The following is a 72,089-nucleotide window of genomic DNA, read 5'->3' on the forward strand; positions in this document are numbered from 1 at the left end:
CAAAAGTTAAATTACTCCCTTGCTGTCCAGAGCAGCCTTTAACCGTTTAATTAATTATTTGCTGACATAACCAAAACATAAACCATGCCAACCACATGGCTTATGAGCACAAGCATATCACAAGGTTACCAAAACACTAGATGATAACCCCAAACATTTACTTAACAAGGCATTTATTAATTAATTGTAGAAAAGAGCATAATTACAAGATACTAGTCAAAGTGCTCAGAAAAACCTACAAAAATTACAGAAGCACAAGTATAGCATCAAAGCATCACCATAGAAATTTCAGAGCCATTTCACATACCAAATTAAAGATATACATTTAACATGTAACTAGGTGCTTATTTCATAAATTGAAAAAAATGACTTATATGGTGCCAAACAACAGATTTCAGATTATTTACATATGAGGAATACCATAAACAGGTTTACTACCAAAGTAGAGCACCAGCATAAGCACCAATTATTTTATATAATTTAATCAAGGAAACAAGCCAAATTTCAATCATAAATTACATATCAAAGCTGCAGTACTCCAAAAATCATGAAATATTTATCAAAGCACTCTAGTATCACACAGAGACTACCATAAAATTTTCAGAGCAAACTAAGCAGTATAACAAGAGATATGAATTTATCCAAGAATAACAAGATTAAATCCTTAATAAATATTTTCCCAGAAAACATGGTTCATTTTATATTTTTATTAAAAACTAGCCATCCCAAGGAATACCACAAAGTTGGTTTCACAATTTTTGGATCTCAGAGACAGGAGATATGATTTTTGCAAGAAAACCAAAATCAGGATTTTGAATAAAAGAAAAGGAAGGAAGGGGTGACACTGACAGTGGACCCCGGCTGTCAGGTTCTTCTTGCTCACGGCCGAGGCGACTCTCGCCGGCGATTTCTCCGTGACGGCGAGGTCTCTGGCCAAACCAAGGGCACCAACGTGATCCCCAGACTCTAGCGACTCGATTGACCCCCTTTTCCCCACGGCGGAGCCGCCGGAAGGAGCTCGCCGTCGACGATGGCGGCTCGGCGGAGGTGCTCGGCGTTACGCCGGAGTCCTCAGGCCGGTAGAGCGTGACCTAAGACCTTCTACAACACCAGCGAACTACGGCGAAGCTTCCTAGGTACGCGGCTTGGCTTGAAACCTCGTGGAACACGCTGGCCACGAGAGCACCCATCTCCGGCGGAAACACGACGGTGCTGCGCGTCGCGTCCGGCGACGGAGATTTCGGTAGAGCGTCCACCAAGTGGTGCAAATGCAAGCTAGGAACCTAAGCAACCTCTAGGACCTAACCAGAGACGACGAGAGGCTTCACAGGGCTCGACATTGAGTTCGCCGGAAAAGATGGTCACGTCGACCCGATTTGGGGGAAGAAGGAAATGGCGGCTCACCGATGGGTTTCGCGGCGAGTTAGAGGGTGGGAAGTGAAGAGCGGCTCACAGCGGAGCTGTGGGTGGAGTTTGGTGGACTGAAACGCGGCGAGGAGCGCGCACGAGCTCGCCGGAGTGAGCTCGCGACGGTGAGCTCGCTGCGGGCGCTCTTCTGGCGAGAGAGGCGAGCCAGAGAGGAAGTGGACGCGTCCACTCCGCTCGGGGCGACGCCGTGGACGTCATGCGCGCGCTGGGAGCTGACAAGCGTGGCCAGGAACGACGTACGGATGACAAATGTCGCCGTTGCTCTGCCGCCGGTCGGCCACGTCGGTGAGCTCCATTCCGATTCAGACAAAACGATGGCCGACTGACAGAGCTACTTTGACAACGATTTACTCCCAAACCAGAGTGAATTAGAACATGATGTAGTTGACAAAGTTGGAGTACTAGCCGAGATCTACAACTTTGTCAACTGGAGCAAAAGCCAGATCGGCTTGGATCGAGAGGTATGAAGTTTTCAAAATCGATCGAGCAAACTGTTTGTGTTCCCAGACTTAGAAAATTTTCTAAGTGTTGGAAACAGCCCCAAAACTGCCTTGTGGGTCACTTTTGAGCTATTTGTGTTCATTTTCATGAGATGGCCATAAAACAACTTTTGTTCCTTATAAAATTTGCTACAACTTTGCTGTAGGAAGTTTTGACATGCAAACATTTTATGAAACACTTTTTAAAAGCCTAAGCAAAAGAGGTTTTTAGGGCCTATTTACATAAGTATGACTTAAGTGATTATTTTGGAGAAGTGATCAACATGAACATTGTTCCTAAGGTTAAGTTAAGCATAAATAAACTAATTACCAAGGCATAGAACACAAACACAAGCATGGTTCACTCAAAAAAAGTAAGCATAGGAAGCCTAATTAAGCAATTTAGATCACATTTTGCATAGAATGACATGGCTCAAGATAGATGATGATCATGATATGCTTTGAGTAGATGATGATGCTCATGCTATGCACATGATTAATGCAACCATAACACTGGGGTGTTACAATCACTATAAAGAAACTAGAAAGGAGTGCAAGGCCTTGCTTAAGGATAAGAAAACCCTTGAGCAAGAACTTGATGATCTTAAAGCATCTTATGAGAGTCTAAAGGAAGACCATAAGAAGCTTAAAAAGGCTCACACTAAGATTGAAGAAGCTCATTCCTCTCTAGTTAACAAATGTGAAAATGAGCCAACTAAAATGGAGAAAGCTAAAACTTGCAACATAGGCCTAACATGTGATATCTTAAGTACGCCTATTGTTGTTTCTTCTACTAACCCTTCATGTAGCACATCTACATCATCCTCATCTAGTAGTGATGGTTTCACTTGTGACACCACACTAAAAGTTGAGAATGAAATTCTCAAGAAGGAGGTGAAAGAGCTCAATCACATCTTAGCCAAGGCTTATGGTGGTGAGGACCGCTTGCTTATGTTCCTGGGTAGCCAAAGAGCTTCTCTCTATAAAGAGGGATTGGGCTATAACCCCAAGAAAGGCAAGGCCTCCTTTGCTCCTCACAAGACTAGTTTTGTGAAGAACAATGGTCGGTATTGCAAAGCTTGCAAGCAAGTTGGTCACCTAGAGTAACAATGCATGAACAAGAAACCCAAAGCTAATGTATCCTCAATTAAGCTTAATTCTTTCTATGTGCTTACCAAGGATACAAAAGGTTTTCCTGCTAAGTTCATTGGTGCACCATGGATGGGCTCAAAGAAGAAAGCCATTTGGGTACCAAAGAGCTTAGTTGCTAGCCTTGGAGGACCCAATCAAGTTTGGGTACCTAAGAAGAATTGACCTTGTCTTGTAGGTCAATTACAAAGCCGGAGGAAGGCATTGGGTGCTTGATAGTGGGTGCACTCAACATATGACCAGGGAGTCTTGTATGTTCAAATCAAATGATACAAATGAAAATGGTGGCTTTGATTTAATCACCTTCGGCAACAACAAGAAAGGCAAGGTCAAGGGGCTTGGTAAAATTGCTATCTCAAATGACATGAGCATATCAAATGTGTTGCTAGTTGAGAGCCTAGATTTCAATCTCTTGTCAATTGCACAACTTTGTGACCTTGGTTTCAAGTGCATATTTGGTAGTGATGACGTTGAGGTGGTTAGTGTTGATGGATCAAACTTGATATTCAAAGGATTTAGGCATGGTAGCTTATACTTGGTTGATTTCAATGATAGTGACACTCAATTGACATCATGCTTAATTAGCAAATCAAGTTTGGGTTGGTTGTGGTATAGAAGGCTTGGTCATGTTGGAATGAAACAATTGAACAAACTATTGAGGCATGACTTAGTTAGAGGCTTGAAGGATGTCACCTTTGAGAAGGATAAACCATGTAGTGCTTGTCAAGCCAGAAAGCAAGTTGGAAATGCACATCCTAAGAAAAGTGAAATGAGCACATCAAAGGCATTTGAGCTATTGCACATGGATTTATTTGGGCCAACAACATACACTAGCATTGGTGGCAACAAGTATGGATTTGTGATAGTAGATGACTACACTAGATACACTTGGATGTTCTTCCTCTATGACAAGAGTGATGTTTATGATCTATTCAAGTCTTTTGTCAAGAGGGTGCAAAATGAGTTCGAAACCACTATCAAAAAGATTAGAAGTGACAATGGTAGTGAATTCAAGAACACAAGAATTGAGAAATTGTGTGATGATCTTGGCATTGGACATCAATTCTCTCCAACATACACTCCTCAATCCAATTGTGTAGTTGAAAGGAAGAATAGAACCTTGATTGATATGGCTAGATCAATGCTTAGTGAATACAATGTTAGCCATTCATTTTGGAGTGAAGCTATCAACACGGCTTGCTATTGTAGCAACCGTCTCTATTGCCATGGGAAGCTTGGGAAGACACCATATGAGCTATTGAATGGAAGAAAGCCCAACATTGCATACTTTAGAGTGTTTGGTTGCAAATGCTACATTCTCAAGAAAGGCACTAGATTGAGCAAGTTCGATAAAAAATGTGATGAAGGGTTCTTACTTGGTTATTCCACCACAAGCAAAGCATATAGAGTTTGGAACTTGGCAAGTGGCACATTGGAAGAAGTCCATGATGTTGAGTTTGATGAAACCGAGGGATCTCAAAGTGAAGCTCAAAATCTTGATGATGTGAGAGGAGATCAATTGGCAAATGCAATGAAGAACATGGATGTTGGTGACATAAGGCCAAGGCAATTTGATGATGATAATGACATTCACATGATCAATCAAGAAGTACAAATTGATACAAATCAAGCAAGTAGTAGTGGCTCTCATGATGATGATCAAGATCAAAATCAAGCTAGTGGAAGCAATCAACTCCCAATACTCCAACCTACTAGCATAGCAAGAGATCATCCATTGGATCAAGTCATTGGAGGTATTCAAAGTGGTGTGCAAACAAGATCAAGGCTAGCATCCTTTTGTGAGCACTACTCATTTGTCTCATTTGAGGAACCAAAGAAAATAGAAGATGCATTGAAGGATTCCGATTGGGTAAATGTCATGCATGAAGAATTGAACAACTTCACAAGAAATCAAGTGTGGGAGCTTCTTGAGAGGCCAAAGAACTACAATGTGATTGGTACCAAGTGGGTCTTTAGAAACAAGCAAGATCAAGATGGTGTGGTTGTGAGAAACAAAGCAAGATTAGTAGCACAAGGCTACACTCAAGTTGAAGGTCTTGACTTTGGAGAAACATATGCACCGTTTGCAAGATTGGAGGCAATTAGAATATTATTAGCCTATGCTTGTGCCCACAACATCAAGCTCTATCAAATGGATGTGAAGAGTGCATTTCTCAATGGATACATCAATGACTTGGTTTATGTTGAACAACCTCCCGGTTTTGAAGATGACAAGAAACCCAACCATGTTTACAAGCTCAAGAAGGCATTGTATGGTTTGAAGCAAGCACCTAGAGCATGGGTATGAGAGATTGAGAGACTTTCTTCTCTCTAAAGGGTTCAAGATGGGAAAGGTTGACACTACCCTCTTCACCAAGAAGCTAGGCAATAACTTGTTTGTGTTGCAAATCTACGTTGATGATATCATCTTTGGATCAACTAATCAAGATTTTTGTGAAGAGTTTGGAAGAATAATGGCAAATGAGTTTGAGATGTCCATGATAGGAGAGCTTAGTTACTTTCTTGGTCTTCAAATCAAGCAAATGAAGGATGGCACTTTTGTGAGTCAATGCAAGTACATCAAGGACATGATCAAGAAGTTTGGGTTGCAAGAAGCTAAACCAATGAGCACACCTATGGGCACAAATGATCAATTAGGTAGTGATGCAAGTGGTAACATGGTAGATCAAAAGCTATATAGGTCCATGATTGGAAGTTTACTCTATGTCACCGCATCAAGGCAGGATGTCATGTTTAGTGTGTGTAAATGTGCAAGATACCAAGCTTCACCTAGAGAGAGTCACTTGAAGGCAACCAAAAGAATATTGAGGTATCTCAAGGGCACTCATGATGTTGGATTATGGTATCCCAAGGGGTCTAACTTTGAGTTGATTGGTTATTCGGACTCCGACTATGGTGGATGCAAGATTGATAGAATGAGCACAAGTGGCACTTGTCAATTGCTAGGAAGGTCTCTAGTTTCATGGTCATCAAAGAAACAAAAGAGTGTTGCACTATCAACTACCAAGGCCGAATACATTAGTGCTGGTAGTTGTTGTGCACAATTGCTCTGGATGAAAGCTACTTTGAATGACTTTGGAATCAAATTCAAGAATGTGCCTTTGCTATGTGACAGTGAGAGTGCAATCAAGATGACACAAAATCCGGTTCAACATTCAAGAACAAAGCACATTGACATAAGGCACCATTTCATAAGGGACCATCAACAAAAGGGTGATATTAGCATTGAAAGCATTGGCACCGAAGATCAACTAGCCGACATCTTCACAAAGCCACTTGATGAGAAGAGATTTTGCAAGTTGAGAAATGAATTGAACATACTTGACTTCTCCAACTTGAGATGAGTGCACCCCCACATTTATATATGACATGCCTCTCCTCCAACAATGCAAGGTAAAGTTGGTTGACATAGCATTCATACTTGCTATGGACATGATTAGAACATATAGACATGTTTGCATGACAATAGGCTCATTCATGAAAATCAAAAGATTTTGATGTATGTATGGTCCCACTATTGCTTCTATGTTTGATTGATCTAGTGGTAGCATATGACATGTTTGTGAGCTTGTGAGCCTAGTGTTGAATCTAGAATATGAGCTTATGATGTGTAATTCAACATGGTCAAGATAACCCTTATACTTTATGAGGTGTCAAAAAGCTTGTCCTTGGATCAAACCGAATTACATATTCTAGGCAAGTGATCTAGATTGAACCATAATTTGACCCTCACATTGATTGACTTAATTCTCAATAAAATTTGAACCTTTGTGGTCATTGATGACAAAGGGGGAGAGAAACAAAGATAAAGTCATAAAGGGGGAGAAAAGTGCTTAAGGGGGAGAGATAACTTTTGGAAAATTAAAACTTGAGCACACAAATAGGGGGAGCAAGCTCATGAACCATTTGTTGCATTTGAATGTGCACTAACATAATGTTGTGTTGCATTGCAAGGTTAAATTCACCACTCTTGTTTGATTGGTGCTTGCTAGAAATAAAACTTGAATGATGCTTTGAATTCTAGCATAGAGTTTTATTTTTATGTGGCATCTAGACATATAATGTGATCTCACGAGGTATCTTGAGTTTTTAATGTATGTCTAGCTACATTGGTGCTAAGGATGGTATATTGGCAACTCCGATTGGTATCACGCTTCAAAGGTCCATTCTATATACCTTAGCATCATTTTGGTAGTAATAAATCTCCCAAAAATTCCAATTTATGCATATGTGGAAACTTGAAACAAACTCATGGAAGCACATATGTAGGGGGAGCTAGTACTACCAAAACCGAAATTGAAATGTTTGTCCAACCTTGTCTCATGATTAAAATGCTTTGGATAAGCAATTCAAGTTCTTTATGATTTCATTTCATATCTTTGTGATGGTTGTCATCAATTACTGTTGATGCAAAAAGATCTGCAAACACAAAGGGCTAATACTCGATTCAAACGTTAAGGCGTGCCAGCCGATTTGACCTTACTATCGGCAAAGGTGGTAACTCGAATACTTTAGTCCTGACAACAGCGATGCGCCCGGATGTCACGGCTAAGAGGTACTCACGCGGAACTCGAGAATACGCCGAGCTTAAGTCGACGAATTCCTAAGAACTCGTAGTAAAAAAAAAAGTATGACGAAGTCGTCGAAAAGTAGATGCTGGAATATATGAGTAAAATGTGTGTTCGATTGATTGATAGATGTCTCATTACAAGGCCCTAGGGTTCATATTTATACCCTGCTAAAAGAGCTACAACTAAACACGACTAGAACTCGAATTCTAAATTACACGAAATCCGTATACAAAATGACTTAAATAAACAAGGAAATAACAAAGCTATCCCCCGTGACAAGTTGAAATCCTTCCATAAACCGATCAGCAGTTTCCGGACTCCCCCTCCGTATCATTGGCAGACTCTTTGCCATGGTCATCGGCAGACTCCCCCATTATAACCATCGGCACAAACACATCACTGCCTGCAGACCTAGTCTTGTCCAACCTCTCCTTCATCGGCAACCATCTTCATCGGCAATTCATCCTATAAACAGCACATTGCCACCTTATCCTGCCATCCTGGACGCGCGTCCAAAAACGGTGTCAACACATGCCCCCCAATTTCGGAGTATAAAACTATTAATGCTCCAAAATTTTCTGCAGTAATGATGCCTTTTCCCGCAATTAATGCTCTTAATCTGGTAACCGACAACCTCAATCTGAACAACTCTGATCATATTCTTCCGCAGATTCCTCGAAATCCCCAACATCCTAAATGGGCATCTCTCTCTCAACCGTACATCGGCAATATTACCGTTACAAAGATCTGCCGATGTACTGACCAGGACGTTCGTACAAACAGCTACCTCCCCTTTATTCGCCCATCGGCAATATGACCGTTATAGAACGCTACCGATGGACCGACCAGCAGATCTCTCACAGTAAAATATCTTCAGATAATGACCGCTTCCCGTCAAATCACCTGCACAATCCCTTGACTACCGTGCGAACAGTTACCATATCTACCTGAGTACCCTCGGATTTCTCAGATGCGGCAAAGAGATAAGTCAGGTTTGCCCTTGCCCATTTTGTCCTATAAATAGTTCCTTCTCGGGTACTCCTTCCCCATCACATCATTCCACCACCCCAACTTTACTTTTCCAGCGGCGGCGCCATTCGAAGCTCCCAAGACCTCCGACAAGCACTCCTCCTCACCAACCCCGGTGTCTTCAAACACTCTCTTCGCATCAAGATGGCCATTGGCTTCGTCGTTCCTGAGGTGAGATCTCCATCTCGTCTCCTGTATATTTTTCTCATATCCCTGTTCATCCGTAATTCATTTTACTGAATATCTTCCTTTTCCTTTTTCTCTTGTGTTTCCTTTAAGCCCAAAATCACTAGGAATTGTCCAACAAAATTGTTATCCCCACCGATCAACCACACCTTCAATGCCTCGGCCCTCTAGGGGACCCAGATCCAACCGACCTTATCAACGCAGAAATCAACAGGATCCCCTTTAGAGCTGAAAACTTTTCTTTAGATCTGTGGAAAGACACCTTCCGTTCTTGGCCCAGCCCTACCGTAGGGTGGAAAGACTGGTTCTTGAGGGTCAGCAATTCCTATGAAGTCCAGTGGGGTGAAAGGAAGCTAGCCCAATGCATGAGGCTATCTATTGCCGATATGCATAGGAACGAATCACTGTTGATAGCTGCGTCTCATTTTTGGTCAGATACCCTTAATGCCATTGTCTTTGGCCACGGCCCTGTTTCTCCCACTCTTGCCGATGTAGCTATGCTCACTGGTCTGGACGTGTCTTCTGCCGATAGCACCCACTTCTTTGATACCGCTCCTAGTGCCAAAGTGGAGACTCGCACTATCGGCGGTTGGTCAGTGTACATTCAAAAGTACCGTGGGAAGGGGCCTGTCACCATAAAGGAACAAACCACCTTTCTGAACATGTGGCTGGACAAGTTTGTATTCTGTGGTCGATCGGCAGGACCGACTTCTGTCTATCTATCGGCAGCAGAGAGACTGGCTAACGGTGGCCAATTTCCTCTCGGCCGATACTTGCTTGGCGCTGCTTACCATCTTCTCCATCAGGTAGCCCAGAAACTCCTGCTTGGTCAGTCTATCGGCAACTTGGGAGGCCCCTGGTGGTTTATTAACATGTGGCTCAATCTGCATTTGCATAAGCGCCTTGACTTCAACTTGTTCACACAGCATTTCCCAAGAGATATAGCCGAAAATCATGTGTTGGGCGAAGGGGAATCGGCAACACGTGCCCCCCTGAACTTTGGCGAAGCTGCCATAGTTCTACCTGGTTCAGGGAGTAATCCGGATCAGATCGGCCGATTCTTCCAGACTCTGTATGAGGGCTTGGCCAGAGATGAACGACCATGGTTGGCTTATGATGACCCAGACAGTATGCTCCCTCTAACCTTCAATCCATTTGATGAAGCTCTTGACAGGGACAATGAGGTGATGATGGCAATTGTGACTCCCAGAGTCATACCAGTGAATTTTTTTGGTAGCACAAAAACCTCTCCCCAAACCTATGAATTTTACAATCCATCGGCATTAGCTCGTCAGCTAGCTTTTGGCCAGTTGCCAATTGCACTTCCTTATGCCGATGTGATAAAACCCAGAGAACCCATCACCAACTTTCTTGAGTGGGTTCGAGTAGCCCAACTACCACCAAATGCCGATACAGATGTAGATCTGTCAGAATGGGTTCCAGCTGCCTTTATCACTCAGGCGTACAAGTTATGGTGGGCAGAATGGAAAGAGCATCTATTCTGCAGATCGGCCCTCTCATACCGCGGCATGATCGACCTCGAATACGAAGTCCCCGATGACACTGTAAGTATTTCAAACCGATGTTTCATTTTTTCAATATTATTTCCATCGGTAGCTTAACCTTGTATTCCTTTTGCAGGTTGACAACATCCCCCCATCGGTTAGCAGGAGTGGCAAGCCGATCGACTTGTTTCCATCAGGCCCGATCTCCTCAATCGGCCACAATGCTCCCACTCTGGCTTCCGTCGTGCATCGGGGTGTGCGCCTCAGGAAAGTCACCACCAGGAGAACTCAGACATCACCAACGGTAGCCGCTTCCACTCTGGCGCAGGCTTTCAAGGCAATTTTTCAAATCTTTTTCTTTTACACTAACCATCTTTATATCGGCTATATCTGTGCTTATAAACCCCTTTTCGTTATTGCAGCAAACCGGTGCATCGGCAAAAGCCAAGCGTCAAAGTGCCGATGCCCCCCAGTCTAGCCAGCCAAAGAGAAAGGGCACCAAAGGTGCTAAGGCTGGAACAAAGCGCCAGAAAGTGGCAACTCCCCCTCCTCCTCCGGTGTCTCCAATTCCGGTGGAATCTTCTCCTTCTTCTCCAGAAGTCCAGACACAGCAAGTACCGTCTCCCCAACCAATGCAGGAAGCACCACAGATGGAAGAACTCCAGCAAGAAGAACCTCAGTTAGAAGCACCCCAATCAGAAGATGTGCCGGCCGACGTAGGCGATCAAACTACCGATCCAGCAGGTTCAATCATACTATCGGTAGTTTCCTCACTTCAGACAAGTATCATCCCTCCTCAAGGTAACGTACTCTCCTCAAAATTACTGTCGATGAGCTTCTTCTCTTCGATCTTATAACCTTTTCTGTTAACTTTCAGCTGACATCGTCCCATCGGCAACACTTGCCGATCAACCTGTAGCTCCATCGGTATCTTTCAGTCAAAGGCAAGAAATTGCCTTGAAGCAAGTAAGTCATCCAACTTTCCACTAGTATTGTCTGCCGAAGCTCTGACCATAAAAATGACTTATTTCATCCTCACTTTCAGGAACAAGATTCTCCCGACAGCTTATTCTCCTTCGCCATTGATATCTCCGAAGAAGAAGGTGAGAAAGCAAGCTCCTCTCGGGCAGTTGGGACTGTATCGGCAGAAACCAGGGCTAAGCTGGAAGAGCTATCGGCCATACTTCATCAAGACACAACTCAACTGGTCAACGATTCCGACCCAGCCAAGGCCCTGTTCAAGACCCTTAGAGGCCAAATTCCTGCCGATGCTGAAGAAACCCTCTTCCAGGCTGCACACCTAGAAAGCCGCCAGCTGCAGTACCAAAGAGCCACTCGGCGCCTTGCCGATAGAGCTGCTCAAATCCAGCTCTCTGAGGAGATGATGAAATAAAAACTCTTAGCCGATGAGAAGCACAAGAACATCGGCACCTTAAAGTCCTCAGGTGATGCACTGAAGCAGAAAGTCTCTGATCTATCGGCAAAAAGAGAAGCCCTGCTGGCCGAACTCAAGCAAGTAGAGGATGCTCTGTCTCAGGCCCAGCTAGAAGAGAGCCAACTGCTGGAGACCATCAAGCACCTCGAGCAAGAACGAAATGCCCACGGTCGCAAAGCGCTGCAGTTGAAGAAGAAGCTGAAGCCGATAGAAGGTTCTGTCGATGATGATACCAAAGAGATAGAAACAACCAATCAGATCCGGCTGCGCGCCATATCGGCAATCCAAACGCTGCTGAACATCTGAAGCTCTCATCGGCAACACACCTTTGTTCTTCTGCATTTCAGCTTTCTTAATGTCTTAGTCTAGCCGATAGGATTGTTATTGGCATCTTTTGAAACATTAAGTCCATCCCTAGATACACTTTAATCCAGCCGATAGGAGTGTTATCGGCATTTAAACTTTTATGCATCGACCCATATGCTAGGGTAGTACTTTTTTAAATATTTGCCATTTAATGCTCTGGGAAATTCAACTCCTTCGAGAGTTTCTAGAATATAGGCATTACCAGGAGCCGATCGACTTATTCGATAAGGACCTTCCCAATTAGGAGACCACTTTCCAAACTTCGAACTTTTAGTCCCGACTGGCAAAATTAATTTCCATACCAAATCCCCATCGGCAAACTCCTTAGCCTTCACTTTCTTATCATACCATCTAGCAACTCTCTTCTTATTTTCTTCTATACTCATTAAAGCTTTTAACCGATGCCCTGCTAGATCATCCAACTCATCGATCATCAAGGTGGCATAATCATCAGCAGTTAACTGATCTTGAAAAAATAATCGCCTAGATCCGGCCTTAATCTCCCAAGGCAACACTGCATCATGTCCATACACCAATTGATAGGGTGACACCTTGGTTGATCCATGACAAGCCATCCGATAAGACCACAGTGCTTCATTCAACAATGTATGCCACCGCTTAGGATTTTCTTCAATCTTTCGTTTAATAAGCTTGATAATTCCTTTGTTAGATGCCTCGGCCTGCCCATTGGCTTGAGCATAATAAGGAGAAGAATTCAACACTTTAATCCCCATACCGATTGCGAATTCATCAAACTCCCCCGATGTGAACATAGTGCCTTGATCGGTAGTAATTGTCTGAGGAATCCCAAATCGGTAAACAATGTGCTCCTTCACAAAATCAATCATATTGGCCGAGGTGACCTTCTTCAAAGGAATAGCTTCAACCCATTTAGTGAAATAATCAGTGGCAACCAAAATAAACTTATGTCCCTTACTAGATGGTGGATAAATCTGGCCGATCAGATCGATAGCCCATCCTCGGAACGGCCAAGGCTTTATGATAGGATTCATAGCCGATGCGGGTGCTCTTTGAATGTTACCAAACTTTTGACAACCTTGACACCCCTTGAAATATTTAAAGCAATCCTCAAGTATGGTCGGCCAAAAATATCCATTCCTTCGAATCATCCACTTCATCTTAAAAGCTGACTGATGTGCTCCACACACTCCTTCATGGATTTCTCCCATCAAACTTCTAGCTTCATCATCACCCAAGCATCGGAGAAGAATTCCATCAATAGTTCGATAATACAATTCATCTTTGAGGAGCACATATTTGGTTGCTTGAAATCGAACTCGTCTTTCAACTTTCTTAGATGGATCTTCTAGATAATCAATAATTTCCTTCCTCCAATCATCGGCACCGATTGCCGATATTGCATTAATCATAGGCTGATATCCCGAGGCATGCTGAGCTAACCGATTGGCCTCTTCATTATATAATCGAGGAATATGCTCTAATCGGAAATCTTTGAATTCCTTCAACAGTCGCACGCTTTTCTCGAAATAAGTTATGAGAACTTCACTTCGGCATTCATAACTCCCGGTCAATTGACTTATAACCAACATAGAATCTCCAAAGACTTCAACAGCATCAGCACGAACTTCTCTTAACAACTCCAATCCCTTGATCAGAGCCTGATACTCAGCCTGATTATTTGTTGATGTAGCAACAATCGGCAAGGAAAATTCATACTTCCTCCCCTTAGGGGAAACAAATATAATGCCGATTCCTGCCCCCGGTCACATATAGATCCATCAAAGAAAAGCGTCCAGGGTACAATTTCCAAGGCTTCTACTACACCACAATGCTGAGTCACAAAATCGGCCATAATCTGCCCTTTGACTGCCTTAGCCGATTCGTAACGCAGATCGAACTCCGACAGCACTAAAATCCATTTACCGATCCTGCCACTCATAATCGGCATGGATAGCATGTACCGGACCACGTCATCTTTGCAAACAACAGTGCATTCGGCCGATAGCAGGTAATGCCTCAATTTGATACATGAAAAATATAAGCATAAGAATAATTTCTCAATGGCCGAATACCTGGTTTCAGCATCAATCAACCTCCTACTCAAGTAATAAATTACCCTCTCTTTCCCTTCAAACTCTTGAACTAAAGCTGAACCGATAACCGTTCCATCGGTAGACAAATACAATCTGAAGGGCTTTCCCTGTTGAGGTGGAACTAGAACTGGAGGATTCACTAGATACTTCTTGATTTCATCCAGAGCCAACTGCTGTTCTTCTCCCCAAATAAATTCTTGATCGGCTTTCAATTTAAGAAGAGGACTGAAAGCACGAATCTTACCAGACAGATTAGATATAAATCTCCTGATAAAATTTACCTTGCCGATCAAGGACTGAAGCTCAGTCTTGTTGGTAGGGGCCACTATCTTATTGATGGCATCAATAGATCTTCGACTAATTTCAATCCCCCTTTGAAGTACCATGAAACCAAGAAACTGCCCTGCCGATACACCAAATGCACACTTATTGGGATTCATCTTCAATCCATGCTTCCTTGTGCACTCTAACACTTTTTGTAAGTCGGCAAGATGTTTTGAGAAATCCCCAGATTTAACCACCACATCATCAATATAGATCTCTACCAGCTTGCCGATGAACTCATGAAATATAAAATTCATGGCCCTTTGATAAGTAGCACCAGCATTCTTCAACCCAAAGGTCATGACTATCCATTCAAATAACCCAACATGACCAGGACACCTGAATGCGGTTTTTGGAATATCTTCCTCTGCCATGAATATTTGATTGTATCCCGCATTACCATCCATAAAGCTAATGATCCGATGACCAGCCGCAGCGTCAACCAGCAGATCGGCAACAGGCATTGGGTATCCATCCATCGGCGTAGCTTTATTGAGATTCCTGAAATCAATGCACACCCGAAGCTTCCCGTTTTTCTTGTAAACCGGAACGACATTGGAAATCCACTCGGCATACCGACACTGCCGAATAAACTTAGCTTCAATGAGTTTGGTGATTTTGGCCTTAATATCAGGTAGAATGTTAGGATTACATCGGCGAGCTGGTTGCTGATATGGCCGAAATCCAGACTTGATGGGTAACCGATGTTCAACAATTGATCGGTCTAAACCAGGCACCTCGGTATAATCCCAAGCAAAGCAATCTTTATATTCCTTTAACAAATTAGTTAATTGTTGCTTACACTCATGATCTAATTTAGCACTAATAAAAGTAGGTCTAGGCTTATCACCACTACCTATATCTACTTCTACCAAATCATCGGCCGATGTGAATCCCTGGCCTAATTTTCCATCATCGGCGAATCTATCCATTAAAAACCGTCGTCAGAACCGACTACTTGGATCGGTGAAATCTCGTAATCGACAACCTTGAGAAAATCTTTCTCCCAGACTTCTTCTGAAATGCACCTAGTCCTCTCATAGGTATCCGCTTCTGCCGATGCAATGACGTAAGAAGAATCTCCCGGGACAATCTCAATCTTGTCACCTACCCACTGAACCAAGCATTGGTGCATTGTAGATGGGATGCAACAATTGGCATGAATCCAATCTCTTCCCAACAATAAGTTGTAAGCACCCTTTCCACTAATCACGAAGAAAGTTGTCGGCAAGGTTTTGCTGCCGATGGTCAACTCCACACATATTGCCCCCTTGACTGGAGACACGTTTCCTTCAAAGTCTTTGAGCATCATATCAGTCTTGGTCAAATCCTGATCCCCTTTCCCAAGCTTCTGATATACTGTATAGGGCATAATATTAATAGCAGCGCCACCATCAACTAGGATCTTGGTCATCGGCTGCCCATCAACCCTTCCTTTGACGAACAGAGCTTTGAGATGCTGCCTTTCATCAGCGGCAGGTTTCTCAAAGATAGCTGTCATGGGATCTAGAGCCAGCTGAGCTATCTGATCGGAAAATTCCAACTCATCATCACTGGATGGTGCAAGAAACTCCATCGGCAACATAAAGACCATGTTAACCCCTGCCGATGGACCTTCCCTCTTAGTGTCTGATGGCTGCTGACTTCCAGAGTCCTCGCCTTTGCTTAACTCCTCTTGCCTTTCTCGTTGCAATCTCCTCTTCTTTGTCTTGGTTAACCTTTCAGGACACCATGGAGGAAGTAGCTTTTGCCTTGCTGCTGGGCGTCGATTCTCTCTTGACTCCATCCGATGCGTGTTGGCATCCCTGCAAAATATGAACTCATCGGGAATCCGCGCATTAGCCATCTCTTCGAGCTCTTCCTGGTTCCTGGGAAAATATTGGACACGATCACCAAGCCTATCGTGCACACTGAGCCTGCCCCCTAGCCGATCATGAACTGATGCTCTTCCTCTGATCGGCCCATTAAATCGCCGATTGTCGTCATGATAACGCCGATCAGTCCTATCGTACCGATCATAACCATTGCACTCAGGGCAGTCTCTGACAGTGGGAAGCTTAATATTTTCCTCCCAACAATGGATGAAGAACGGACAGTTCCAATGTTCTCTATGCCGATTCCACTCCTGTCGGCGTCTTTCTTCCTCCCGTCGATAATCTTCTTGCTGGCGCCGATATCGATCTTCCCGTTGCTGCCAGTTCTCTCGAGGCCTTCTATGAGTTATAACGATGCCAGACCGAGGAGGCCTACCTGAATTGGTTCCTTCCTGGACCAAACCTTTACCTTTTGCATCGGCAGTAGTAATCTGATGCTGAGGATCTACCGATGCACTTTTCTCAGCTACTTCCGATGTTAAAACCTTGGCCTTCCCCTTTGCATCCAAAATGTTTGTCGGGAAAGGATGTTGGTCTATCTTCATCGGCTTCTGAGTCTTGGAACTGTCAAATTTAATTCTCCCAGACTCTATGGCCGATTGCAACTGCTGTCTGAAAACTTTGCATTCATTGGTGTCATGAGAAGTTGCATTATGCCACTTGCAATATTTCATCCTCTTCAACTCCTCTGCCGATGGGATCACGTGATTAGGAGACAGTTTGATCTGACCTTCCTGGAGTAGAAAATCAAATATCTTATCGGCCTTAGCAGTGTCGAAAGCAAACTTTTCTGGTTCCTTTTGCCCAAAAGGGCAAGACATCGGCTTCTTGTTCTTTACCCACTCTGCCAAGCCGATGACTGGTTCCTCGTCAGAATCTGAGCTTGTTGCCTCATCAACAAATGATACCTTCTTGTTCCATGCTCTTTTGGGCTCGAAAGGCTTGAGGTCTTGATCAGAAATCCTCTGCACCAAATGACTTAAGCTTTCAAACTCCTGAGAGTCATACTTATCCCTGATATGTGGTAATAAACCCTGGAAAGCCAAATCGGCTAGCTGCCGATCATCCAGAACCAGACTGTAACATTTATTTTTGACCTCCCGTATCCTCTGCACAAAGCCTTCAACCGATTCGTCATTGCGTTGTCTCAATTTGACGAAATCGGTAACCTTCTTCTCATGAACTCCAGAAAAGAAGTACTTGTGGAATTGTTTCTCCAGATCGGCCCAAGTAATCACTGAATTAGGAGGTAATGATATGAACCAGGTAAAGGCCGATCCAGACAATGACGATGAAAATAGATGAACCCTTAATTCATCCCTGTTACCAGCTTCCCCGCATTGAATGATGAACCTGTTGACATGCTCCATAGTTGACGTGTCGTCTTGCCCGGAAAATTTGGTAAAGTCTGGTACCTTGTACCGATGTGGAAGCGGGATCAAATCATATGCTGGAGGATACGGTGTCCGATAAGAGTAAGTGTTGACTTTGGGTTTTATCCCAAATTGTTCCCTCATTACTTCAGCGATCTTATCGGCCCAATATGCATCGACATCCTGCCGATGTGGCGGCTGCAGATCTGGCGCCTGGTGGCGAACTTCCACGTGTCTGTTTGGGGCATGATCTGCACGGAACATTGGGTTGATCGTCTGACCTCCAATCTGCGGACCACCAAACTGCTGTCCATCGATTTGCTGCCCCCGAGTTACTGTCCGATATTCATTGGCTGATTGGGGATCCCCTGACTCTGGAATCCGGGATAGATCTGTCCTTGCTGGAACCCTGTAGCCTGGTAACTCTGTTGGGGCGATTGTGGAAAGACTTGCTGTCCAAGCCATCCATTATTAGCGTTCATTGGCATAGGCGCTGCCGATGATTGGTAATTGGGTACCATCATTGAATTGACATACCCCGACTGGGCCATAGACCTCTGTTGCATCAGCATTGAATCTGCCGATGCATTAGGCATCTGGAACATTGAATCTTGAGGATTCCTAGTGTGGGGCTTTGCAGTAGTAGTTGTGGTATACCGAGGACTCTGGTTCCACGACCCATTGGGAGGCACCGATGCTATAGGAGTCTTGCCCCTCATGTCAGTTATCTGTGATGTACCCGGTGTTAATTCTGGAGGCATACCGTAACCCCACCAGTTGGGAGGAGGAATCAGCCCTGACATTGCCGATGCCAACATATCTGTAGTCAATTTGTTCTGCCCACTTGAAGTCTGTGGGTTGGTTGTCATCGGCACAGATTGTGTGCTAGTAGCTCCCAATGTACTTGGAGGGACGGTAGATTGTGCACTCGCAACTGAAGCAGCCGATGGAGCCGTAACCTCTGGTGCTGTCGGCTGATGATGAGTAGGGCCCACATAATCTGGAGGGATTTGTCCTTCCTTGAAAGTTCTTGCTACTGCATTGAAAACCGTATTAGACAGTACGCCAGCTTGGTTGATCAAAGCACGGTTGATAGCACTGTCAACCATATCTTGAAGCTTGCCCGGATTGGCTTCGAAAGTAACCTGCCGTGGTGCCGGCAGCGCATCCTTCTAGATCACCTCACCACTCCGGTTTATGCTGAAGGCCTTCAGGCATTGCAGCTTGTATTCCTCCATAGCTTGGGCAATAGCTTGCTTCTGCTCATCCTTAAGATTGGCTTCTGTCACGGGGATGACGTTCTCCTGATCAAAGTCAGAGATCGACATGTTGATCTTGATCTTGAACCTTGTCCCACTAGGCGTGCCAAAAGATGTGTTGATGCAAAAAGATCTGCAAACACAAAGGGCTAATACCCGATTCAAACGTTAAGGCGTGCCAGCCCATTTGACCTTACTATCGGCAAAGGTGGTAACTCGAATACTTTAGCCCTGACAACAGCGATGCGCCCGGATGTCACGGCTAAGAGGTACTCACGCGGAACTCGAGAATACGCCGAGCTTAAGTCGACGAATTCCTAAGAACTCGTAGTAAAAAAAAAGTATGACGAAGTCGTCGAAAAGTAGATGCTGGAATATATGAGTAAAACGTGTGTTCGATTGATTGATAGATGTCTCATTACAAGGCCCTAGGGTTCATATTTATACCCTGCTAAAAGAGCTACAACTAAACACGACTAGAACTCAAATTCTAAATTACACGGAATCCGTATACAAAACCACTTAAATAAACAAGGAAATAACAAAGCTATCCCCCGTGACAAGCTGAAATCCTTCCATAAACCGATCAGCAGTTTCCGGACTCCCCCTCCGTATCATCGGCAGACTCTTTGCCATGGTCATCGGCAGACTCCCCCATTATAACCATCGACATAAACACATCACTGCCTGCAGACCTAGTCATGTCCAACCTCTCCTTCATCGGCAACCATCTTCATCGGCAATTCATCCTGTAAACAGCACACTGCCACCTTATCCTGCCATCCTGGACGCGCGTCCAAAAACGGTGTCAACAATTACCAAAAAGGGGGAGATTGAAAGCCAAAGTTTGGTTTTGGCAATTAATGACACCAAGTTGCTAATGCTCTATGTTTAAGTGATTTGAGTTAGGCATAACAACACATGTGATGAAGGTGCATGGTGGCATGGAAATGCGGCCACATGACTACAAAGAGCTTGATTTGGAGATCATGATGATAGACGAGGAGCAAAGTTATAAAGGCAAAGGTATAAACATAGGGTTTTACTTTTGCCGGTCTAAGATGAGTAGAGAAGTGATTGTCCGGGTTTAGGATAGATAGCTGACTATCAAGAGGGGAAATCACGGTTATCTCTCGAATCAAGTGCTACTAGGTCTACATCTTGAGCATATGCATTAGGATCTAGTAAAGTGCTAACTTAACTCCTTTGGGAAAATGTTTGTGAAAAGCTAACACACATGCACTTTGGTGGTGGACACTTGTTGGTGTTAGCACATTTGCAAAGGAGGTGGAGTTCCTAGGGCTGAGAGGGGTGTGGGTTCCTCTCTCCCTTCCGCCGTCCGGTGCTCAACCCTAGCAGGGTCAAGCACACCGGACTCTGAGGCTAGCGTCCGGTGCCTCCGTACTCAGCGTCTGGTGAGTGTTTCTCAGTGAGAAAACACTCCTGCGACTTCTCCAAATTTCCCACCGGCGCAATAGAAAATATGCACTTAATTTTCTCAAAAGCGCCGAATCCCGCTGAGCTTAAGAGGCGGGAGGGAGAGAGGAACCCACACCCCTCTCAACCCTAGGAACTCCACCTCCTTTGCAAATGTGCTAACACCAAGAAGTGTCCACCACCAAAGTGCATGTGTGTTAGCTTTTCACAAACATTTTCCCAAAGGAGTTAAGTTAGCACTTTACTAGATCCTAATGCATATGCTCAAGATGTAGACCTAGTAGCACTTGATTCGAGAGATAACCGTGATTTCCCCTCTTGATAGTCGGCTATCTATCCTAAACCCGGTCAATCACTTCTCTACTCATCTTAGACCGGCAAAAGTAAAACCCTATGTTTATACCTTTGCCTTGATAACTTTGCTCCTCATCTATCATCATGATCTCCACATCAAGCTTCATCTCTTTGTAGTCATGTGGCCACCTTTCCATGCCACCATGCACCTTCATCACATGTGTTGCTATGCCTAACTCAAATCACTTAAACACAGGGCATTAGCAACTTGGTGTCATTAATTACCAAAACCAAACTTGGTGTTAGCACATTTGCAAAGGAGGTGGAGTTCCTAGGGTTGAGAGGAGTGTGGGTTCCTCTCTCCCTCCCGCCTCGCAAGCTCGGCGGGATTCGACGCTTTTGAGAAAATTAAGTGCATATTTTCTATTGCGCCGGTGGGAAATTTGGAGAAGTCGTGGGAGTGTTTTCTCACTGAGAAACACTCATCGGACGCTGAGTACGGAGGCACCGGACGCTGGCCTCAGAGTCCGGTGTGCTTGACCCTGCTAGGGTTGAGCACCGGACGCACTCTGAGAGCGTCCGGTTGTTAGCGTCCGGTGTGCGGGCATTTTGCGACCCTCTCTGCGCATGGGTTCGGTGAGCACCGGACGCTAACGGTGCTTAGCGTCCGGTGACCCTGCGGTTTGCGGAACTCTCTGCGCATGAGTCCGGTGTGCACCGGACGCGTCCGGTGTGGACTTGCAGAGCGTTCGGTGTGTTGCAGGTAGCCGTTAGAATCTGACACGCGAGATTCAAGAAGGACACGTGGCCAACCCCTGAGCCCTGAGCCCAGTGCCCCCTGAATCTGTCAAGCGTCTGGTAATCACATGGTAGCATCCGGTGCCCCCGTTTTTAGCCCAGTGAAAGCAGCCAATGGCTAGTTTCTTTGAGGGGCTTATAAATAGAAGGTGGCCAGCTTTGGGAGGCTCTCTCTTGCACATTTGAATACTTGAGGCATACATTGAGCTAGAGAACACTCCCTCCACTCATCTCCTTGCTTGATTGCTCATCCTAGTGAGATTGAGTGAGATTCAGGTGCATTGCTTTGAGAGTTGCATTTAGTGGCACTTGATTCTTGAGTTTGCTGCGGATTTCTTGTTACTCTTGGGTGTTTCCCGATGCCCTAGATGGCTTGGAGCAGCGGTGGTGTTGAGCTCGTGATTGTAGATTGTTTCGAGCCTCACCAAGTGACTTGTGAGGGATTCTTGAGCATTCCCCGCGGGAGATCGCAATTGGCTACTCTAGTGGATTGCTCGTGGCTTGGAGGATCCCTATCTTGTGAGTAGATGTGCGGCACCCGCTGAGGGTTTGGCTTTGGACTGCCAATTAGCTCATGATCCATCAAGTGGGTGTATCGCCACAACGAGGAGTAGCTTGTCGGGAAGCAAGTGAACCTCGATAAAAAATCTTGTGTCATTTCTTGCTGAGGTCTCTCTTGTGATTGTGCACGTGATTGATTGGATATATTTCTACTCTACAACGTCGGTATAACAATCACTCCCCTCTCCTTGACCTTTGTGCATACCTTGCTAGTTGTGTAGCTTGTTTAGCTTAGCTATCTTGTTTAGGAGTGTAGCAAGCTTCTAGTTGTGCTTTCTTGTTGTAACTAGTGTTTAGCTTTCTTGCTAGACTTGTGTAGGTGGCTTGCATAGCTTAGTTGTGCTAGTGCTAGAATAGCTTCGCCTTTTGTTTTACTAATCAACTTGTCTAGTTGAAGTTTGTAGAATTTTTAAATAGGCTATTCACCCCCCCTCTAGCCATTTGGACCCTTCACCACCCCAGAATGGCCAATTGGAAAACCAACTTCACATTCATCAATCTTAGTGCTTTTGGAGACAATGTGCAAAAGATGGGCACAATAGTGGGGTCGGCCGACCCCACCTTTGTGGGCCCAGTACCACCACTGTGCTTAGAATTTCACCAGGAAGTCACCTATAGAAGATGAACCTTTGGTTCTACCAAAGTGGGGTCAACCGACCCCACTATGGGGCTATCCAGCCACCTAGTTTGCACCAGCCGACATGGGATTCCTTCTAAAAGACAACACCAATCCCACCTGTCATTGGGTAGGTCGACCGACCTACATGTGGGCCCCATCTTGAGTCGGTTCACTCCCACCAACATCCTCATGCTGACCATGTGATGGAAATCCCCAACCATTGATCATATGGCGGTTGCAAGGTTAGTTTGATCCAACGGTGGAGAAGAGGGAGCACGCGGATCGCTGACAAGGCACATGAGTAGCCTCTACTCCATCTACCCCTATGAATACCCCCTTAGAGAGCCTAGTTAATCATGATGTATCTTAGAAAGAGCTACTCTTAGCTAGTATGAGAATAGAGGGAAGAGAGTGAGGAGTTCCCCGAGGAGGAGTCTCGGCTTGTCGGGAGTCTTCTTCCAGGAGCGCCTCAGTGGATGCTTGTCTTCTAGTAATTCTTCCTTCTAGTTGCCTTTCATCTGAGTACTTCTAGTATTTACTTTTTGTCTTAGTTTATTTTAAGTATACAACCGGCCTACTGGCACATTGCTTTGCCTTGTGTGAAGTGCTTGAAACCTTAGCCGGGTCTAGAGTAGTAGAATTAGTGTAGACGTGGTGTCTAGACTAAGTCTGCCCTTGTGGAATTCTTGTCGCACCTAAAGAACTCCAGCAGCAAAGCGTGGCAGGCCTCTACTGGAAATTAGGAGTTCTCTTCAGTGTGTTGTTAGGCAAGTTGCAAATAATAGTTGGCCTGAATGGTAGCTACCTAGGGAAGTGTTTCGCCACACCCTTTTCACCTATCAGCCATAGTAGGAAGGGAGTTAACTCTCAAGTGTACTTAGGATAGCTTAGCCAGAAGCCAAATACTAGAAATACCTCTCGACCCAATCCTAAGCCCTTTGATCATCATTCGATGACTCAATTGGTCTAGTTAGCCACTTCTCATTCCTTGTGGAAAATACGATACGTGGAATACTCCTGGTGAAGTGCTACATTGACCACCGTCGGCTTGTGGTAAAACCGTTTGCCACTTCTGGTGTCACACTAGCATTTTCTAGTGCTGTGCCAGGGACTGACAATCCTAGGTAGTGATGCTAAGAAGAGTCAACAAGCATTTCTGGCACGATTGCCTGGGAACAGTAGCTGATCTAACTTAGAACCAAGTCATCCGAGTTATCCTTCTTTTACCTTTCTTTTCTTTTTATCCTTTCCACTGCATGTTTGCTTAATATTGCATAAATCTAGTGCTTTCTTGGGTAGCTCCTAGTCTTTGAGTTGTATTCGGGCTCGTAGTCTAGCTTGTGGTAGTCGAGCGTTAAATGGGAACATCCCGGCTCATATATAGGCTTTAATAGTCGGTATGATGATGTCCTTTGGATGGGCCACGCCACAGGAAGAAGTTAAAGCCTAGATGGTCATGCATATCACTCATTTATTTAATTTTTTATTTTAACCACAACATATTTGTTTAAATGCATTCATCCTCCATTTTGCATTGCCTTACATATAAAAATAAAAAATAAAAAAAATATTTGCCTCTTGTCTTCATCACTCAATATCTTGTCTCTAGTATAATGAATCTTGTTCATCTTATCATGCTCCCTCTTTCTATGTTAGTATGCTTTGGTTTGGTTATACGAATCGCTCAAGTGAGTACCTCCATAGTCTTTTTAAATTAAGCATGGTGCTTAGGTTAAATAGACTACCTTAATAAAACAAGACATGGTGTTAAGTTTGATTATTGAACCAAACATACTTGCATGGAACTTGGTTGCACTTTTGGAGTAACCCCTACAGCAAGAACATCGATATCTCTATGGGTTAGTCATGAGATCATTCATGGAGATAACTTGAGATCCTCATGGTCAAAGACAAGTTTCTTGGCCAAAGAGAACTTTGATGCAACTAAGAAGGGACAATGCTATGACTCATCATCTTCGAGGTAAGTGGCCACCTTCTTAAGAGTTTTCTGGGAGTTTGATCCCTGATAGAAGAAGTTGACATGCTAGAACTCATCCTTGCTAAAGATTCAACAAGACTAAATTCTACATGTCTTAACTTCTTTTATATATTTTGTGTGGATTGGCCTTTAGGATAGCATGAATACACTTATGTTAGTCCTTAAGACAAAACTGGTCTTGGGGAGCCTCCATTATGGGGTCGGGTGACCCCATCTTAGTAGCTAACCAAGCCTATGTTTGGCCAAACCATCTATGACCTGTGGGGAAGTACAAAACTAGAACTTGTTCGCTCTAGAACTTCCAAACTGGGGTCGGGCGACCTGGACCTAGTACCCACTAGGGCTCAAACTCGGCCAGACCACTTCTAGTCACCTAAAAAGTGTAGGACCCGAACATGCTTGCTTTGTACCAATTAACTAAGGGTCGGGCGACCCCTACTTGATAGGATGCAAGTATCTTGAAAGTGGTCCTACGAAAGGGAGAGTTGAGGGAGAAATGTGAGCTTTGGTTTCCACCGAGGTGGGTCGGGCAACCCATAGTTGGGAAACCCAATCTGACCCAGACTGTCGTGCTAGCACTTAGAAACTATTCCCAGTTGCAACTCTTGTGAAAACAAGTTTGTAATTGTCGAGGGTATCAGTAAGGGGTACCCTCACCGATACACATTATGAGATTACCTGTACGCAGGTCAAGGCCCTCAACTCGACGCTTTGGTCATACATGCGCGCTGTCGTCAACGACCGCAACCTCGAAGACGGAAATAGCGTCGAGCGAATCAATCGGGGGTCGAGCGCTAGCTACCGTCGAATACGGAAACGGGCTCGAGCGAACCGGGAAGCGTCGAGCGCAAGGACACTGTCCGCCGCCTGACGCGTGCACGAGAGCCAAGGCATTTAATGCACCTGCCGTTTTCCCACCTAACACACTGGTCACGGGAAGCGTGATAGGAAATAGGCACCCGTCCCATCGTTCTTTTTGCAGCCTTCCCCACCAAATGACCCAGGGCGTGTCAGGACGCAGGAAACAAGGATGGAACGTCTAATCGGGACCCCCTCGAGACATCCAAGGTCAGCGCTCCGGATATCAGCACATTACACGGCGTCCGACCCTCGACCGGACAGGGTTCCTTCCTGGGGACGAGTTGGGCGTCGACTGACTACATCCCAACCACTCCGCCGGATCTGCCGCCATATCGTACAGGCATGCGACTAGTGAACCAGCCCCAGACGGCGCACAGGTACGGATGCAGGGGCACGTGTAATCATCATCAGGCTACTGAGATAGGACGGCTCGAGGCCACGCCTGTACGGAGGCCCCGAGTAGGTCAGCGCTCCATGCTTCTATCGATCCCTACTCTGACACCTATACATGTACCCTGGGCCTCTCCTTGGTGCTATAAAAGGAAGGACCCGGGAATAGATAGAGAACGAGAGACAACACTACACCCATACACAGTAGAACTCCCATACTTCATACCACGCTTGTATTCACCCCTGTACAAGCACTTAGGTGCAAGATAATACAAACTTCCCTCCCCCGCTGGACGTAGGGCCTTCTCTTGCCCGAACCAGGATAAACCTTTGTGTCTTCTTGCATCACCATCTGGGAAAGGGAGCACGCATACAAATTTACTCGTTGGTGTGACCCCGCCGGGAGGAAAACACCAACAGTTGGCGCGCCAGGTAGGGGTCCTACGTGTTTTTCATCGATTTCCCACTCCTTTCCAGATGGCAGCTCTCGCCTCGCCGATTCTGCGCTCCACGGTGATTTGGTTTGGGAGTCTCGAGTTCATGTCTACGGGCTCCGGCTACGACATGATCTTGCTCTCAGTCAAAGGACCGGGAGGAGCCCGCGTTGCACCAGCACGGTTGAGGGCCCCGAGACGCCCTCACCACCACGCCTCCTCGCCCAAGAAGAGGCACGGACAGCACCACCACCGCCCCTCTGCCTCATCACGACCGGCAACTCGTGCGAGGCAGGAGGAGGGCCGCGAGCCGGCAACACCATGTGCCGGAACCGCGGGCACGACGGCTCAACACCGCACGACGGCGGGAGGGGACGCGTCTCGCGTGCCCTCCCCCACCGCTGCTAAGCTACTTCCACACGGGTTGTTTACTCCAAGAAGGGCACTGCCATTCGGATTAGACAACGCCGCGGCGTCGCTCGCCAGAGCAATATGCCCAAACACCCATATGTACGTGGAGAGACCAATGGTCCTCCCACGTGACTCTGGAGCACTACGGCCGATGTCCGAACTGCCGGATTTCTCCCAGGTGCGAGGCCTCCGCCGCCTAGGCCCCGGGCGATACACGATCACCTCACTCAGGCAGCGGCTGCTGGAGGAGGGACGTGGATGTTTCTACGCCGCCGAGGCGGACTCCGACTCCGAGACTGATAGCTACGACCCTACAAGGGAATGCTATCATGTCGATGGGGCGGTAGAAACTACCGACGAGACGCAGGATGCTGCTGCGGGCGGTCGAGCCCCTGCAGCACGAGAAGACCCCAGGACGCCTGGGAACGATGGACAGGTCGACCCAGCTCCACAGGAAGACAGGGCTGCGCAGCTAGCACAGCTACGGGAGCTCAAGATGAAGCTCGAGGAAGACCGTGAACGCCTCGTCCTGCTCGAGCAAATCCTCGAGCAAGACCTGCCCTACCCGCCGGGCGGAAGTGTCCGCAGACGCGCTCGAGAGGTACATCAACAAATCGTCGGAGACGCAGAGCCAGAGCAGCCTGTCAGCCGTTTCCCTCGAGCGGGCCAGAATGTAGTGGCGGCGACAATGCTACTGCGCAACATGCCCGAACCATCGAACTCCCAGGCTTGACGCATTCGAGACGAGGTACAGACTCTGCTCCAGGTGGCGGCAGTTCAACAAGCCGAAAGCTCAGATTCTCGACGCCGAGGAGCTACCATAGAAAAGCGCGACGAGCCACCTCAAAATGAAAAGGAAGTGTCAGTCCATCAACAGCCGCCTCCTCGAGGAAGAAAGACCACTCTCGTCCTCCCCGTCGACAATCAGTGTCGACACGACGTGCGGCATGACATCGAAGAGAATCGACGCCGCCGGCACGGAGACGCGGAAGAGCGCGGTTACAGCGCACATCGCGGTGGGAGGTACGACAGCGATGAGGACCGAATGGCCCCCGAGCCACCAGGCCCACGGGTGTTCAGCAGGGCAATCCGTAGTACGCCCCTGCCCAGTCCGTTCCGACCCCCGACCAGCATCGCAAAATACAACGGCGAAACCAAACCCGAGTTGTGGTTAGCCGATTTTAGGCTGGCCTGTCAATTGGGTGGAGCTCGAGGGGACGATCGAGCTATCATTAGACAGCTACTGCTCTTCCTCTCCGACACCGCCCGTCGATGGCTCGAGGAACTTGCAGCAAATCAGATTCACGACTGGGTCGATTTGGTCAAAGTTTTCGAGGGAAATTTCAAGGGGACCTACATACGGCCCGGGAACTCGTGGGACCTCAGCAAATGCAAGCAGAAGTCAGGAGAAACTCTTCGAGAGTATGCTCGACGCTTCTCGAAGCAACGCACTGAGCTGCCACATATCCCTGACCATGACATCATCCTGGCTTTTGTCTCTGGTAATACCAGTTGAGACTTAGTGCGGGAATTGGGTCGGAATCGACCTCAGACCGTCGACGAGCTGATGGGCGTAGTAGCAAACTACGCAGCAGGGGAGGAGGCAGTCGGCGCCTTCTTTGGCTGTGAAGGAAGGAAAGGCAAGCAGCCCGTCGATGAACATGGGACCCCTAGTCGAGGGCTCAAAAAGAATAAGAAGAAGCAGAAAGCACGGCAGTTCCAACGGGAAGATTTCGACGACAACCTTGTCGCCGCCATGGAGCGGAAGAAGCCTCGAGGCCCTCCAGACGGAGGTATCTTTGATAAGATGCTAGAGGAACCATGCCCTTACCATAAGGGAGGCGCCAACCACAAGCTCAAGGACTGTCGTATGCTGAGAAAGCACTTCGACGGACTAGGGTTTAAAAAGGACACGCGTGACGACTCCAAGAAAGAGAAGGGTGGCAGCAAGGAGGACAACAAAGATGACGATGGCTTCCCCGCCGTCCACGACTGCTACATGATCTATGGTGGGCCCTCGACACAGTTGACCACAAGGCAGCGCAAAAGGGAGCGCCGTGAGGTCTTCGCGGCAAGAATGGCGGTGCCCCAGTATCTCAGCTGGTCGAGCACTCCCATCACCTTCGACCGAGAGGATCACCCCGACAAGGTGGTTGCCCCAGGCGTCTACCCGCTCGTCGTCGACCCCATCATCGTCAACACCCGGCTCTCAAAGGTGCTAATGGACAGAGGCAGCAGCCTCAACATCATCTACCTCGAGACCCTCGACCTCCTCGGCATCGATAGGGGACGGCTCCAGCTAAGCGCCGGCGGTTTCCATGGCGTCGTGCCAGGGAAAAAGGCGCTGCCAGTGGGACGAATCGACCTACCGGTCTGCTTTGGCACGGCGGCAAACTTCAGGAAGGAGACCCTCACCTTCGAGGTGGTCGGGTTCCGGGGCACGTACCACGCCATCATTGTTGACGGTATTTATACCATGTTTTCTACTATCATAACCGTCAACATAAGACTCATTTTGGGAGAAAACAACCAAACAAAGTAGTAATATAGGTACATATAACCTAGTTCCACATGTACATGCTACTATTTGGTTGCAGGAGTAAGAACAGGTACTTTTCAAGGGTCCAAACACTAAGAAGGGGTGAATAACTAAAGATCAGTGACACCAGTAACCAAGACAACATTATAGTCATGAAGAGGAAGACATGTAGGACAGGGCTGACACCCTAACCCCATAGAATTGGGGTCGGGCGACCCCACTTTGGTGGGTCCCACAGGTCAGCTCAACTCCACCGACATCAGAGAGCCTCCAGGACACTGCAGGTGGGCCCAACCAGCCAGATAGGGGGTTGGCCGACCCCACTTCATGGCGGTTCCAGGGTCGGTTGGCCTCCCACCGACCTTGCCCACATGTTGCACATGTTAGTTTGCCTCTACCGTTGATCAGATGGCGGTTGTGAAGTCGGTTTGATCCAATGGTGCATGATGAAGATGACGCGGATCGCTGACGTGGCACCGGAGTAGCCCCCACTCCATCTCCCACTATAAATACCCCCCTATTCCTTCACTTAAATGTCATGTATCTTAGGAGTAAACTACTTTAGTAGCTTAGTGCTATCATAGTGAGTAGAGAGTGAGGAGTTCCAAGGAGGAGTCCCGACCTGTCGGGAGTCTTCTTCGCGGAGCACCTCAGCGGAAGCAGGTCTTCTTGTAAGTCTTACTTCTGAGTCTTTTCTAGTATTTAATATTTGGTCTGGTACTTTAAGTATAAGAATCCTTTACTGGCACATTGCTTGATCTTGAGTGCTCTTAGCTTTAGCTAAGCTTAGGGTAGGAAGAGCTAGTTTAGACGTGGTGTCTAGACTACTTCTTGCCAGTGTGGACTCCTTGTCGCAGTTGTGTAGACACCTAGTGTGAGAGTGACAGTCCTCGCTAGGCGGAAAGCTCCTCGCATCTGTTGTAGGCAAGTTGCAAATAATAGTTGGGCTGAGCAGGGTAGTCGCTTAGGAGACGGGGAGGTAAAAAACCTCGTTAACTCAATCCTCCTTTTCGGGTATCGCCCTCAGTAAAGAGTTAGGAGAAAAACCTTGACTATACTTAATTACCAAGACCAGGCATTAATACTAGTTGGACCTCTCTACCCCATTATCCTAGACCCTTTGATCATCACCTAACGATCTAAAGCCTAGTTAATTCACTTCGCGTTCCCCGTGGAAATCACGATACCTGGAATACTCCCGGTGAAGGCTACATTGACTATCGTACGCTTGCGGTATAACCGTTTGCCACTTCTGGTGTCAACAATCATCGGGTGCCCGGGCTACGCCAAGTTCATGGCCATACCCAACTACACCTACTTGAAGCTGAAGATGCCCGGACCCAAAGGCGTCATCACTGTCAGCTCCTCCTTCGAGCACGCTTACGAGTGCGACGTCGAGTGCGTCGAGTATGGGGAGGCGGTCGAGAACTCCACCGAGCTCGTCGCAAAGCTCGAGGCCTAGGCCGCAGAGGCTCCGGAGCCCAAGCGCCACGCGGGCAACTTCGAGCCAGCGGAGGGAACCAAGAAGATCCCGCTCGACCCCAACAACTCCGACGGCAAGGTGCTGACGATCAGCTCCGATCTCGACCCCAAATAGGAAGCTGTGCTCGTCGACTTTCTCCGTGCGAACGCCGACATGTTTGCATGGAGTCCCTCGGACATGCCGGGCATACCGAGGGAAGTCGCCGAGCACTCCTTGGAGATTCGAGCCGGTTCCAAGCCAGTGAAGCAACGGTTGCACCGATTCGACGAGGAGAAGCGCAAGATCATTGGCGAGGAGGTCCACAAGCTTTTGACGGCCGGATTCATCAAGGAGGTTCATCATCCCGACTGGTTAGCAAACCCTGTACTAGTTAAGAAAAAGAACGGGAAAATGAGGATGTGTGTCGATTATACGAGTTTAAATAAAGCATGTCCGAAAGTTCCTTTTCCTTTACCACGTATTGATCAAATTGTTGATTCTACTGCGGGATGTGAAACCCTTTCTTTCCTTGATGCATATTCCGGTTACCACCAAATAAAAATGAAAGAGTCCGACCAGCTCGTGACGTCTTTTATCACGCCTTTTGGGATGTATTGTTATGTAACCATGCCGTTTGGGCTTCGAAACGCGGGAGCCACGTACCAACGCTGTATGCTCCACGTATTTGGCAAACACATAGGGTCGACGGTCGAGGCCTATGTCGACGACATTGTCGTCAAATCAAAACGGCGAGGGGACCTGATCCAGGACCTCGAGATCGCTTTTAGCTGTTTACGCACCAACCAGATCAAGCTCAATCTCGAGAAATGCGTCTTCGGCGTGCCTCGCGGCATGCTCTTGGGTTACATTGTTTCCCAGCGCGGCATCGAGGCCAACCCCGAGAAAGTCTCGGCCATCACAAGAATGGGGCCGATCCGAGACATCAAGGGTGTGCAAAGAGTCACGGGATGCCTGGCGGCTCTGAGCCGTTTCATCTCGAGACTAGGAGAAAAGGCGTTACCGTTGTACCGACTTCTGAAGAAGGTCGAGCGTTTTTCTTGGACCCCCGAGGCCGAGGAAGCTCTCGAAAAGCTGAAGAAAACATTGACCTCAGCACCAGTCCTAGTCCCACCTCAACCTGCAGAACCACTGCTCCTTTACGTTGCGTCGACGACCCAGGTCGTCAGTGCAGCGGTGGTGATCGAGAGGCAGGAGGAGGGGCATGCGCTGCCAGTCCAGAGGCCAGTCTATTTCGTCAGCGAAGTGCTTTCGGAGACCAAGGTACGTTACCCCCAAGTCCAGAAGCTGATCTACGCCATAATCCTCGCCCGCCGCAAGCTGCAGCACTACTTTCTCGGCCACCCCATCACGGTGGTCTCGTCTTTCCCCTTGGGCGAGATAATCCAGAACAAGGAGGCCACGGGAAGAATAGCTAAATGGTCGGTTGAGCTCATGAGTGAGACTTCACTTACGCGCCTCGCAAGGCCATCAAATCGCAAGCCCTGGTGGACTTCATCGCGGAATGGACAGACTCCCAGCTTCCCCCAACTCAGGTCCAGTCGGAGCTGTGGACGATGTATTTCGATGGGTCACTCATGAAGACGGGTCTCCCTACTGTTCATCTCGCCCTTGGGCGTCCATATGAGGTACGTCATCAGGATTCACTTTGCCGCATCCAACAATGTCGCGGAATACGAGGCCCTCGTCAACGGTCTCAAGATCGCCATCGAGCTAGGAGTCCGACGCCTCGATGTCCGAGGTGACTCCCAACTCGTCATCGACCAAGTAATGAAGACTTCGAGCTGCCACGACCCAAAAATGGAGGCGTACTGCAAAGAAGTTCGTCGACTCGAGGACAAGTTCCATGGCCTCGAGCTCGTCCATGTCGCCCGACGCTATAATGAGGCAGCCGACGAACTCGCCAAGATCGCGTCGACCCGAGGCACGATACCACCTGACGTGTTCTCAAGAGATCTTCACGAACCATCTGTCGACCTGGGCTCGGGGGCTGGCATCGATGCCGCTCCTGCCCAGCCGACCGACACCGTCGACGCACTACTGATGGCAGCAGAGATGATGGAGGTAGAACAGCGACCTGATCGACCGTTCGACTGGCGCACACCGTTCCTCGACTGCCTAATCCGCTGCGAGCTGCCAGAAGATCGATCTCAGGCCCGCCGTATCGCTCGACGGGCTAAGTCATACGTGATTTATGGCGAAGGCAATGAGCTATACCGACGAAGCCCGACGGGGGTCTTGCAGCGTTGCATCACCGTGGAAGAAGGACGGAAACTCCTCGAGGACCTACACTCGGGGGCTTGCGGTCACCATGCCGCTCCACGGACCCTCGTAGGGAACGCCTTCCGACAAGGCTTCTACTAGCCAACGGCCGTAGCAGATGCCATCGAGCTCGTACGATCATGTCAGGGGTGCCAGTTTCTACGCCAAGCAGACGGATCTGCCCGCTCACGCTCTTCAGATGATCCCCATCACGTGTCCATTTGCGGTATGGGGGCTCGACTTAGTAGGGCCCCTACAAAAGGCAAAAGGAGGATACACCCACTTGTTGGTGGCCATCGACAAATTCTCCAAATGGATCGAGGCTCGACCCATCACCAACATCCGCTCCGAGCAGGCCGTCCTTTTCTTCACCGACATCATCCACCGGTTTGGGATTCCCAACGTCATCATCACCGACAATGGCACGCAGTTCACCGGCAATAAGTTCTTGGACTTCTACGATCAACATCACATCCGTGTGAACTGGTCTGCAGTAGCCCACCCTCGAACTAACGGCCAGGTCGAGCGTGCTAACAACATGATTTTGCAAGGACTGAAGCCAAGGATCTACAATCGCTTGAAGAAATTCGGCAAGAAGTGGGTCGAGGAGCTTTCCTCGGTCCTATGGAGTTTGAGAACGACGTCAAGCAGGGCCACCAAATACACCCCATTCTTCATGGTCTATGGCTCCGAGGCCGTCCTCCCCAGAGACCTCGAATACGGGTCCCCTTGACTCAAAGCGTACAACAAGCAATCGAATAAGGAGACTCAAGAGAACGCGGTCGATCAGCTCGAGGAGGCTCGAGACATGGCCCTCCTCAACTCTGCCAGATACCAGCAGAAACTTCGACGCTACCACGACAAACACGTACGCAAGAGGGACTTAAACGTGGGCGACCTTGTCCAGCGACGACGGCAAAGCAATCAAGGACGCCACAAGCTGTCTCTGCCTTGGGAAGGCCCGTACGTGGTGGCTGAAGTCTTGAAGCCAGGGACGTACAAGTTAGCGGACGAGAAGGGGGCGATCTTCACCAACACATGGAACATCGAACAGCTACGTCGATTCTACCCTTAGAATTTCGAAGCTTTATGTTCCAGCGCCCATTCTGTACCAAGACTTTGTAAATAAATGCATGAATAAATGAAGTCTTTCCCTCGAGCAACTTCCTTTTGTACTAAGGCTTTACAAGTCAAAATCCCGACGTAAGAAGGGAGTACCGACTATGACCCATCATAGTCGATACCCCCTCGTGGGCTACCAGGGGGGGACCCCCCCCTAAGTGTCGAAAAAGCCAAAAATTTCTCTCTTTCTTACTTAGTAAACCTTGCATGATCGAGTAGTTGAGGCGCCCCGAGCCCCTTAAGGGCCGAGGGATAACGAGCCTGAGAACTCCTACGCCCCTGGGCTATGGAAACTCTACTCACTCCCTCACCCTCGAGGTGATCGAAGCTGTCTTTTACGAAAAATCGAACAAGGAACACATACGTAGGCGCAAAGAGAAATAAAAGAATCTCGAGCGGAAAGACAAATAAACATTTAACAATTACAAAAAAGATACTGTATCGCTTAAAAACAGGATTAACAAAGTATTATACAATGGGCCCCGGGCACCCTGAGTGGGCTCGCAGGCCTCAGTCCATGGCACGATCCTCACCGCCCTCGCCTCCGCCCGAGCTAGTCTCAGGAGGGAGCACCTCAGGCTCAAATAGCTTGGCCAGTCTCTCTCCAGGAGCCTCCGCGTCGTCGATCAAGGCGTGGAGCCTCTCTTCGTTCTCCGCGTCGGTCTTGGAGATGTCGGTGACGAAGCCGTGGGATACTACCTCCATGTCGTAGGAGAAGCCCGAGCAGACAACCACCATCGCCCGCTTCACCCCGATGTGGAGGGCATCCCACACCCGATCTCGTAGCGTCGCGCCTATGTAGCACAGCTGGTCGACCAGAGCGTCGCCTCGAGCGTCCTCCCTCGACCCATCCATAGGCTCGACCTCCCAGGAGGTCGAGAGGCCGCTTATCGCCGTCCGCACTCGACGGTTCAAAGCAACCTCAGCCTCGAGCTGAGCCTTAGCATTACGGGCCTCGACTTGGGCAGCTAGGAGTTCGTCCTTAAGCCCTATAAATGCCAATACAAGAAACTTTAGGAAAAACCAAGCACACCTCGAAAAAGAAATCTGACAAAGGAAACGTACCACGGACGCTCTCTTCCAGGGCCGTGTTCTCGCCGACTAGTCTGGTGTTGGCCCTCTCGATCTCTCTGTTGGAGCGTGCCAGCTCAGTGTTGGCAACGCGGAGATCCTCGGTCGCCTTGCCAGCCTGAGCAATGGCCCCACTCTTCTCCAACAGCTCTCCCTTCAGACGTTCGACGTCATTAGAGAGCCTGCGGGATTGAACCCGCTCCGCCTCGAGATCTTCGAGGGCCTTCTTCTTGGCTTCCTCCGCGGCGCTCCTGGCGATCTCGCCGTTCACGTGCTCCACCTTCATCATTTGGAAGGACTCTCGGAGGGAGTCCAGGTCGGTCTTAAGAAGGCCCTTCTCCTTGTCCAGGTCCGCAATGACGCTCTTATAGGACAGGGCCTCCTCCCGGGCTCTGGATGCGGCCTCCTCGACCGTCAGAGCACGCTCCCGCAACAGCGTCGTCTCCTCCGCCTTCCTTGAGGCCTCTCGAGCCTCGACCAAGGCAGCCTCCCTCGCCTTCTTCTCCTCCTCGAGCGCTATGAGGTCTTTATAAGGCTTGAGGAGTTTCTCCTGTGACTCGAGGAGTTGATCCTTGAGGACGGGGAGCTGCTCCCAGCCGCCTCTCTTTCATGTCATGCGAGCCGGCGGTCGAACAGTTAGAACACAAAACCAAAAGGCTTCATGAAGATCAAACATCGAAAAACATTTACAAAATAAGCCGACCCGAGCCCGTTGTTGATGATGTCCGACAGGAGCCCCACCACGTGCTTCATCCAAAGGCGGAGCTCCTCGACATGTTCCCACTTTTCGGCCTCCTTCTTATTGTCGAGGAAGATGTTGGGCTCGGATGGATCGGTGGAAGCCTGGATACGAATCCGATCGGGACACCCGTTCTCCATCTCCCGATCAGCCCGCGCCTTGACGCCGCGGATAAGGTTCTCGACGATCTCGAGGGAGCCCCCGTGGCGCAAGAACAGGTCGACGAGGCATGGAAACCGCCCGTCGTCGTCCACCGTCTTCCAGGTACCGTCCTTGCTTCCCGACGTCCCGATCTCATCCTCCTGAGAGGGAAAGCGGTCCTCCCACGCCCGACGCTCCCGGAGGAACCCTGGGGCGATCCCGTCTGTGCCGTAGATCATCCTCCTGATCTCGGACTCGGGGTCGGTGGGGGTGCGCATCATACAGGCGAGTGCCACCACTCCGTCCGCTCGCCCCGACTCTGCCCGGATCGCGGCGGGCGCCCCCGGGAGGAGCCACGCTGGGGTTGGAGGGCCGTACACCGGCAAATCTTCCTCCTGCTCGCCGAGCTCTTGCGGTGCCGGTGGTACCGGTTGGGCCAGACCTTGAGGCAGGGGCTCGAGCGGCCCTTCCTCTTGGCCCCACTGCTGCTGCTGCTGTTGCTGTCCCTCGAGCGTTCGCTGCTCCTGCTGCTGCTGCTGTTCCTCCTGCTGATGTTGCTGCTGCTACCGCTGCTCCTGTGGTAGCCGCGTCGCCTCGCGCTCCCGCTCCTCCTCCTCCTTCTCTTTCTCCTTCTGCTCCTCGAGGGCTCGAAGGCCAGCGGGCCAGGGAGTCCATCCCGAGATGAGAGAGGTCGACGCCTCCTCCTCCATAGGGTGGGTGTCCCCAGACGCCTCGTTACCACCAGACGTGTCGCTGATGGTGATGGGGTTCGCCTGGACCCCCAATCGGGGAGGCTCGGGGGCTCCTTCTTGCCCCTGAGTTTGGGGCGCCTCGTCACGCGTCGACGGCATCGGAGTAGGCTTAGGACGAGATGGAGCACTCTCAGCGTCGGCCGAAGGTTGAGAGTCGGAGGAGCCTGCGAAGTAAAGAATAAAGGTCGGTCACTGTAATAACCAACACAAGAACGTCACAAGACCCAGAAACAAACTACAAACCTGGCTCCTTGGAGGCTGCTCCTGCCTTGAGCCACTTCGCCATTGAGGGCTGGGCCTGCTCGAGCGTCCGCTTTAGCCTAAAAAGAAGGGAACGAGCTTGAAAAGACCAGAATACAAAGAAACGCGAGGGAATGGGTAAGCAAAAGTCACAACTTCAAAAAGCTTACCCTACGGGAAGAACAGCTCGCCTACCGGTACCCCGACCGGTGGGCCTCGAGCCACCCCGCGTCGAGGTCCTAGACCCCTCGAAGACAGGCGCCGGCCTTTGCCCAGCAACCTCCGCTTGACGGACACAGGGACTGGCACTCCTGCACACGGTCTCGCCTTTCTCGGAGGCCGCGGCGCGACCGCGGGTCATTGGCCCCGTCGCCTGGGACCTAGCGTGGCCACCCGTCTTGGGCACGGGAGGAGGGCGCGGGGCGACCCGACCAGCCGCGGGCGTAGGAGGGGTGTCGGCGTGAGGGCGGAGGGATCCGCCTGGAGCCTCCTTCGGAGTTTTCGTCCGTGGAGCGTCGACGTCGCCTCGTGGTGGACCCTCAAGGATCCGGTCAAGACGAGACGCCATCCCCTCAGAATCGTCGCTGTCCTCATCGTCATCACCGTCATCGCTGGGGGATTCTTCCTCAGGCTCCCCCCTTTGCCTGGATTTAGCTCGACGCGCATCTAATGCTTGGTGGTCGAGATTCTTCTTTTTCTCCCCTTTCTTTGCAGAGTCCTTGGCGGACTTCAGCTTTTCGGCAGATTGGCGCCGTCTGTCACGATCGACCTCGTCCTCCTTCACAGGGGGCCTCGAGGACCGGACATCAATACGTCGCTACCAGAACAAAGGAAGGTTTAAATAGGGTCGACGAAAATCCAGAATCGGAGCTATCTGCGAGAAAAGAACATACTAGATCGACCGAGCCTTCATCGGGCTTCATGGGGAAGCCGTTGACGTGCTTCGGCTTAAAGTCACCGGCGATGGCCGCCCTAACCTGGGCAGCGATCTCATCATCCGCCAGAGCCACGTTGGACATCCGGCAAGCCTCGAGATCCCGGGACGAAACGCCCGGCCCCATCTCGTCCATCCTCAGCGGCCGAGACATCAGAGGGAGGACCCTTCGACGATGGACGGCCGAGAGGACGAGAGCAGCGGACAAGCCCTCCAGGCGCAGCTTCTTCATGGCGTCGAGGAGGGGGTCGAGCCGTGACTGGTGCTCCTGGACGACGCCGTATGTCCAGTTGTCCGGGCGCTCCGTAATCAGACGACCGGTGTAAGTAGGGAAGAGACCGTCGTCGTTCCTCAGGTAGAACCACTGCGAGTCCCACCCGGCATGGTTCGATGACAACCCCACCGGGATGTACTCGCGCGGCCTCTCCGTCTTCTTCGTCTTCAACACCAGGTTGAGGCACCCGGCGCGCACGTGCTTCCTCACGCCAGTGGTTCTGGTGGGGGCGTTGAAAAGCTCGCCCCTGTAGAGGTGGTGCCACAGATCCCAGTGGGGCATCATCCCCAGATAGCCCTCACACACCGCGGTGAAGACCGCCGCGACGGTGATGGCGTTCGGGGAGAAATGCTGGAGCTCCACCCCATAGTGGAAGCAGAGGGCCCGCATGAAGCGGCTCGGGGGAGCGCCCAGGCCGTGGCGGTGGAATTTGGCGAACGACGCCACGTAGCCCTCGGGCGGCTGGGGCTCCCTGTGGTCCGCCGGCGGTGCGATCCACTCCGGCAACGATAGCGAGGTGCGGCGGCGCAAGAGTCCCTCACTCTCGAGCTCTAGCAACCGGCGCTCCATCATCGACGACGGGCGCCAGTCGTCAGCGGCGACGAGTGTCACAGGCATCTTGGTTGGAAGGACGGTGGATTCGCTACCGCTCGAGGGGGTGCACGCGCGCGTAAGGCAGCGAGAGAGCTAAGGCAACGAAAAAGATGAAGGCAAGAAGGCGGAAGGAAGAAGAACGAGCGGCGGCTCTACCACGGCGTATTTATAGGCAGCAGTCCGCCAACGGACAGATCCGAGAAATGAGGTAACTTCCCCCATAAATGTGCCATCTAACAAGTCTTTCCCACTCACAGGCGGGGCGCTCCGAATTCCACGCCGACGCAGTGTCGTAACGTCACCCACCTGAAAAGGCGCGCTAAACGGGTGAAAAGGTGAACCGCCACGACCACTTCCTTCCCTTGTAAGCCAAGGGGCTTACCTGCGAAAGCCTCGAGAGGTCGCAGGCTGGCCCACCGAAAGGGTTCGACAGCCGATCTCGAGCACCGGAGTCAGGGATCCCCAGTGAGTGGTCGAAGATCGAGGCCCGCCTCGAAGACTCACTGGCGATGTCCAAGGTAGAGTCGAGACAGTCGAGAGGAATCCCCCCGACGGGAGGCATCGAGCCGCTGGACTCTATCGAATGAGACCGGTATCCCCGACCACGTCGACCCTGCTTTATGAGAACGCCTCCGGGCTACAGCTGACCCCCTCGAAAGGGGCACAGGTTCTCACTTGGACTACCCGCTAGGAACTCAATCTGGGGTGGAAGACGCTCGCTCTATCGAGAGTACGTTGAAACCTCCGGGCAAAACGAGCCAATCAGAACCTTCCACCACTGGTGTTGATAGCGTTTCTGCAAACTAGGCAATATAACCCTTGAAGGAGTCAAAAACTCCTTCAAGGGCTCAGGGGCTACCCCCGCGGGGTCGCTCGCGCGCCCCCACGGAAATTCGACCGCAAAACAAAGCCTCCACTCGAGCGCAGGGGGCTACTGTTGAGGGTATCAGTAAGGGGTACCCTCACCGATGCACATTACGAGATTACCCGTACGCAGGTCGAGGCCCTCAACTCGACGCTCTGGTCATACATGCGCGCTGTCGTCAACGACCGCAACCTCGAAGACGGAAATAGCGTCGAGCGAATCGATCGGGGGTCGAGCGCTAGCTACCGTCGAATACGGAAACGGGCTCGAGCGAATCGGGAAGCGTCGAGCGCAAGGACACTGTCCGCCGCCTGACGCGCGCACGAGAGCCAAGGCATTTAATGCACCTGCCGTTTTCCCACCTAACACACTGGTCACGGGAAGCGTGATAGGAAATAGGCACCTGTCCCATCATTCTTTTTGCAGCCTTCCCCACCAAACGACCCAGGGCGTGTCAGGACGCAGGAAACAAGGATGGAACGTCTAATCGGGACCCCCTCGAGACATCCAAGGTCAGCGCTCCAGATATCAGCACATTACACGGCGTCTGACCCTCGACCGGACAGGGTTCCTTCCTGGGGACGAGTTGGGCGTCGACTGACTACATCCCAACCACTCCGCCGGATCTGCCGCCATATCGTACAGGCATGCGACCAGTGAACCAGCCCCAGACGGCGCACAGGGACGGATGCAGGGGCACGCTTAATCATCATCAGGCTACTGAGATAGGACGGCTCGAGGCCATGCCTGTACGGAGGCCCCGAGTAGGTCAGCGCTCCATGCTTCTATCGATCCCTACTCTGACACCTATACATGTACCTAGGGCCTTGTTGATATTTGGGAATGCAATAAGGAATTGATCCGCAAGCGCACGGATATCGGTGAGCACTTCACCCGGGAGGTTATCTAGAGTATCGTATTTATTTTTTTTACCACTAGGAGAAAGAGTGCATCTGACTAACCGGTCTATTACTATTAACCTTTAGGCACAAAGAATGTCTTTCGATGTGAGTGATAAATAGAGAAGACTGCAACCGTAGTCTCCTTCTAACCTTGGTAAGGATGATCTATTGTTCTAATGGGGAGGCTAACGGAATCTAGACAACACAAAGGATGTTCGACCCGCACCTATAAACCCTATCCTTCCTGCTAACGAGATGTGATCTACAAAGGTAGCTCGGAATTGTCACGTTCCTCACTACTACCACTGTCCAGCTAGTCAGGGAATATCTATGAGTACCCCAGCCTAAACACCACGTTTACGCCAGCAATGATTACTCTAAACTCTACGCGAAGAGATTAAAGTAAACTCATAAACCATAAGAACAATAAAACAAGAACTTACTAGAATTTAGAAGTCAAATTACTGAAGAATCCTAGGAGCAAGCTTCGGGTTAGGAGAACTTGATCCCGCAGGTACAAGCTTGGAGTAAACACCGACAGGCCGGGCTTTCCTCCACTCTACACCTCCACTCTATCTCTCTCAATCTAGTAGAAACTAGAAGATCTATTTCTACCTTACATTGATTGCTAAGCCTAAAAAGAAATATTAATTAGAGAAGAGGTTTTCCTTCGAGGGCACCCCTCAGTCTCTATGATAATTTCTTCATGTCTTCCAGGGGCCAGGGGGGCCTCGCTTATATAGTCTTCCCCTTCTATGCGTTTTTGGGTCGATAGCCGAGGTGGTACTATGTTTTTCTTGATCCAATAGGTCGGTGGAATATCCCGAGCGAAGGAGTCCTGAATTGGCTCCAGCAGGGGGGCGGGCGCCCAGGCTACCAGGGCGGGCGCCCTGGGCCTGGCCCAACTTCGCCTCTGCTTCGGTCTCGTGGCTTCTGGAGTCTTCTAGATGATGTAAAATTACGCGGTGCGTTGATATCTCTATGTAATCCCGACATGTGGACCTTTCTTCCTTATTTCCTGATAACCCCCTGCAGAAATAGATAAACAACAAAACTCGTGGAATTCTGTCAGATCAAACCCTAATTCTAGGTGATGGTTGCATATTGGTCCTTTCTCTTGTTTATTTGATAATTAAAATTGATACTTAAGAACCGTCAACAAATACCCCCATACTTAGGCTTTTACTCGTCCTCGAGAAAAGGATGGTTGAGAATAATATCTGGGGTAAACATTTAAAACAGTCTCTTTATAATTGCAGGGTGTCAAAAATTTCCACTGTGTACCATAGTCAGGGAAGTATATGATTAAGAGTAAAGATCCTTTCTTCTCAATCCTGTCACTTGGAGTTTTTGTATATTTTTAAAATAAAGTTAGCATACCTTTTTATCCTCATAGGTTCTCTCAGATCACTCATTATCTTTTGTATATATATCTCACTGAGGTTGTTTTATTTTGCAAAAATTCTTAAGCATACTTACTTTGCATTTATTGCCTGATCAAAACGGGATCCAAGGAGGGCAATGTCATACTCTTAGATCAAAGACTTTGAAAATTAAAAACTTGTCATCTCTTGCTGGCATATTGCTTATTAGAGGGACCATGGGCTATCATTTTTTTAAAGTGGATACCGAGGTACCCCTAATTCTACTGCCGGACACTTCTCCATTTTTTTCTGCGAGGTTGTCGAGCACTTGCTCCTTTTTATTTCCTCGAAATATCTTCTATTTTTGCATAGCCCATGCCTCTAATGCAATAATACTTCGGAAGAGTGAATCTTACTGAAATAGTGTCTTGATCTTGGGAGCATGATAAATCTCTCAACAAGGGTCTAACTCATTTTGAACAAACTCAATACAGAGCAGATAGCTTTTATAATCGTAATTAATATTTCAGTTTTATCAGGCATATAAAACACTGAGGATGGTAACTAGAAATTTGAATATTTTGAAATAAGTTCTCCAAGCAACAATGATATCAAGAATAAGAAACTCATACTCTACCATCACATATTCTATCTTGACTTAAGTAACACAGGGTTTTAAAATGATTTTATAATAATTGCAAGTTTTCAGGAAATATCACAGATTGAGATTAATCATGATTAGAAATATTTTAATCTTTTTAATTTATCATGTCGGAAACAGTAATCTGCATAATCCGGAATAAATGTATGTATGAAGTAAAGTGTGCAGAATGTGTACCTGAATCGTGGAGTGGTGTAGTCGGAGTGTGTTTGGCATGTTGAGGGATCTCCCGCATACTTGTTTTCTGCTTTCTTGCACAAAAGTAAAGTAGAGACACACAAGACATAATTATAAAAATACTCTTTATTGATCTTGAGGCATTTATTACAAAAGACTGATAGCAAACTGATGATAATAGTAAATTGATGATAATAGCAAACCTAAACCGAATTTAAAGATAAATGACTAAGATGTATTGCCTCAAGGTCTAATCTAGATAACTTAGCGGCGCTCTAATTCCTTGATCTTCTTGTTGGCACTGGCAAGATCCTGCCTAAGGCCTAGTATAACGGTGTTGTGGTTAGAGAGCTGCCTAGTGAGGGAATTAATCGAGGACTGGAAGTCTATGATAACTCTATCTAGCCTGCGAACTTCCTCATCAATATCCATTATAGTCTTACGACGCTTGGGAGGTGTCTCAAAAGCATTAAGAGCGTGCTTCGGGGCTGCCTTTGGAGGGATGAAACAGACTTTGGCTGCTCTAATCCCTTCAAAGTAAGGCCTTTCCTCCTCCGTAGTGTAGCGAACACTGCTGATCTCACCGCTCCGGCTGGTCTTGACTCCAACGACCCTCTCATTGGGTCTAGGTGGAAGGACTCTTGTGCCGATTGGCACCTTGATAGTGGTCTTCGTCTTAGATGATGATCCTTTGAGGAGTAGGGGTTGTGGTGGTGCGGTGAGAACTGGTTGAGCATGGTAAGATTGGGCGGAGCAGCGTTGGCGTAATGGTATGGCTTCTAGCTGACGCTCTGTGTTGGCCGGGACGAGAGCACGGGCATCGGGGTCTTCCACTGGCTCCATGTTGAGGTTGAAGGGGACGACCTCCCAATCGTCGTGGTACTTGTCGGCCATTGGAGTAGCAAGGAACTAATAAAATTTTAATTGAAAGAGAGCTAATCAAGCTCTAATTGAAGGAGAGAAAGCTTGGTGGCTTGGTGTTTGAAAACTGAGGTCAGGGGTCTCTTTATATAGGGGTCAAAAGGGTGCCTCTATGGGTTGTTCGGGTTGCTCCCGTCGATGTGCGTGCGAAACTTTCCATCCGAGGGATTATTCGGATCACCCTAAGTGCATTTTCCATAACAGAGAAAGTCGGGACCGAGAGGGAACAGGGGCTGGGCGCCCGCCCACTTGACTTGGGCGCCCGCCCTCTTTCTGGCCCCTCTGTGGGCCCACTTCTCCGAGCGTGCTTCTAGATGTGAAATTATTTAGAAAAAATATATATATGACCCAAAACCGTCAGACCAAAAAAATATCGGGCTCTAATTCTCCATGCGAAGGTAAAAATGGACTACGTCTATTTCTTCACATTCCTCATTGGGCTCTAAAAATAATTTAAGACGTTGACCATTTACCTTGAATAACGTACCTTCGTTATTTTGAAGTGTGATAGCTCTGTGGGATGATGAATTGATTACCTTGAATGGTCCTTCCCATTTGCTCTGGAGTTTTCCATGCCCGAAAAGCTTCACCCTGGAATTAAAAAGTAATACCTTATCTCCGGGTGTGAACTCCTTCTTCTTGATTCTCTTGTCATGCCACCGTTTGACTCTTTCTTTGTAGATCTTTGAATTGTGATATGCCTTCTCTCGCCATTCTTCCAATTCTGATAATTGCGTTCTTCTATAATCTCCAGCAACATCTAGGTCCATATTCCATCTCTTTATGGCCCAGTGTGCTTTGAATTCTAGTTCAACAGGTAGATGGCAAGTCTTCCCGTACACCAATTGGTATGGAGACATTCCAATTGGGGTCTTGTATGCTGTCCGGTATGCCTAGAGTGCATCGGGTAACTTGTCTTTCCACGCCGTTCCCATTTCATTTACTGTCTTCTGAAGAATATTCTTGATTTGTTTGTTGGAAGTCTCTGCTTGGCCACTTGTCTGAGGATGATAGGGGGTAGCGACATTGTGACGGATTCCATGTCTTGATAGATATTGCTTGAAGCGTTTGTCGATGAAGTGTGCTCCTCCATCACTTATCACTACTCTGGGAACTCCAAATCTTGGAAATATAATTTCTTCAAACACCCTCTTTGAACTGACGTTGTCGGCATGCTTGCAAGGTAATGCTTCTACCCACTTGGAGACATAGTCAACTGCCACCAAGATGTACTCACACTTCTTTGATGGAGGAAATGGACCCATGTAGTCTATTCCCCAGACATCAAAGAGCTCAATCTGAAGGTTGTTGGTGAGTGGCATTGCATCCCTTGTATTTATGTTTCCGTGTCTTTGACATGGCCCACATCTTCTGATATATTGCTTCGTATCTTCATACATTGTAGGCCAATAGAATCCACACTGCCAGATCTTTGAATGTGTACGGAATGCTCCATAATGACCTCCATATGGTGATGAATGACATCTGTCGATGATCTTCCATCCTTCCTCAGTGGTCACACATCTCCTGAGTAAGCCATCAGAGCATACCCGGAAGAGGTATGGCTCATCCCATATATGTGAACGACTTTCTTGAATAAGCTTCTTCTTGTTTGCTCCTGGTGGTACATACCCTGAAACCATAAAATTAACAATATCTGCATACCAGGGGTCAGACCTGTTAATCCCGTAGAGCATGTCGTCCCGGAGTGAATCATTGATGGGGGTTTCCTGTGGACTCTTAAAATACATTCTAGACAAGTGATCAGCAACAGAATTTTCTACTCCTTTTTTATCTTTTATTTCTAAGTCAAATTCTTGGAGTAATAAGATCCATCTAATCAGGCGAGGTTTAGCATCTTTTTTAGTGAGCAAATATTTTAATGCAGCATGATCAGTGTAAACAATTATTTTAGCTCCAACTAAATAAGATCTAAATTTATCAATGGCAAAGACAACAGCAAGAAGCTCTTTTTCAGTGGTTGCATAATTAAGTTGAGCTCCTGTCAAAGTTTTACTGGCATAAGCAATTGCATGATGCTTCTTATCTTTAGTTTGTCCCAATACTGCCCCTACAGCATAATCACTAGCATCACACATAATTTCAAAAGGCAACGACCAATCAGGGGGTTGAATGATTGGTGCAGAGATGAGTGCTTTCTTTAATAAATTGAAAGATGTTAGACATGCATCATCAAATTCGAAAGGAGCATCCTTGGCTAGCAAAAGAGTAAGTGGTCTAGCAATAAATGAAAAATCTTTTATGAATCTTCGATAAAAACCAGCATGGCCAAGAAATCTTCGAATTCCTTTTATATTCACAGGTGGAGGTAGCTGTTCAATTACTTCAATTTTAGCTTTGTCTACCTCAATACCTCTTTCAGACACTAAGTGTCCTAGCACTATTCCTTCTCTAACCATAAAATGACATTTTTGCCAATTAAGGATTAAGTGCTTTTCTTCACATCTTTGCAAAACCTTGTCTAAGTTTTCAAGACAACTATCAAAAGTTTTTCCATAAACAGAGAAATCATCCATGAAAACTTCCATAATCTCTTCAATCATATCAGAAAATATAGACATCATGCATCTTTGAAAAGAAGCTGGTGCATTACATAACCCGAAAGACATTCTACGATAAGCATAAGTTCCATAAGGGCATGTAAAAGTGGTTTTGCTTTGATCATCGGGATGGATCGGGATTTGGTGATACCCTGAATATCCATCTAAGAAACAGAAGAACGAATGGTTTGCTAACCGTTCTAGCATCTCATCTATAAAAGGTAAAGGAAAGTGATCCTTTCTCGTGGCTTTGTTTAGTTTTCTATAGTCTATGCACATCCGCCATCCTGTGACGGTGCGTTGCGGAATTAGCTCATTCTTTTCATTCATAATAACTGTCATGCCTCCCTTTTTAGGCACAACTTGTACTGGGCTTACCCACTCACTGTGCGGCACAGGATATATAATCCCTGCATGCAGCAACTTGATAACTTCCTTTTTAACTACCTCTCTCATAGTGTTGTTAAGTCTACGTTGGGGTTCTCGAGAGGGTGTAACAGAAGGATCTGTTGGAATACGATGGGTACAAATCATAGGACTGATTCCTGTAAGATCTTGAAGTGAGTAGCCGAAAACTGATTGATGTTTCTCAAGAATGGTCATTAATCGCAGAGTTTGATCCTGAGTGAGTTTATCGCTAATGATCACAGGGAACTCTGGATTATTGTTTAGGAAAGCATAGGTAAGACCGGGTGGTAAAGTCTTGAGCACTATAGGGGGTCTAGGTGTTTCTGCAAACTCACCTAAGGGTTCAGGCTCAGAAGGTTCGTCTTCTTCTTCTATGAAGAAAGGAGTTTCGTCTTCTAAGTCTGGTTCATCTAAAAGCTCTAGAGATGCAGCCTTTACCTCTTCCATAGGATCAGGCAAAAGATATGACTCGGCCTTATTGTTTAAGGAGTGTGAAATTATCATTGGGAATTGAAAAGTTTTTCCAAAAGAAATGTGTAGCTTTCCAGTATGACCTTCATAAAGGAGTCTTCTAAAAGGTTGTCCTATTAACAGGTCGAAGTCCCATGTATCAAAGATATAGAAGTTCAAGTGAACCATGGAGCCTTCTACTGTAAGAGGTAGGACATTAATAATTCCAAGACTGGGGACTAATCGTCCCGAAGATTCCTTTATGACCTTTGTTGTGGGGGTTAAGACAAGATTTTTAAATAGTTTAAGTGCAAAGGATTCAGACATAATGTTGATCCCCACAACAGGATTATAAAGAGCATTAAATCGATCAGAGTTATAAGCACAGCGTATAGTTATAGAGGGTGTGTCCAAACGGATCACATCAGAGGAAAGCTCTGATTCCTCCAACCATTCGCTACTCATTACTGAGATAAGCTCTCTCAATTGATATTCACTTGGTAAATAAATGCTAAACTGGCCGTTTTGGGGTTTGTCAATAGAATGGTAGTTTGAAATATTTCCAAAATCGGCAAAAAGATCGGATTCTATATCCAGCATGAAGTCCGGTAGTGGAATTTCTTCCTCTTGTGGCTCAGAACTTGGGATAGCTAAAGTAGAAGAATTTGGCAGAGTGTCTACTTCGGCTTCGTAGGTTTCATCATGAAGGGTATTATCCATCTCAGCTTCTAGGATTCTATCTAGGATCACTCTAGCTTCATCAGCAGGGATGCGAAAGAAAGAACCTCTAGACATTGTGTGTAGCATTTGTTTGTGATTTTTATGAAGACCTCGAAAAAAGTGAAATAAAAGAACAGGGTCTTCAAGATTAAGGTTTGGACCAGATTCTAAAAGATCAGAAAAACATTTCCAGGATTTTCCCAAAGTTTCATTATCTTTTTGTTTAAAAGACAGGACTTCGAGTCTAAGGTCGGCTATACGGTCAAGGGAATAGAAATCTAGACAAAAGTTGGCTCGTAAAACTCCCCATTCACCTTGTTGTTGACTTACCTTCTGACTGTACCATTGTCTAGCTTCTCCCCTTAGAGAAAATGGAAAAAGCTTCCAACGTAAAGTCTTATCAGAAATGCCTTCAATGCGAAGACAATCACATGTTTGCTCAAAATCTCTAATATGAAGGTAAGGGTTTTTGTCTTCCTTTCCCGAAAAAGATAGGTTTTGAATCATGGCAATCAACCTAGAACTTAACTTATACTGGGGTGTTTGGATAGGCTGTGATGATTCCCATGGTAAAAGGTGAGTTGCTAAAGGGATTGCAGACTCATGGATCGATTTAGAATTTTGGTTTTCCATAAGATAAGAGTAAAGAAAAATAAATAAAGGATATAAAAGATAAGAAAAGATGAAAGTATAAATACAAGCTAATAGCAAGACACAGGTTATCTCAGCAACCGTCTTTCTCCCCGGCAACGGCGCCAGAAATGCTTGTTGATATTTGGGAACGCAATAAGGAATTGATCCGCAAGCGCACGGATATCGGTGAGCACTTCACCCGAGAGATTATCCAGAGTATCGTATTTATTTTTTTTACCACTAGGAGAAAGAGTGCATCTGACTAACCGGTCTATTACTATTAACCTTTAGGCACAAAGAATGTCTTTCGATGTGAGTGATAAATAGAGAAGACTGCAACCGTAGTCTCCTTCTAACCTTGGTAAGGATGATCTATTGTTCTAATGGGGAGGCTAACGGAATCTAGACAACACAAAGGATGTTCGACCCGCACCTATAAACCCTATCCTTCCTGCTAACGAGATGTGATCTACAAAGGTAGCTCGGAATTGTCACGTTCCTCACTACTACCACGGTCCAGCTAGTCAGGGAATATCTATGAGTACCCCAGCCTAAACACCACGTTTACGCCAGCAATGATTACTCTAAACTCTACGCGAAGAGATTAAAGTAAACTCATAAACCATAAGAACAATAAAACAAGAACTTACTAGAATTTAGAAGTCGAATTACTGAAGAATCCTAGGAGCAAGCTTCGGGTTAGGAGAACTTGATCCCGCAGGTACAAGCTTGGAGTAGACACCGACAGGCCGGGCTTTCCTCCACTCTACACCTCCACTCTATCTCTCTCAATCTAGTAGAAACTAGAAGATCTATTTCTACCTTACATTGATTGCTAAGCCTAAAAAGAAATATTAATTAGAGAAGAGGTTTTCCTTCGAGGGCACCCCTCAGTCTCAATGATAATTTCTTCATGTCTTCCAGGGGCCAGGGGGGCCTCGCTTATATAGTCTTCCCCTTCTATGCGTTTTTGGGTCGATAGCCGAGGTGGTACTATGTTTTTCTTGATCCAATAGGTCGGTGGAATATCCCGAGCGAAGGAGTCCTGAATTGGCTCCAGCAGGGGGGCGGGCGCCCAGGCTACCAGGGCGGGCGCCCTGGGCCTGGCCCAACTTCGCCTCCGCTTCGGTCTCGTGGCTTCTGGAGTCTTCTAGATGATGTAAAATTACGCGGTGCGTTGATATCTCTATGTAATCCCGACATGTGGGCCTTTCTTCCTTATTTCCTGATAACCCCCTGCAGAAATAGATAAACAACAAAACTCGTGGAATTCTGTCAGATCAAACCCTAATTCTAGGTGATGGTTGCATATTGGTCCTTTCTCTTGTTTATTTGATAATTAAAATTGATACTTAAGAACCGTCAACAGGCCTCTCCTTGGTGCTATAAAAGGAAGGACCCGGGAATAGATAGAGAACGAGAGACAACACTACACCCATACACAGTAGAACTCCCATACTTCATACCACGCTTGTATTCACCCCTGTACAAGCACTTAGGTGCAAGATAATACAAACTTCACTCCCCCGCTGGACGTAAGGCCTTCTCTTGCCCGAACCAGGATAAACCTTTGTGTCTTCTTGCATCACCATCTGGGAAAGGGAGCACGCATACAAATTTACTCATTGGTGTGACCCCCCCAGGCTGAAAACACCGACAGTAATCTTTGGCAATAGCTTTCCTTGGTGTTCCCTCTTCTTCTTCTTCATCCCAATCCTCCTTGTCTCAAACCCAACACCTTCTAGCCCCCTATATGCCTCTCGAGTTACCTTGAGTAGCCTTTCGTGGTCCCCACTAGCACAAATGTCATCAATTCTATCAGTGAGGCCCCCTTCAATCATGAGGGAGACTAGCTGTGAAACCAGAGGTCACCATCGAGGCCATTGTGCTTAAAGGAGAACCATACCATGCCTCCAAGAACCTCAAGGCAAAGGTAGGCAAGTGTGGCAAGAGGATGTTAAATCTTGGTCCATATCTCCCGGGCCATCTGAAGCACCTAAGCAATAAACAAGATGGAGAGGTCCTGCTCTACGGACCTAAAACATGGAGCCCTTGCTGATAAGGTAAATCAGTACTTATCCCATCTTTGCTCATTGCATTTAAATTCTTGCATTTCCCTTCCAATTGCATGCTTAGTTTATTTTTGCATAGTCCCTTCGACAAAATGCTTAGGAATAATAAATAAAAATCTTGAGAACAACTTGCAATAAAGTTTTGGCCTGTGGATCACCTAGAGGTGGGGGCGGCCGACCCCACCATTGGGCCCACTTGTAGCCTTTCACTTTGGCTTGATGCAATGTGTCGAGGTCAGCACTTGGATGCTCCTAGAGCTTTCAAGTTGGGGTCAGTCGACCCCAAGACTTTCCCTTTTTGCAGTCTGCTATCTCCAATTTGCTTTGCTTTAGAATCCCATGCATGACACACAAGCCAAAGTCTGAAAAGAAATGGTTCGTTTGGGACCTGTGCACCAGCTTAAACCTGCAAAGTGGTCTCCTAGACATGCTCTAGTGCTGTCATGATCACTAACAACCACTTTAAGCATATCTCCACTTTTGCAAATCATGTTTTCTCTTTCACATAGCACTAGGCAAGGGAATCTTATAAAAGAACTTTACTTCTTGTCCACGCCTAGGCTTTACTTTAGTAAACACTTAATGCCACATCATTTAGAGTGCGAAAGTGCTTAGGGTAGGGGTCGGCCGACCCATACATTGGCCAATCTCTGGAAAAGATTTCATATATGTTGCAAGATTCCCTTCCATGATTCAAAATTTTGAAACATAGTGCTTATGTGGAGGTCGGCCGACCCCCACATTGGGGTGTTCACCACTTGCCCTTCTTCCCCTATAAATACACATGCATTGTGAGCTCAATTCCACACCCAAAACCACCAAGATTATCAAGAGCTCACAATCCCTCTTCTCTCTTCTTAGTTGCAAGTTATTTCTCAAGATTAGAATAGTTGTCCTTAGAAAAAAAACCAAAAAAATATTTAGCCTTGCATAGGAGTAGAAGTAGGAAAAAGTTTGGTTGTCTGTGTTGTGTAGGAAAATGGAGAAAGCATTCCTCTCCCAATTCTAGAAGTCCAAAGGGGGTGAGAGTTGTTCTCAAAGCTCTCACCACTCTAATGAGGGAAGCCATGAGAGGATGGAGGAAGGGGAGAGTCACCATCAAGTGGTGCTCTATGAACCTCCTCCAAGAGCAATGGAGCCTGAAGAATGAACTCATATTAACACCGGAAGAGCTGATCAAGTTCAACAACCTAAAGGAGAGCAGTTTTCGCCATACAAGCATCCTCGACCCAGCCCTTGTGGACCACATAGGTATGACTAAACAATTCAATGATATTTTAATACCATTGGTTTGGGAGGTTTTTGGCGAGTGCCTTAAACTTGGTATAGAAGTGGTCGCTAAAGAATTTTAATGCACACTAAAATTGACTCATAACATTTCGCATGTGTGGGCAAGAGTGTAGCTATACTTGGGGTCTTCTAACCACTGCTCTAGGTTGTGACTTTGATTGTACAATTGACTTAGACACTACCATGCTAGGGTTTGACAAGAGTAGATTTTGATGATTGCTCCTGTCGTTGTTTTCCCCCCGGGGGTCACACCAACGAGTAAAACTTGTATGCGTGCTCCCTTTTCTAGATGGTGATGCAAGAAAAGACACAAAGATTTATCCTGATTCGGGCAAGAGAAGGCCCTACGTCCAGCGGGCGGGAGTGTTTTGTATTATCTTGCACCTAAGTGCTTGTACCGGGGTGAATACAGGCGTGGTATGAACTGAGATGGAGTGAGGTTGCTCTCCTATGTATGTCATGTGTTGTGTTACGTCTTCCGGACCTCCCCTTTTATAGTTCCAAGGAGAGGTCTGGGGTACATGGATAGGCGACAGAGTAGGGGTCGATAGAGGTATGGCGCGCTGACCTACTCGTGGCCTCCGTACCGGCGTGGCCTCGAGCCGTCTTGTCTTGGTACTTTGACGATGATTACGCGTGCCCCTGAATCCTGCTCCTGTGCGCCATCCTGGACTGGTGTTGCACGCTTGTACGTTATGGTAACAGCTACGTCGGAGTGGTTGAGGTGTTGTCATTTATCGCCCGACTCTTCTCCAGGAAGGAAACATGCCTATTTGAGGGTCAGGTGCCGTGTAACGCCTCGCCGGTTGGAGCGCTGACCTTGGGCATCTCGAGGGGGGTCTTGACTGGACGTTCCGATCCACTCTCTACGCCCTGCCACGTTCTGGCTTGTTTGGTGGGGAAGGCTGCAAAAAAGAATGACAGGACGGGTGCTTGTTCCCTATCACGCTTCCCGTGACTGATGGGTTAGGTGAGAATGCGGCAGGCGCATTAAATGCCTTGGTTCCTGTGCCCGCGTTAGGCGGCGGACGGTGTCCTTGCGCTCGTGGCCTTCTGATTCGTACGAGCCTGTCTCTGTATTTGACGGTAGCCGGCGCTCGACCCCTGGTCGATTCGTAGGACACTCTTTCCGTGTTCGTGGCTACGGCCGTCGAGGGCCATGCGTACAACTTGGCGTCGAGTTGGAGGCCTCGACTTTCGTATGGATGCTCTCGATATGCACATCAGTTAGGGTACCCCTTGCTGGTATCCTCGACAGTAGCCCCCGAGCCTCTATTCGAGCGCCTGCGCTCGAATGGAGGTTCTTTTTTGTGGACGAGTTTCCGTGGGGGCGCGCGAGCGACCCCACGGGGGTAGCCCCCGAGCCCTTGGAGGAGTTTTTGACTCCTTCGAGGGTTGTATTGCCTAATTTGCGGAAACGCTCTCGATGTCCATCGTGGAAGGCTCTCATTGGTTTGTTTCACGTAGGGGTCTCGACGTACTCCCAGTGGAGCGAGCGTCATCTACCCCAGATTGAGCTCCTAGCAGGTAATCCAAGTGAGAACCTGTGCCCCGTTCGAGGGGGTCAGCTGCAGCCCAGAAGTAGGGTCGACGTGGTCGTGGATGCTGGCCTCGTTCGATAGAGTCCAGTGGCTGGATGCCTCCCTTCGGGGGGATTCCTCTCGACTGTCTCAATCCTACCTTGGACATCCCTAGCGAGTTCTCGAGGCGGGCCTTGATTTTTGACCACTCACCGGGCATCCCTGACTCTGGTACTCGAGATCGGCTGTCGAACCCATTCGGCGGGTCAGCCTACGACCTCTTGAGACTTTCGTGGGTACAGACCTTGGCTTACAGGGGAAGAAATAGGCCGTGGCGGTTCGCCTTTTTGCCCGTTGGGCGCGTCTTTTCAGGCAGGAGCCGTTGCAGCACTGTACTGGTGCGGAATTCATAGCGTCCCGTCTGTGAGAGGGATAAGGACCGTTAGGCGGCGCATTTATGGGAGGAGTTACCGTATCCATCGGATCTGTCTGTTGGTGGGTTGCCGTCTATAAATGCGACGTGGTCTTTCTGCCGTCGCTTTTTCCGACTTCTGCCTCCGTTCTTGCCTCAGCTTCCTTGCCATCTCACACGCGCGCACCCTCAAGCAGTAGTAAAGTCGCCCTTCTCCCACCTGAAAATGCCTGTGAGACTCATCGCTGCCGATGACTGGCGCCCGTCGTCGATGACGGAGCGCCGGCTGCTGGAGCTCGAGAGGGAGGGACTCCTGCGCCCCCGCACTTCGTCGTCGCTGCCAGAGTGGATCGCGCCGGCGGCGGACCCCCGAGAGCCAAGGCCGCCCAAGGGCTACATGGTCTCCTTCGCCAAGTTCCACCGCCACGGCTTGGGCGCTCCTCCGAGCCGTTTCATGCGGGCGCTCTGCCACCACTACGGGGCGGAGCTCCAGCATTTCTCGCCAAACGCCGTCACCGCTGCGGCGGTTTTTGCCGCGGTGTGTGAGGGCTACCTGGGGATGATGCCTCACTGGGATCTGTGGCTCCACTTGTACCGGGGTGAGATCTTCAACGCCCCCACTGGAACCACAGGGGTGAGGAAACCGGTACGGTCGGATGCCTCAACCTGGTGCTCAAGACCGGCAAGTCGGAGATGCCGTGTGAGTACATCCCGATGGGGCTGACGTCGAACCATGCCAGATGGGACTCCCAATGGTTTTATTTGTAGAATGACGACGACCTCTTCCCTGCCTACACCGGGCGCTTGATCTCGGAGCGCCCGAACCACTGGACGTACGGCGTTGTCCAAGTCCACCAATCGCGGCTCGACCCCCTCCTCGACGCCCTAAAGAAGCTACGCGAGGAAGGCCTAATAGCTGCTCTCATCCACTCGGCCTTCCATCATCGGAGGGTTCTCCCGTTGATGTCTCGGCCGTTGAGGATGGACGAGATGGGTCCCGATGTTTCGTCCCGGGATCTCGAGGCTTGCTGGATGTCTGACGAGGCTCCGGCGGACGATGAGGTTGCGGCCCGAGTCAGGGTGGCTGTTGCTCGCGACTTCTAGCCAGAGCACGTCGATGGCTTCCCTATGAGGCATGACAAGGGATCGGTCAATCTGGTAAGTTCCTCTCTCGCTTATGGCTTTGATTCTGGATTTTCTTCGATCCTTCTTAAAACTTGTCTTTGCTTGCGCAGGGTTCGATCGATGTTCGATCCTCGAAGCCTCCGGTAAAGGAGGACGAGGTCGATCGTGACAAGCGGCGAGAGTCCGCGGAAAAGCAGAAGTCCGCAATGGACTTAAAAAAGAAGGAAAAGAAGAATAATCTCGAGCGTCAAGCGCTGGAGACACATCGAGCGAAGTCCAGGCAGAGGGGGAAGCCTAAGGAAGAATCCCCCGATGAGGATGATGGCGGCGATGGTGATGACGACAGCGACGATTCCGAGGGGATGGCGTCCCGTCTCGACCAGATCCTCGAGGGCCCACCTTAGACCGGCGTCGACATCCCGCGGACTGGAGTCCCAAAGGGGGTGCCATGTGGGCCTCGTGGGAGTCAACAAAGGGAATCGTCTCCGCGCCGCCCTCACGCCGACACCTCTCCAACACCCGTGCCAGGTCGGACCGTCCCCCGCCCCCAGCCTCCCCCTGCATCTAAGGCGGGCGATCGGGTTAAGTCTCTCTGGCGACGGGGCCGTTGACCCGTGGCCGCGCCGTGGCTTCCAGCAAGGGGGAAGCAAGCCGCAGAAGCACTAGTCCAGGCGCTCGCCATGCGGGAGACGCTGAGCCGAGGCCTGTGGCCGCTCGTGAGGTGCCTGGAACCTTGACGCGGGGCGGCTCGAGGCTTGCCGGTCGAGGTACCGGCAGGCGGGTCGCTCTCCCTGTGGGGTAAGATCTTCAACGTTACAATTCTCTCCTTCCGATGTCTCTACGTTTTCTCGGGTAATGGCCTCTCTTATGCTCGGTCTTCTTCCCTCAGGTTGAAACAGACGCTCGAACAGGCCCAGCCCTCGATGGCCAAAAGGCTTAAGGTGGGAGCGACCTCCAAAAATTCAGGTTAGCGGTTCATTCCCAACATCGTGTTAGCTTTGTGTTGATTATCATGGCAACTGACTTTTGCTTTCGAATGCTTGCAGGCTCCTCCAATCCTCGGCCGTCGACTGGTGTCGAGAGCGCCCCGCCCCGTCCATTTGTGGGGGAGTCCACCCCGCCGTCGCCGAAGCGGGTCGAGGCGCCTCTCCCCCAAGAGCAGGAGGGAGCCCCCGAGCCTCCCCGATCTGGGGTCGAGGGGGATCCTATCACGATAAGTGATGGGTCCGATGGCGGCAGGCCTTCAAAGGACGCCTGCCCCATGGACGAGGAGGTGGAGGCCTCTCCCGTCGCGAAGCGGACGCCTTGGCCCATTGGGCTCCGCTCCGTCGAGGAGCAGAAGAAGAGGGAGGAGGGGAGCGCGAGCAGGAGACGCGACAACAGCTGCAGGAGGGGCAGCAGCAGCCATAGCAGGAAGGAGAAGAAAGAGAGGAGGGGCAGCAGCCAGAGGGACCCTAGCTCGAGGAGCTGCTGGAGCAGGACCGGCAGCAGGAGCTGCGGGAGCTCTAGGAGCAGCAGCAGTAGAGGAGCCAACAGTTAGAGGAACTGCTCAAGCCACCACCTCACAGTTCGCCCCAGCCAGTGCCGCCAACGCCACAAGAGCCCAAAGTCGGGGAGGAGGGTCTACCGGTTTATGGTCCGCCGACCCCGGCGTGGCTCCGTCCGGGAGCGCCCGCTTCGATCCTAGCTGAGTCAGGGCGTGCGGATGGCGTGGTGGCGCTCGCTTGTATGATGTGCACCCCAGTCGACCCTCAGTCTGAGATCAATGGCATGATCTACGGCATCGACGGGATCGCTCCTGGATTCCTTCGAGAGCGTCGGTCGTGGGAGGACCGCATTCCCGCTGAGGAAGACAAAGCTGGGACGTCGGGCAGCGGTGGTGCGAGCGAGACCGGGACCTGGAAGACAGTGGATGACGACGGGCGGTTTCCCTCCCTTATCGACCTGTTTCTACGCCATGGGGGATCGCTCGAGATTGTCGAAGAGCTCATCCGGGGTGTCAAGGCGCGCGCAGATCAGGAGATGGAAAACTGGTGTCCTGACCGGATCCGTATTCGGGCCTCCACCGACCCGTCCGAGCCTAACATCTTTTTGGATGATCGGAAGGAGGCCGAAAAGTGGGAGCATCTTGAGGAGCTTCGCCTCTGGATGAAGCACGTGGTGGGGCTCCTGTCCGACGTCGTCAACAACGGTCTCGGACCAGCCTACTTTGTAAGTATCTCTAGGCTTTAATTACCGTAGGACGTTTGCTTTTGTATTCTAACCATCCAACTGCTGGCCCGCAGAATCTGAAAGAGACCTCCCGCATAAAGTTGAGCTTCATCCACGCGACAAGGGGCGGCTGGGAGCAACTCCCTCTCCTCAAGGACCAACTCCTGGAGTCGCAGGAGAAGCTCCTCAAGGCTTACAAGGAGCTGTTGGCGCTCGAGGAGGAGAAGAAGGAGAGGGAGGCCGCTCTGTCTGAAGCTCGGGAGGTCTCGAGGAAGGCGGTGGAGGAGGCCACGCTGTTGAGGGAGCGGGCCATGATGGTCGAGGAGGTTGCGACCAAGGCCCGGGAAGAGGCCATGTTTTACAAGGACGCGGCCGCTAACCAAGACATGGAGAAGGGCCTCCTCAGGGCTGACCTCGCCTCTGCCCAAGAAACCTTCCAAAAGATGAAGACGGAGTGTGTGAAGGGCGTGATTGCCCAGAGCACCGCAGAGGAGGCCAAGAAGAAAGCCCAAGAAGACCTCGATGCAGAGCGAACTCGCTCGCGCGGGCTCTCTGACGAGGTCGATCGTCTCAAGAGGGTGCTGTTGGAGAAAGAGGGAGCTATGGCGCAAGCAGGCAAGGTGATCGAGGACCTGCGCGTCACCAACATCGACCTAGCGCGCTCCTACAAGGAGATCGAGAGGGCCAACACCAACTTGGTAAGTGAAAATACGGCTCTGGAGGAGAGGATTCGCGGTATGTTTCTATTATCAAGTTTCCTTTCTGAGGTGTGCTTTGTGTTATCTAACTTCTCCGTGTCGGTCCTTGTCGAGGCCCGCTCCACCAAGGCTTGCCGCTCAAGTCGAGGCCCGCTCCACCAAGGCTCAGCTCAAGGGGGAGGTCGCTCTGAACCGTCGGTGCCACGCTGAGGGACCAGGTGCGGGACGCCCTTCATATCGGGGTAAAGTGGGCAATGGCGGTTGTCTGCTCAGGCTTTTCCTACGACATGGAGGTGGTGTCCCATGGCTTCGTCACCGATATTTCCAAGACCGATGCAGAGAACGAGGAGAGGCTCCATGCCTTGATCGACGACGCAGAGGCTCCTGGGGAAAGGCTGGCGAGGCTGTTCGAGCCGGAAGTACTTCCTCCCGAGACTAGCTCGGGTGCGGACGATGGTGGTGAGGGCCGAGATGCAGACTGAGGCCTGCGAGCTTACTCTGGGTGCTAAGGCCCCTTGTACAGTACTTATTATTCTGTCTTAAGTGATACTGTGTTTTTTAAGCGGTTTATAGATCTATGAATATTTGTCTGTCTTTCCGCTCGAGGTTCCTTCATTTCCTTTGCTGCCTATGTCTATATTCCCTATTTGGTCTTTTGTTAAGGCGACCTCGATTGCCTCGAGGGTGAGGAAGCGAGTAGAGTTACCATAGGCCGGGGGCGTAGGGGTTCTCAGGCTCGTTGTCTCTCGACCCTTAAGGGGCTCGAGGTGCCTCTACTACTCGACCGTGCGAGGTTTACTAATAGTAAAGAAAAAATCACTTGGTTTTTTCGGCACTTGGGGGGGCACCCCCCTGCTAGCCCCCGAGGGGGTATCGACTATGATGGGTCATAGTTGGTACTCCCTTCTAACGTCGAGATTTCATCCAACGAAAAAAGTAAATTACTCGAGGGAAAGATCTTATCCATTTATGCATTCATTCATAAGGTATTGGTACAGAATGTACATGGGAACATAAAGCTTTGAAATTCTAGGGGTAGATCGACATAGCTGTTCGATGTTCCACGCGTTGGTGAAGCCCGCCCCTTTTTCGTCCGCTAGCTTGTATGTCCCTGGCTTCAGGACCTCGGCCACTACGTACGGGCCTTCCCAGGGCGGAGTCAGCTTGTGGCGTCCTTGGTTGCTTTGCCGCCGCCGCAGGACAAGATCGCCCACGTTCAGATCCCTTTTGCGCACGTGCTTGTCGTGATAGCGTCGAAGCTTCTGCTGGTATCTGGCAAAGTTGAGGAGGGCCATGTCTCGAGCTTCCTCAAGTTGGTTTACCGCATTCTCTCGAGTCTCCTTGTTTGATTGCTCATTGTATGCTTTGAGTCGAGGGGACCCATACTCGAGGTCTGTTGGGAGCACGGCCTCGGAGCCGTCGACCATGAAGAATGGGGTGTATTTTGTGGCCCTGCTCGGTGTCGTCCTCAGGCTCCATAGGATCGAAGAGAGCTCTTCGACCCATTTCTTGCCGAATTTCTTCAAGCGGTTGTAGATCCTCGGTTTGAGCCCCTGCAAAATCATGTCGTTGGCACGCTCGACCTGGCCGTTAGTTCGAGGGTGGGCCACTGCAGACCAGTTCACACGGATGTGATGCCGATCACAGAAGTCCAAGAACTTTTTGCCAGTGAACTGAGTGGCGTTGTCGGTGATGATGATGTTGGGGATCCCAAACCGGTGGATGATGTCGGTGAATAAAAGGACGGCTTGTTCGGAGCGGATGTTCGTGATGGGTCGAGCCTCGATCCATTTGGAGAATTTGTCGATGGCCACTAGCAAATGGGTGTATCCTCCTACTGCCTTCTGTAGATGTCCTACTAGGTCGAGTCCCCACACTGCGAACGGCCACATGATTGGGATCATCTGGAGAGCGTGGGCGGGAAGATGCGTCTGCTTGGTGTAAAATTGACACCCATGGCACGAGCGTACGAGCTCGATGGCATCAGCTATGGCCGTTGGCCAGTAGAAGCCTTGTCGGAAAGCGTTCCCTACGAGGGTCCACGGAGCGGCGTGGTGACCACAAGCCCCCGAGTGTAGATCCTCGAGGAGCTTCCGGCCTTCCTCTATGGTGATGCAACGCTGCAAGATCCCTGTCGGGCTTTGCCGATATAATTCATTATCTTCGCCGTAGATTGCATATGACTTGGCCCGTCGAGTGATACGGTGGGCCTCGGATCGATCTTCTGGTAGCTCGCATCGAATGAGGCACTCGAGGAACGGCGTGCGCCAGTCGAATGGTCGACTGAGCTGCTGTTCCACCTCCATTACCTCGGCAGCCGCTAGTAGCATTTCAACGGTGTCGGTCTGTTGGAGGGCGATGGTTTCGACGCCAGCCCCCGATCCCAAGTCGACGGATGGCTCGTGCAGATCTGTTGAGAACGCGTTGGGTGGGACCGTACATCAAGTCGAGGCGATCTTGGCGAGTTCGTCGGCTGCCTCGTTGTAGCGTCGGGCGATGTGGACAAGCTCGAGACCGTGGAACTTATCCTCGAGTTAACGTACCTCCTTGCAGTATGCCTCCATTTTCGGGTCGTGGCAGTTGGAGGCCTTCATCACTTGGTCGATGACGAGTTGGGAATCGCCTCGAATGTCGAGGCGTCGAACTCCTAGCTCAATGGCGATCTTTAGACCGTTGACAAGGGCCTCGTACTCCGCGATGTTGTTGGATGCAACAAAATGTATTCTGATGACATACCTCATATGAACGCCCAGGGGTGAGCTGCACAGCAGGCCCGCCCCAGCTCCTGTCTTCATGAGAGACCCGGCGAAATACATCGTCCATAACTCTGCCTGGACTTGAGCCGGGGGGAGCTAGGAGTCCGTCCATTCCGCGACGAAATCCACCAGAGCTTGAGACTTGATAGCTTTGTGGGGCGCATAAGTGAGGGTCTCACTCATGAGCTCGATCGATCATTTGGCGATTCTTCCCGTGGCCTCACGACTTTGGATGATCTCACCCAAGGGGAAGGATGAGACCACCGTGATAGGGTGGCCGAGGAAGTAGTGTTGCAGCTTGTGTCGGGCGAGGATCACCGCGTTGATTAGCTTCTGGATCTGTGGGTACCGTGCCTTGGTCTCTGAGAGTACCTCGCTGACGAAATAGACCGGCCTCTGGACTGGCAGTGCATGCCCCTCTTCTTGCCTCTTGACCACCACTGCCGCACTGACGACCTGGGTCGTCGAGGCAACGTACAGAAGCAGAGGTTCTGCGAGCTGAGGCGGGACTAGGACTGGGGCAGAGGTCAGCGTTTTCTTCAATTTTTCGAGGACTTCCTCGGCTTTGGGGGTCTAGGAGAAGCGCTCAGCTTTTTTCAAGAGCCGATATAGTGGCAATGCCTTTTCTCCCAACCTCGAGATAAAACGACTTAGCGCCGCCAAACATCCCGTGACCTTCTGCACTCCCTTGACGTCTCGGATCGGCCCCATTCTTGTGATGGCCGAGACTTTCTTGGGATTTGCCTCGGTGCCGCATTGAGAGACTATGTATCCTAGGAGCATGCCCTGGGGTACACCAAAGACTCATTTCTCAGGGTTGAGTTTGATCTTGTTGGCGCGTAAGCAACTGAAGGCGATCTCGAGGTCCTGAATCAGGTCTCCCTATTTCGTTGACTTGACGACGATGTTATCGACGTATGCCTCGACCGTTGACCCTATATGTTTGCCAAACACGTGGAGCATGCATCGCTGGTATGTTGCTCCCACGTTTCGAAGCCCGAACGGCATGGTTACATAACAGTACATCCCAAAAGGCGTGATGAAAGACGTCGCGAGCTGGTTGGACTCTTTCATTTTTATTTGATGGTAACCAGAATATGCATCATGGAAGGAAAGGGTTTCACATCCCGCAATAGAATCAACAATTTGATCGATACGTGGTAATGGAAAAGGAACTTTCGAACATGCTTTATTTAAACTTGTATAATCGACACACATCCTCATTTTCCCATTCTTTTTCTTAACTAGTACAGGATTTGCTAACCAGTCGGGATGGTGAACCTCCTTGATGAATCTGGCCGTCAAAAGCTTGTGGATCTCCTCACCAATGATCTTGCGCTTCTCCTCGTCGAAGCGACGCAACCGTTGTTTCACTGGCTTGGAATCGGCTCGAATTTCCAAGGAGTGCTCGGCGACTTCCCTCGGTATGCCTGGCATGTCCGAGGGACTCCACGCAAACATGTCGGCGTTTGCACGGAGAAAGTCGACGAGCACGGCTTCCTATTTGGAGTCGAGGTCGGCGCTGATCGTCAGCACCTTGCCGTCGGAGCTATCGGGGTCGAGCGGGATCTTCTTCGTTCCTTCTGCCGGCTCGAAGCTGCCCATGTGGCGCTAGGGCTTTGGAGCCTCTGCTGCCAGGGCTTCGAGCTTCGAGGCGAGCTCAGCGGAGCTCTCGACAGCTTCCCCATACTCGACGCACTCGACGTTGCATTTGTACGCGTGCTCATAGGAGGAGCTGACGGTGATGACTCCCTTGGGACCGGGCATCTTCAGCTTCAGGTAGGTGTAGTTGGGGATAGCCATAAACTTGGCGTAGCCTGGGCGCCCAATGATGGCTTGGTACATGCCTCGGCACCCCACCACCTCAAAGGTGAGGGTCTCCTTCCTGAAATTGGCCGCAGCGCCTTCTTTCATGGTACGACTCCGTGGAATCCGCTGGCGCTTGGTTGGAGCTGCGCCCTGTTGATGCCGAGAAGGTCAAGGGTCTCGAGGTAGATGATGTTTAGGCTGCTGCCGCCGTCCATCAGCACCTTTGAGAGTCTAGTGTTGACGATGATGGGGTCGACGACGAGTGGGTAGACGCCAGGGGAGACTACCTTGTCGGGGTGGTCGTCTCGATCGATTGTGATGGGGGTGTTTGACCAGTTGAGGTACTGGGGCACTGCCATCCTTGCCGCAAAGACCTCACGGCGCTCCCTCTTGCGTTGTCTTGCGATTAGCTGCATCGAGGGTCCGCCGTAGATCATGTAGCAGTCGTGTATGGCCAGGAAACCTTTATCTTCTTTGTCGTCCCCCTTGTCGCCGTTCTTCTCTTTCTTCTGGTCGTCCTTCTTGAACCCCAGGCCGTCGAAGTGCTTCTTCAGCATACGGCAGTCCTCGAGCTTGTGGTTTGCCCCTCCCTTATGGTAAGGGCAGGGCTCGTTTAGCATTTTGTCGAAGATAGCCCCCTCTAGGGGTCCTCGAGGCCTCTTGCGCTCCATGACGGCGACGAGATCGTCGTTGAGGGCTTCCCGCTGGAACGTCCGTGCTTTCTTCTTTTTCTTGTTCTTCTTTGGTCCTCGACTGGGGCCCTCATCATCATCGGCTGGCGACTTGCCTTTACCTCCTTCGCAGCTGAAGAAGGCGCCGACCGCTTCTTCCCCTGCAGCGTAGTTTGCCACTACATCCATCAGCTCGTCGACGGTCTGAGGACGATTCCGGCCTAACTCCCGCACCAGATCTCGACTGGTGGTGCCTGAGACAAAGGCTAGGATGACGTCGTGGTCTGGGATGTGCAGCAGCTCGGTGTGCTGCTTCGAGTAGAGTCGAGCATACTCTCAGAGAGTTTCTCCTGACTTCTGCTTGCACTTGCTGAGGTCCCACGAGTTACCCTTGAAGTTACCCTCGAATACCTTGACCAAATCAACCCAATCGTGGATCTGGTTGGCCGGGAGCTCCTCGAGCCATCTGCGGGTGGTGTCGGAGAGAAAAAGTGGTAGCTGTCGGATGATGGCTCGATCGTCCCCTCGTGCGCCTCCCAGCTGACAGGCTGGCTGAAAGTCTGCCAACCATAGCTCGGGCTTCGTCTCGCTGCTGTATTTAGCGATGTCGGTCAGGGGTCGAAACGGGCTGGGCAGCGGCGTGCTGCGGATTGCTCTGCTGAACACCCGAGGGCCCGGTGGTTTCGGGGCCATCCGGTCCTCGTCGCTGTCGTATCTACCGCCACGGTGGGCGCTGTAACCGCGCTCTTCTGCGTCCCCATATCGACGACGACGGTTCTCGTCGATGTCGTATCGTGCGTCGTGTCGTCGTTGGTTGTCGACGGGATGGTGGAGGACGAGCGCTATCTTTTTCCCTCGAGGGGGCGGCTGCCGATGGACCGACACCTCCTTTTCGTTCTGGGTAGGCTCATCACGCTTTTCTGTGGCTGCTCCTCGACGTCGAGAGGCCGAGCTCTCGGCTTGCTGAACTGCCGCTACTTGGAGCAGAGTCTGCACCTCGTCTCGAATGCGTCGTGCTTGAGAGTTCGACGGTTCGGGCATATTGCGTAGCAACATAGTTGCCGCCACGACGTTCTAGCCCGCTCGAGGGAAACGGCTCCGACGATCTGCAGGTGTCCCCGTCTCCGACGATCTGCAGGTGTACCTCTCGAGCCCGTCTGCGGACACTTCCGCTAGGCAGGTATGGCTGGTCCTCCTCGAGGATCTATTCAAGCAGGACAAGGCGCTCGCGGTCTTCGTCGAGCTTTGCTTTGAGCTCTCGTAGCTGCGCGAGTTGCGCGGCTCTGTCTTCTTGTCGAGGGGGGTCGACCTGACCGTCATTCCCAGGCGTCCTAGGGTCCTCCCTTGCTATAGGGGCTCGACCGCCTGTAGCGGCGTCCTGTGTCTCGTCAGTAGTTTCCACCGCCCCGTCGATGTTGAAGCATTCGCTAGTAGGGTCGTAGCTATCGGACTCAGAGTCGGAGTCCGGCTCGGCGGCATAGAAGCATCCACGTCCCTCCTCCAGCATCCGTTGCCTGAGGGAGGTGATCGTGTATCGCCCAGGTCCTAAGCGGCGGAGGCCTCGTACCTGAGAGAAATCTGGAAGCTCGGACGTCTGTTGCCGCGCTCCAGCGTCGCGTGGGAGGACCATTGGTCTCTCCACGTATGTTTGGGCGTTTGGACATATCGTCCTGGCGAGTGACGCTGCGGCGTTGTCCAGACCGAACGGCAGCACTCTTCTCAGGGCAAACAGCCCGTGCGGAAGCAGCGTCGTGGTAGGCGAGAGTACGCAAGGCGCGCCATCTCCCGTCGTGGTCGTGCGATCCTCGTGACGTTGGGCCGTCATACCCGCGGTTTCGGGGCGCGGCGCTGTCGGCTCCTGTGTCACCTCCCGCCTAGCACGAACTGGTAATCGTGCCGAGGGAGAGGGGTGATGGTGGCGCTGTCCACGCCTCTTCTTTGGCAGGGAGGCGTGGTGGCGAGGCCATCTAGGAGCCCTCAATTGGGCGGGCGCAATGCGAGCTCCTCCCGGTCCTTTGATCGAGAGCAGGATCATGTCGTAGCCGAAACCGGTGGACATGAACTCGAGGCTCCCGAACCAAATCACCGTGGAGCGCAGAATCGGCGAAACAAGGCTGGCCATCTGGAAAAAAGATGGGAAATCGGTAAAAAACATGCTGGACCCCTACCTGGTGCGCCAACTGTCGGTGTTTTCCCCCCGGGGGTCACACCAACGAGTAAAACTTGTATGCATGCTCCCTTTTCCAGATGGTGATGCAAGAAATGACACAAAAATTTATCCTGGTTCGGGCAAGAGAAGGCCCTACGTCCAGCGGGGGGGAGTGTTTTGTATTATCTTGCACCTAAGTGCTTGTACAGGGGTGAATACAGGCGTGGTATGAACTGAGATGGAGTGAGGTTGCTCTCCTACGTATGTCTTGTGTTGTGTTACGTCTTCCGAACCTCCCCTTTTATAGTTCCAAGGAGAGGTGTGGGGTACATGGATAGGCGATAGAGTAGGGGTCGATAGAGGTATGGCGCGCTGACCTACTCGAGGCCTCCGTACCGGCGTGGCCTCGAGCCGTCTTGTCTTGGTACTTTGACGATGATTACGCATGCCCCTGAATCCTTCTCCTGTGCGCCGTCCTGGACTGGTTTATCTGTTGCATGCTTGTACGTTATGGTAACAGCTACGTCGGAGTGGTTGAGGTGTTGTCATTCGTCGCCTGACTATTCCCCAGGAAGGAAACATGCCTATTCGAGGGTCAGGTGCTGTGTAAGGCCTCGCCAGTTGGAGCGCTGACCTTGGGCGTCTCGAGGGGGGTCTTGACTGGACGTTCCGATCCACTCTCTGTGCCCTGCCACGTTCTGGCTCATTTGGTGGGGAAGGCTGCAAAAAAGAACAACAGGACGGGTGCTTGTTCCCTATCACGCTTCCCGTGACTGATGGGTTAGGTGAGAACACGGCAGGCGCATTAAATGCCTTGGTTCCCGTGCCCGCGTCAGGCGGCGGGCGGCGTCCTTGCGCTCGAGGCCTTCCGATTCGTACGAGCCTGTCTCCGTATTCGACGGTAGCCGGCGCTCGAACCCTGGTCGATTCGCAGGACGCTCTTTCCGTGTTCGTGGTTACGGCCGTCGAGGGCCGTGCGTACAACTGGGCGTTGAGTTGGAGGCCTCTACTTTCGTACAGATGCTCTCGATATGCACATCAGTTAGGGTACCCCTTACTGGTATCCTCGACAGCTCCACTCTCTTATCCTCTAAAATTCACAACCCAACCTTGTGTTTAATTTATTTCTGGATTACTACTAATATTTTTCCTAGTTCTTCTGAATCTCTAAAAGATGATGAACTAAAATTGCTCTATGCCATGGTACACAAGATTTAAATTTCCCCTATTAAATTGATGATAAGATTTTAGCTACTTACCCATGACCCAACTTGGTCCTGTTGGTGTGTTGCCACCAGTAGGACCCCTGCACTTGATGTTTCCCATGTCTTTGGATTTCAGAATGCACAAAAATCCAAGTGTGTGGAGGGGGGGTCAAGTGGCCCCCCAACTAAGTCTCTGAATTCCCTGAACACACCATGACGTAGTACATGGTAAGGCAAGTTGGCTCGACAAATTCTACTCTAAGTAGGGGGTCGGCCGACCCCCTCTTTGACGGCCAACGGGAACAGAAGCTTGCAGAGGTACATCATCAACAATGGGAATTCAAATGGCAGCAATGGGCAAGCCCAAGTGGGGTCGGTCGACCCCACCATGGAGCCCTGGACCCATCATTCAACATCCACTCAACGTCTACCTGTCTTCTAAGTGGTTTGCCACTCCTACTCCCCCTCTGGTCTTCCATTTTTATTACTTCTGTCTCTTGTTTGCTTTATTAGATAAAATAAAACAAAAATAAAAACAAGAAGACTTGGATCTTTGGTTTATGACATTAAAAGTGTGACATGATTCATGACATTAAAAGGGTAAAAGTGTCACAAAGTCTAATTCTAGCATATGCTTATACTTGTGGGTCACATATCTTGATAGGAATATCATATTGACTTGGTTGTTGACAATTGTGATATAGTTCTTAGCTCATGACTCGTACCCTTTCTATTCAAAGTGCTTAGAGATTATTTTTGAAAATATCATAAAACCATAGTGTCACTTACTCAATAGTAAGAGAATTCCTACCACAGCCATATATGTTCATACATTATTCAAAACCCTTCTATATATGCTACCTGTACTTGTGTTGAGTTTGGTCAAACCTTGTGACCCTAGTTGAGAATTATGTCATAGTCCCAAGATCAAGATCACACACACCACATATATATGCTGCTTCTACACTGGGAGTACGCAAAAACATGCAATCCATTTCCACCATATAGATGCTCCATGTTTTAAGGTTTATAATATCTCTCTCTAAGTATTGGTTATAAGATGAGACACAAAGGCTATGCTTAGTAAAAAAAATTGGGCACATGAAGGTCCATTGCTTTTGAAAAAAATAAAAAAAAGCTAGCCATGTCTCAAATAAAATAGAGAAAGAGAGAGGGATCTTATCCAATATATGAGCATTCTATTCTAGTCATTCTTCACACGCTTACACATCTTGATCTAGGATTCTGACATTCTTCTCCTTGGATCCTTGTTTTGACTTTACAATATATACAATGCAAGTATGCTATCCTGTTTCTCCCTACCTGAGCCCCACATAAGACTAATAGATGTAGGATGAAACAAAAGAAGGCAATCTTATGCTATGCCTTGGTGAGGAATCCTGTACTTACTGAGTGACATGAGAGTACTATTAGAGGAGTAAGGATGAACTATGTGCTTTCTTTTAAAACATTTATCAAAAACTCTAAGTACTAAGGATATGAAAATGGGAACATGACTTTGCTTTGAGAACTGTTTCATTTTTCAACATCCTAAGGATGTATGTTAGACAGTGCCACATAACCCACTTGTATAAGATATGTCTTGAGTAGTCTTTGTGTTTACTTATATCTTAAAAGTGTTATAATCATAGGTTATCTTCCTCAAACCTTTGCTCGTGGATGAGCAAAGACTTAAGTGTGGGGGTTCTTGTTGACGGTTGAAAAGCCCTATTTTAACCCATCAAAACCGTCAACAATACATTATTTTTGGAAGAAAATCACCAAACACATAGTGACTTATTTACAAATAACTTGGTTCCACATGTACATGTCATCATTTGGATGCAGGTGTGCAATCGACTACTTTTCAGGGTTAAGAAGCTCTATATGAAGGTTGGACTGCCACCCCAGAATGGCCAATTGGAAAACCAACTTCACATTCATCAATCTCAGAGCTTCTGGAGACAATGTGCAAAAGATGGGCACATTAGTGGGGTCGGCCGACCCCACCTTTGTGGGCCTAGCACCACCACTGTGCTCAGAATTTCACCAGGAAGTCACCTGCAGAAGATGAACCTTTGGTTCTACCAAAGTGGAGTCAACCGACCCCACTATGGGGCCATCCAGCCACCTGGTTTGCACCGGTCCCACCTGTCATTGGACAGGTCGACCAACCTACCTGTGGGCCCCATTTTGAGTCGGTTCAATCCCACTGACATCCCCATGATGAACATGTGATGGAAATCCCCAACTGTTGATCATATGGCGGTTCCAAGGTTGGTTTGATCCAACGGTGGAGAAGAGGGAGCACGCAGATCACTGACGTGGCGCTGGAGTAGCCCCTACTCCATCTCCCCCTAATAAATACTCCCTTAGAGAGCCTAGTTAATCATGATGTATCTTAGGAAGAGTTACTCTTAGCTAGTATGAGAATAGAGGGAAGAGAGCGAGGAGTTCCCCAAGGAGGAGTCCTAGCTTGTCGGGAGTCTTCTTCTAGGAGCGCCTCAACGGATGCTTGTCTTCTAGTAAGTCTTCCTTCTAGTTGCCTTTCATCTGAGTACTTCTAGTATTTACTTTCTGTCTTAGTTTATTTTAAGTATACAACCGGCCTACTGGCACATTGCTTTGCCTTGTGTGAAGTGTGCAAAACCTTAGCTGGGTCTAGAGTAGTAGAATTAGTGTAGACGTGGTGTCTAGACTAAGTCTGCCCTTGTGGACTTCTTGTCGCACCTGAAGAACGTTAGCAGCAAAGCGTGACAGGCCTCTGCTAGACATTAGGAGTTCTCTTTAGTGTGTTGTTAGGCAAGTTGCAAATAATAGTTGGCCTGCATGGTAGCTGCCTAGGGAAGTGTTTCGCCACAACCTTTTCATCTATCGGCCACAGTAGGAAGGGAGTTAACTCTCAAGTGTACTTAGGATAGCGTAGCCAGAAGCTAAATACGAGAAATACCTGTCGAGGGTGTAACAGAACCGACCAAATTATAAGAGATTAAGCCCAATAGTGACCATTTGCATAGTCGGACCATCACGCTTAAGCCCATATAATCCCGGTAGTCTGTGAAATCTCGAAGGATTTCAAACCACACATCGCATAACAGCCAAGATCGTAATAAGTTTAGCGGCTGCCATCCACAAGTACATCCAGATTACAACATTCATAAAACACATCGGAGTACTTAAGTTATTACAAACCAAGTTCTTCAAGTAGCGGAAGCTTCATAGTTCGAAAATACAACACACACGATAAGTCTGATACAGTGCCATAGTTTGGTCATTTCCACAAAAGCAAAAGAAGAGACGGAGTGACCATCGCCCTTGGTCTAGTCATCACCCATAGCTGGGTACAGACAGAGGATGCAATAACCATAGTACATTTGGCCATCTGCAAAACAACATGGGAGTAGAACCCTGAGTACGAGAAGGTACTCAGCTAGACTTACCCGTCATAAACTTAAAATAAAGACTCATCAAGGATCATGAAGGCTATATAGTGGGATAGCTGACGACCATTTTGCAAAATCGCACTATTTCAATTTCGTAACCTACATAAGTCTTTCTTCTTTTATTTTACTCAAGTTGGAAACATCATTACCTATTATCTAGGTTTGCACCTGTACTATTGCAAGCAAGTTAAAGGCTATGATAGTACCTCATCACAGCGTTTCTTGAAAACCATTCATCAATATAACCCAAGTGTTCCACACTCCTTACTACGAGGACGAAGCTCATGTCAAGTGCTCACTATCCAGGAGCGATGGCGATTCGAATCGATTTCTAACCAGCTGGCGAATTTATTCCCCACACAAACCACACTCACTGATCAAGTGAGCTACAGGTCACCGTGTTGCACTATCCAGGACCAATTCGCGGGTTCGACAGGCACCGCCCGTACCCGAGGACCGTTCCAGCGACCGAGGTATCCAAGGTATACCAAGGTTGCGCGCCGCGCCCTCGTCGTTCTCCTCAACCATCACCAATACAGCGCGTACATCGGGCCGATTCCCGGCCCGGATAGTGCTCAGGCTTCGCGGTCGGAACGACTTATCCTTCCAGCTAAATGTGGGGCATGCGTTCAACATGACAAGAGGGCCGTCAACGATCGGTCCTTAATCGACACAGGCAGGGGTACTATGGACAACCCACCATAAGACCCTGCCCGGTCTCCAAATACATTCCACACTTGGTTATCCTTTTCCCGAGCAACCAATGCTTAATCAAGCAGGTATCCACCTATATCTCGCAGGTGACAGGAAATCACCCGACTTCTACCGGACTAAGCAAGCTAAGCATAGACTCCGCGCCTATCTACATAGGACAAGGTAGATAAACGAGTAGGGATAACAAGGAGTACATATGCAGCAACGGTATCAGGCAACTCCTATCACTTAATATGCAATACAGTAGAACAAGTATAGTACTTCATATAAGTTAGCGAGAATAGGGAGACTTAGAATGCTCCGGGGCTTGCCTTTCTCAAAGGTGCTGGGTCGGTGATCTGGACACTCCTGCAGTTCCTCTCCGGGTCCCGGTACCTCCGGAGGTTCCTGCTCCTGAATCTCCTCGGGCTCCTCGGGTCCCACTTCGTTCTCCTGCGAGCCTGTATGATGCATATATGCTCATGAGTGGAGTGCGAGATGCCCGAGTGGATGCTTGTATGAGAAAGTACCAAAGGAGTTATGTTATGATGCATAGGTGATGCACTTGGTCATGCTTATTACAAGGTAGTCAACAACACCCAAGAACAATTAACTGAATCAAGCATCTATTGCATTCTCTTCTACAAATATTTTTCAAATGCAACCAACAACCCCCATGATGCTTCAAAGATGCACCAAACCCGACTTACTCCATTCAACCTACATACACAACCATTCATAATTTTCTTTATTCATTTCTAAGCCCATAAAAAAATCACATGCAATTCTGTTCATCAATAAATTCCACAAAAATTACAGGAGACTACCAGCTAAGCATAAAGTCTACTGTAAATTTGTCATGATTTTTGGATACCTATTTTGAGCCATAAAAATCACAAGATTAATTAACAAGGCAAGTAAAATCACTCTACTGTGATACAAGTGTCAAACAACAGATTTCATATTTTTACAATTTGTATAATATCATAAGAAACACCCACAAAATTTTCCAGATTTATTGCATGACCCAATTAATTATTAAAAATCCTAAATCACTACCATGCAAGCATTTAAATTACCATAAATTCATTTATACACCAAATAATATGTAACAATATTTTCTCAGTGATTAAACACACATGCAGAGCCAGCAAAACAGATTTTACATTTTTCTGAACCCTATTTTATTTACTATGCATTTTCCAAGTTTAGGAAAAACATGGATTAATTATATTCTTATAGGGAAATTACTCAAACATGACATGCAATCATACTAGGCTATAGATCTGGAAATAAGGAACACACCAAAATTTGTTTCACCATTTTTGGAGCTATATCCATCAAGAT

The sequence above is a fragment of the Sorghum bicolor genome, chromosome 3 (assembly GCF_000003195.3).
Source record: "Sorghum bicolor cultivar BTx623 chromosome 3, Sorghum_bicolor_NCBIv3, whole genome shotgun sequence".
NCBI lineage: Eukaryota > Viridiplantae > Streptophyta > Magnoliopsida > Poales > Poaceae > Sorghum > Sorghum bicolor.